Source organism: Rhinatrema bivittatum, chromosome 6 (genome assembly GCF_901001135.1).
Source record: "Rhinatrema bivittatum chromosome 6, aRhiBiv1.1, whole genome shotgun sequence".
Lineage (NCBI taxonomy): Eukaryota > Metazoa > Chordata > Amphibia > Gymnophiona > Rhinatrematidae > Rhinatrema > Rhinatrema bivittatum.
Window position 1 is genome coordinate 316163767 of NC_042620.1, and position 72089 is coordinate 316235855.

At 44.8% G+C, this 72089-nt stretch overlaps 1 long non-coding RNA gene across 2 annotated transcripts; it reads right to left on the reverse strand.

Annotated features, from left to right (window-relative positions):
* Window positions 1-17087: 17087 nt before the first annotated feature.
* Window positions 17088-28864, reverse strand: LOC115093308. 2 transcript variants are annotated; one of them, XR_003857279.1, is made up of 4 exons: window positions 28550-28864; window positions 18972-19733; window positions 17950-18078; window positions 17088-17384 (listed from the first exon to the last, which is right to left on the reverse strand). It is a non-coding gene; the product is annotated as an uncharacterized LOC115093308 (long non-coding RNA). The 2 variants fall into 2 exon arrangements; XR_003857278.1 differs by having other exon boundaries at window positions 17950-18086.
* Window positions 28865-72089: the final 43225 nt, after the last annotated feature.

Below are 72089 nucleotides of genomic sequence, written 5' to 3' on the forward strand. Positions count from 1 at the left end.
AACAGAAAAATAAAATCCAGTAGCACACAAAAGAAACCACAGTCTTAAACAGTAGCAATTTTGGAACACATGGGCCGATGAGCTCTCTCAGTCAGGCACATTCCATCCTGGACACTTCACATGGTACCTGCTTTTCTAGATATACTTCTCCTTCTATTTCTCTTTAATTCTTTTTCTCTCCCAATATTATCTAACAGATGAGTCTCTGATTCCTTTTTTCAGCTAATAATTCTTAGAACCTTCTGCTGTAAGGTAATCTTTCCTCTGAATTCTCACAAAGGCCAGTCCTCTTTCTCCCATCTCTAAAGCAATCCTGACATGGAAATCTTCGGCCAGATTCTCCAGAATAACTCTGGGACCCCAAGACACAATCTCCCTAAATCCTGAAGGTCTGGGTACCCCGACGATGGGCCCCAGCCATCTCCCCAGGATGGGTAGCACTGGCAGTCCTGTCCTCTTGCAGAGACCAGTAGCACCTCTCTGTTGAAAGAGGTACCCTCAAAGAACCCAGTACCATGAGGCCACAGGAGTTTTGTTGAACTCATGACATCTTCTACTGGGGAGTGTCAAACCTCTTCTAAACACTCCTACTCACTCTGACATCACACACCTCATGCAGGGTCAGTTGAGATACTGATGCTATTACAAGTAAAAGGAAGTTCTGTGACCCCCTTACAACTTGCAACTCAGAGGGCTATTCAGAATTGTCCCTGAATGTATTCTATAAAAGGGGATTTTAAAAGCCTGAAGCCTGCCAAAATGAGAGGATGCACGAACATGTTGGGCTTGCGAGCACTGAGCGGATTTTAAAAACTGTCAGATGCACGCGTAACACCTTCAACAGATCCTAGATCACCCTCACCCCCCTCAAGACCCAACCACGGCAGATCTGAAATACACACCTGTTTAAGACTTCTACTCTGATTCATCAGTATTCCTCAACTCATGCATATTTCACATTTTTTGCACATCAGCACGGACTATGTACCCTCATATCACAATTTAGTCCACCCCTTCAATTTTTCTAGATATTTATTCTCGCTTTAAACAAGCCGAACATTTACCCACGTCCTGTTGACGAGTTATTATTATTATTATTATCTATGTAATATTTAATTCTTATTATTTATACATATATGTTATATGCCATATGTTATACGTTATATGTTAAGAAAACGCTGTTCAATGTAATGCCTTTGTTGCGAAAGTTTTGTTATATGTAAACCGACCTGATTTGATAATTGTATTGAGAATGTCGGTATATAAAAATCCGAAATAAATAAATAAATAAATGCCGCTGCACGCACATCTCCGGACTTCTCAAAAAAATGGGCGGGGAAAGTTGCGTGGTCTGGGCAGGGCATGGGTGTTTCAGGACTTTAGAAATTTGCATGTAAATACTTACGTGATCCGGTACGCACCAAGACCCTCTGGCGCGTAACTTTACTTCTGCAATAGATGGCGTGTAAGTCCAAAAAAAAAAAATTTACAGGCCATTTCAGAGGGGTTTAAAGGAGTCTGGAGTAACTGGGGCGGTATAACAGGCTATCAAACCAGAGGGGGTGGGAGGACCTATCTCTTTAAGATGTCCTGCCTGGTGCACAGCAACACCATGGATCTCTGCTATTATCCAACAAGATCTTTGTGCTCCTCACAGAGAGCTCTGCTTGAGGTACCTGCCCTTAAGCAGGTTCATTTATCTGAAATGCGAAAATCTGTATTCTCAGTTGTAGGCCCAGACTCTTGGAATAATTTGCCGGACGAATTGAGGTCCGAGACTAGCTTAAAACCTTTTAAAAATCAACCTTTCGTTATGTTTATCGCAATTAATTACAAATGTAAAACAAAGGGATATACAAATAAAATGGGTAAAACTAACAAAGCGATGAGCAGACGTTTTATTAAAGATATTGTATCCTCTTTTTGAATTTCAGCTGATGCATTCTTATCATTCCCTAACCCTTTTTTGTAGCTTAGTTTCTGCATTTCTGTTGAGATGTTGTATTAAGATGATTTTCTTTTATTATCCTGTAGCCTGTTATACCTATTTTATGATTGTTTTAAAATATGTTTTATTAATTGATGTCTTACTGTGTATGTTCTGTTGTGAGCTGTCCCAGATAGGGGAGACCTACAAATAAAGTTAACCATAACCATAACTATCTGTTAACTGGACGAACTGAGAATGAACTGGTAAAACTGGCTAATGCTTTGGTATGCATCCCTTTTAAAATCTCCCCACTTATGCAATAGAAATGCAATTTGCACGCATAGACACGCACCCATGTAAAATCCAGCGCACATGTGCTCGCGGCCAGGCTATTTTATAATATGTGCACATATGCATGCGAATGTTATAAAATAGCTGCATCCCTGGGCATGGGCGATGAATGTGCGCACATGTGCACCTGCGCACCAGTTTAAAAAGCACAGGTACGGTAGAACATATTACAGATCAAATACAATTAATTGCAACTAATAAAATAAAAATGTAAAAGAGCCCTCTAACATAAATAAAACATTATGGACTGATCCCAAATATACTCTGTTAAATAATTTCTGTTTATAGAAATATCTTAACACTTCTTATCCTGAATTGACAGGCAATTTTTAGGGATGTGCATTCGTTTTGAACGAATGCCCAATCCTCAACTAATAGGTCCCTATTCGTTGCATTCGTGGGTCCGCGAAACACATGGCGAACCTCCACGAATGCAACATATCATTAGTTTCATTCTTTTGGTTCGCGCTGCGGTGTTTTAGTGGATGTTTGAAATAGAAGGCCATGTGAAAGTAGGGGCGGATTGGCCTTTTGGGGGATCGGGTTTCCCCCGGTGGGCTGGACTAGCTGATCATGTGGCCTCCTCTGCTCTGGGCCATTGAGGGTGCCGGGCTGAAGAAATAAAGAGACCAGGCTGGTGGGGCCGAAGAAAAGAAAATGGCTGCTGCCAGCCACCGCCGGCGAAATGAAAATGGCCGCTGCCAGCCGCCGCCAGAAAAATGAAGACTGGCGCAGTCAGTCACCGATGGAGAGCAGGCCAGTGGGGCCGAAGAAAACAAGCTTGGCACAGCCAGCCACCACCCGAGACCAGGCCGAAGAAAAGAAGATGGCCGCTGCTAGCCGCCGCTGGAGAAATGAAGACCCGCGCAGCCAGCCGCTGATGGAGACGAGCTGTTCAGCTGGGGGCCTTTGTGTGCATATGTATTTGAGATCAGAAGGGTGCTTCTGTGTATGTGTATGTGAGAAAGGAATGGTGCTTCTGTGTGTGTGTGTATGTGGTGTGTATGTGAGAGGAATGGTGCTTCTGTGTGTGTATGTATGTGGTGTGTATGTGAGAAAGGAATGGTACTTCTGTGTGTGTGTGTGTATGTGAGAGGAATGGTGCTTCTGTGTGTGTGTGTTATGTGGTGTGTATATGAGAAAGGAATGGTGCTTCTGTGTGTGAGACAGGGAAGGTGCTTCATTTATGTGAGATAGGGAAGATGCTTCTGTATATGTGTGTGGTGTATATGTGAGTCAGGGAGGGTGCTTGTGTGTGTCAATGTGTGTGTGCGAGAGAGAGATGGAGCATGTTTTTGGCTGGCTTTTGGCTGTGAGAGAGGGCATGTGTGTGATTGAGCCTGTTTGTAAGTGAGATAGAACATGAGTGTGATTGAGAGCTTGTGTGTAAGTGAAATAGAGAGAGAGCATGTGTGTGATTGAAAGCCTGTGTGTGTTGCGACCGTTGCTGCCCGACGTCTCCACCCCACCCACCTTACCTCTGTGGCGTCTCCCTCTTTGCTTGTTGGATGTTTGGCTGCCGCGGCGTCATCTTGCCGCCCTCCTCCGGCGTCCCCAGACTGGCAAGATGCTGCACTTCCTCATGTTTCCCAAAAGCCTAAGGGCGCGTGCATGGCGCAGCCCCGACTCAAGTACCAGCAGTGGCGCAAACCTCAGGGGCGTCCCCCTGAGATGACGTCATCCGGAGGAATGAACACCATCTGGGTGACTGTGGATCGATTTAGCAAGATGGCACACTTCGTGGCACTCCCTGGCAAACCCTCAGCCTTGGAGCTTGCAAAGCTCTTCATAATGCACATATTCTGCCTCCACGGCATACCTTCACACATCGTATCTGACCATGAGTCCCAATTAATGGCATGATTTTGGAAGGCCTTGTGCAAGTTATTCGACATTACTCTGGCCAGATGGAACAGATGAATCGTACGATGAAGCAGTTTATTCGAGCCTATGTTACGTCCCGACAGAATAACTGGGCCGAATTGCTTCCATGGGCTGAATTCACCATCAACTCTTATCCAGCAACATCTACTGGACTGTCACCATTTGAAGTGGTTTATGGACATTCCCCAACACTGCCACTTCCGCTGAAGCTCTCAGTGACATCTCCAACAGCTCAATCCACTGCTGATGATATCCATAAACTGTGAGTTCAGACTAAGGGCATGCTAATTAAAGCGAGTGACCGTGCTAAGATGTACTACGATGTGCACCATTCGCAAACTCCAGTCTTCAAGCCAGGAGACAAGGTCTGGTTGTCAACCAAGCACATCAGACTTAAACTACCCTCCTCTCGGTTTGCTCCTCGCTACGTGGGACCATTCCCAGTCCTTCAACGTATTGGCAAAGTCACCTACCGTCTGAAGCACCTGGTCTTCACATCCATAATGCTTTCCACGTTTCACTTCTGAAACCGCTCATTCTCAGCGAATTCTCTTCCAAATCTCAAGACCCACCTGTCATCAATGCAGAAGACGACTTAGAACTCAAAGTCGAAGAGATTCTGGATATTCGTAAAAGAGGCAACACTTTTGAATACCTTCTGAAATGGGAAGGTTTTGACCTCGACGAAAATTCTTGGGAGCCTCAGACCAATATCCTGGACAAAGAGATGCTTCATCAGTTCCATATTGTGCATCCTTCAAAACCCAAGCCTGATATGCGAAGAGGAAATTGCCCTTTGAAGGGGGGTACTGATGCGACCATTGCTGCTCGACATCTCCAGCCCGCCCACCTTACCTCTGTGGCGACTCCCTCTTTGCTTGTTGGATGCTTGGCTGCCGCGGCGTCATCTTGCCACCCTCCTCCGGCGTCCCCAGACCGGCAAGACGCTGCATTCTGCCATGTTTCCCAGAAGCTTAAGGGCGCATACACGGCCCCGACTCAAATACCAGCAGTGGTGCGAACTTCAGGGGTGTCCCCCTGAGATGACATCATCCGCACCGGATATTTAAGGTCTCTGAATTCGCTAACTAATTGAGTTAGCAAGGAAAGGTTTCTTATGCTCCTAGCTACTCTGCCTCCTTGGACTTACCAGGGGTACGCGCTCCTCGGGGGCCTCGTTTCTCTTTTGTCTTTCAAGTCACAGTCTGGAACTGGTACTCGCTCCTCAAGGGCCCACGTTCTCGGACCTGCTTCTGAATACCACTTCTGCCAGGAAGTCATCGCTGCCTACAACCATCCTTCTCTCAGAGCTTTCCCTGGAACCAGATACTTGCTTCTCGAGGGCCTAATCCATTCCAGCTCCTGGGCTGCTTCAACAGACTATTGTGTGAGGTTCTATTCCTGAACTCTGCATACCCTGTCTACTCACTATACTTAGTTTCTCTACAGCTCTGCCATCCTGGGATCACTGTTCCAGTATCTGAGGGACTACAGCCCAGCCGGGTGCTTCCAGCTCACTACTGCCACCTCTGGAGGTTCAATATACTGTTTAATAAAAGAACTAGTGTGTGTCTGTCTCTAAACTCTGAGCCTGACTGGTGGTCCCTCTCAGGATCTTCCCCCGGGGGCGTGGTCATCTGCCACCAGCCCAAGGATCCACCCACAACTATCCCAAACAATAACACTGTGTAAGTAAGAGCATTGTGTGATTGAGAGAGACTGGCCAGAGAGGTGACGTGTGTATGTGTGAGAAAGACTGATCATGGAGATGTGAGTGTGAAAGAGAGAGATGTGAGTGTGAGAGAGAGAAAGAGAGAGACTGGTTGGGGAGATGATTGGTGTGTGAGAGACAGAAACTGGTCCTGAGGGTGTGACTGGTGTGTGTGTGTGTGTGAGAGAGACAGAAGAGACTGGTTGTGGTCCCTGGGGAAGAGGACAGTGAGGACAGCTTCAGCAGCTACTGTTGCTTCTGGTGTGGCCTGCAAAGCAAAGGAGTAGGAGAACTGCTGGAGAGGGTAAGTATAGGTGGCTTTTTAAGTTCATTTTTCTTGATTGACTACCATTTTAATTATTGGTAGTGTGTGATGTGTCTGCTGTTTGAAATATTTTATTGGTGTTTGGTAAAGCTTTCAAAATTTGCATGAGTCTTTAATTATTGGATATTCTATTCATCAGCTGTTTTGAAATTATTTTATTAGTATGATTTTACTATTATGATTAATGATTTATATATCTTGATTTTATTGATTGTTTCATGAGGAATGGTGAAATTTTTGTTTTTACATTGTTGCACTGTATATAGTCTGGCATGATGTGTTTTACAGTTCAGTTGTTGTCTGCACATTTCTATTTATACTATATGTGGCTTTATTCTGTATTTGGTAAAGGTTTGTGTTCTGCATGCAAGGACTGAGATGAAACATTCTTTTAATATGTGGTTTCTCTGTAGGGATCTGTAGTAGCTTTAGCTTGGCCTGTTCTGTTTTCCTGATAGGAGGTGTATTGATATTTTAGATTCTGGTGTAATATTTATGGTATTCTTTTTCATAGAGAGGGTTGTTATTCTTTGAGTGTTGGCAGATAGTACTGTGTTGATATGGGAGGACCATGCCGAAATATATCTGAATAGGTATGATGCCATATGAATTCCAAGATGCAAAGTTTTCTTGTTGGCATCACAACAGTGCATGAAATTATCACAATAACGTATATATTAATTTTAGCACAGAATGTCACTTTTCATGTAAAATATGTGTTAAATACATAATTTTAAAATGTGTATGGGGAGGTGGGGGTAGGGCGCCAGGCTGTAAGGTTTGCCTAGGGTGCCTAATACCCTTGCACCGGCCCTGTGCAGAGCAGCAACGCTCCACCCCACCCACGCATAGTTCATCATGTTTCAGGTCTTAGCACACATGTTAGACTCCTTGGTCAGTGTTTCAAGTCGGGTCGGGTTGACAGTACGCCCTGGTTGACAGTCACGCTGCATGCTGAGCCTCGTCTTGTCTTGCCTCCTTGTCTTTCCCCTATCAACACCAGAGCGACCTGAATACCTCCGCTCTGCCAGTCTGTATTGCCCCTATCAAAACCACAGGGACCAGTCTACCCCTGCTCTGCCATCCTGTCTTGCCCCTATAAAATTTCTGCCACTCTGCCTTGCTGCCATACACCAGACAATTCTACTCCTTGTGGTGTTCTTGCCACTATCATGGTTCCTCAGTGTGTTGGTGCTAGCCTTTCTGCTGCTTTGTCCCTTTATCGGCACCTTGTGGTTTTTTCTTACACCCATTCTGCTTGCTATGTTCCCCCTTCATTGTGCTGTAGGATGTTGATGCCACTTGCTTGCCACTTTGCCTGTTGTGCTACCTTTGAGGGTTCATGCAACTGTTATCGGTGCTCTCTTTTGAAGCTGTGCTGTGTTTTTGACACTCTCGCCTCTGCTTTGCACCTCTGTTAAAGCACTCTATCAACTCCTGGTACCCCTTTATAGTGCCTTTGCCTATTCATGCCACTTTGGTGCCACTTTGCCATAGTCTAAGTACCTTGGAGCTCTTTTCTTATTCTGATGATTGCTCCCCAGAAGTTTCATCAGAATTGATAAGAAAACCCCAATTTTGCAACCAAAAATAGGCTGCAAATACTTCCCCCATTGACTTTAATGGGAAAACGGAAAATAAATAAAACGAATCAAACAAATTGTTTTTTCCTCCTTGAAAGGAATGCAACACATTTGGGTCCTGGCGAAATGAATATGAATCAAAATAAATGTTTTCCTTCTGCACATCCCTAGCAATTTTTGCTCAAATTTAGCAGGTGGCTTTAGAAATGAACAATGATCCTCATGGCCATTCATTTTCTAAACTGTCATGTTATGTCCAGAATATTCCACTACTCCGTTATTGTAGGGTGGGAGGGCCGTTGTAAATGGAGAGACAGTAATATAAGGTAATTCTTATGCATTGGTTGATTATAAGAACGGAAGATTGTCCATGCTAATGAAGCATATTTAGGGGAGTACATTTGTAGTGCAGAGGTCTAGTAGCTGTCAGTCCTGGAACCTATCTAGGTTGTGATGCCTTTTATTGAATGTATAAGAAAACACAGTTTTCAGGAACACAAAGTCCCTTGTTTCCACTGAGATTTGTCATGCAGGTTTATTTTTTAGATTATATTTCCTCAATGTTGACATGAAGTCTATGATTAAATAACAATTTGCTGCTGGAAAAACTCAGCCATCTGTTCAACTGAAGATTATTTGATACCTTCTGTTGATCTTCTTTAATTTATAATAACACCAGTCCTGTTTTTTCTAACAAAATATGGCTAGCTTTTTAGGATTTTGTCATCATTTTTTTTTTCCATAAATAACATTTTCCTCCCTCCCTCCCTAAAATCAGCCTGGCAAAATTATAAATTTGATGATGAGTTGTGGTTTGGAGCATATAGCTGAAGTGATAGTGTCCTGGAGCCAGAGTTATTTTATCACAAGATGGTGGGAGTGGGATGTTTCTTCAAAACGGTGCATAGTCCATGCAGAATGATACAGAAATAGCACAGACAGTATTACTCTATCCTAAACAGTTTGCAGAAGTATTAGTTCCATGCTGGTAACCAAACAAGACAGTAGCACATTAATTATGGGCCAAAATTGCCAAATTGGAGGCTGGAAATGAGCCTATGGTGAATAACTATTTGGATGAGTTGGACAAATATTTTAAATTTTATGCTGAGAATGAAGAAGTTGGTTTGGAATGTTAAACAGTCTGATAATTGGCAGATATATAAGGTATGTGTGTGTGTGTGTGTGGGGGGGGGGGGGGGGTGCTAAACTCTTTCCAAGGTATGGAATGCATTATTGCCCTCATTAAAATACACATAATGCTCATCTTTGTTATATAGGAAATTGCCATTCCGGGTCAGGCCATGGGTCCATCAAGCCCAGCATCCTGTTTACAACAGTCGCCATTTCGTGTTACAAGTACGTACCAGGAATCCAACAATAAATAGATCCCAAGCTGCTAATGTTCGGTAATAAGTAGTGGCTTTCCCCAAATCAACTTTGTTAATAACAGTTTCTGGACTTCTCCAAGAACTTGCCCAAACCTTTTTTAAACCCAGCTATGCTACCTGCCTTAACCACATCCTCTGACAATTCATTCTAGAGCTTAATTATAAATTTAGTGAAAAATAATTTTGGCCTATTGGTTTTAAATGTGCTACTTGTTAATTTCATAGAGCGTCCCCTAGTCTTACCCATCTAAGCTGCAATCTAAACGGAGCTATTCAGCAGTATCCAGGTCTCAATATCCAGCCCCTATAACTGGATAAAATGTGTCCAAATAAATTGGAAGCACTCCTGGGACGGAGCTAGCAGAGCCAGATAACATCTGGCTAATTCCGATATTCAGAGTTTGCCACAAACGTTATTTGGCTAAGACTGGATGTGTCTTAAAGTAGGATTAAAGTTATCTGGAAATGTGTACCTGAATAATTTTACCTCAGCTGGCTATATTCAAAATATTACAAGATAAGTGGCAGAATTTTTTTTTTTTTTAATCCTAAACCCCAACAAACTATAGCTAATGTTGAGCCAAGCACTGAAACCCTCCACTCCACATCCCCCTTCCCCCAAAACAACAATTGTAAAAATGTTGCAGGCCTATTGGCCAGAGGAACCTCCCAGCCCCCTGATGTATTGAGCTGAGTAAAAAATAAATTATATTATTTAAATGGGCAGTCGAGTCAGTTTATTATAACTAGGAAATATACAGATATGTCATGGAAAGTATGCGATAGACTAATGACTATTGTAAATAGCTATGAAAGGTACAAAATACTTAAAGTCAAAACAGCAAATGAATGTTTTCAATCAGTAGGAACTGGATAATGTGCATTGTGAGAAATTCCTGGGACAGCAAAATATAAATGATATGATTTCTCATGCACAGCTGGAAAATATATTTTCATTGTAGAATACATGCGGTTCAGAATGTAAATGGTGAAAAATTTAGTGCAGGTAAAGTAAGCCACTGACAACCAGGATTTCGCACAGATAATGTCCACAGAGGCTATTCAAACTTGCTTATAGCTATGGGTCTGCAGAAGTGCATTAATAAAATGTTATGCTTAGAACAGCTGATTACATACAGATGCATTTGTTTTCAGCTACCAGCACTCCAGGCAATTCACTGCACTGCTGTTGACTTTCTTGATGCCAATTGCCAACTGGATTGTCATGGTGACCTGAGATATATCTGTAGGATGCCACAGTTTGGTATTAGTTCAAAATGATTGACAAAGTAGGCATTATCAATCCATCTGGGGCATTTCATATTGGCCAGAGTTATAAAATAGTTGCATTTATTGCTAAGTGGGTGAAAATCTGTATGTCACAGAATTTAGTGGTAATATAGAAAAGCATTTGGGATGCTGTATGTAATACAATGGCAGTGCAGAGAGGTGCTGATGAGACCATAACTCTCAATTTCCTGACTTTTGTGCATTTATATTACTTTTAGAAAGGTTTTTGCTAATGCATTTTTGACATGTTCCAATGCATGATGATACAAAGAGGTGCTATAAAACAGAGCTATTTGAGCAGGAAAAGAACATAATTCAAGCAATGCATAACACTGAACATTAATTTAAGGAGTATCATTTGAAAAGTCACTCACTGCTTTATTTTAATGATACATTAATTACTGCTGAGTTACCAGGACATTGCTAATTTTTAACCCATTATGTCCCAGTATCCTATTTAGAGGATAGCTACTTTAAAAAATTGGAACATAATGGGTTAATTAATTTATTTTTATATTCTTATATCTCGTGAATTTTGATACAGTCGTTCAATGTGGCTTATAATAAAACATGCAGAATCAACATAAAACAAGCTAAAACCATTATATTTATTACAAAGTTTACATAAATAGGACAAATAAAATCAGGAAAAATCCTGAATGAATAAAAAAGCCTGAATGAATAAAAAAGCCTTCAATCATTTCCTAAACTTTAAGTAGTCTTGTTCTTTTGCAAGTCAGACTACATATCATACCTTCATTAAACACAATTAAATTAATTATGATCAATTCATGATGCCAAATGATGGACCAGCTGATAAAAATATGCAGGTCCATGTTTGGCTGATGTCCAGCTAGCAGTTATCTGGCTAAACTTATCCAGCTAACTTTTCAGGGATCTTCAGCGGCACAGGTGCACTGCTGAGTTAAACATATGTGTGCCCCCTGATATTTAATAATACATTTTAGTGTCCCAACTGGACAATCTTAGATCACATACTAGGAATGCTTTTTTTTTGGGGGGGGGGGGGGAGTAGTTTTATAGAGATCAGGAAAACCCTAATGTTCTGGCTAAAAAATAAAACATTTTTATTATGGAAAAAAGTCTGGGGAGGGTAATTTCTAATTGTGTGCATAACTCAACACATACATGCATAAGTACATATATTCACATACATAAGTGAGTGTATCTAAAGCTATGCCAGTATTTATATAGTGTGCAGCGGGAGATGTACAGTTTATAAAATACTGTATCACCTCCCCGAAAATATATGTGCATGTTTCAGTACACTCACAGTTTTTTAATGCAAGGATCCACATACCTTTCACACCTATTTTATAAAAGTATACCCATATCATTTATGTATTAAATAATTGTAACATGTGTGCGTAATAACCCCCAGTTTATATGTTGAGGCAGGTATTTTATAAAGTTGGCTTATGTAGGCGCATATCTCATTTCCAAGCACCAGTTCATCCACACCCTCCACCACTTGCTGCAGACCCCCTAACCAAAAACTGCAGACAAAAGAGAAGTCAGATTTCATATCTGCAACTTCTCAGGTGTTAAAGCATGCATGCAAGTTTGATGATGAATGCTGAACCATGACGAATTAGACAATATCATTGTCTAATTCGTGAAAAACGAATGCACATCCCTAATGAATGCACATATTCAGTTTATAAAATCCCAAAATGTGCATAGGCTTCCAAAATCCATCAAATGCTCTAGAAATTTCCTCTTAGTATATGCATACACTTTCAAGTAGCAGTGACAATACACAAGTATTCCTCCCCTTCTGAAAACTATTGTGCACAGAGGCTACTTATGTATGTGCATATATGCCAATTTTACATGCACAACCCCCACCTAAATCTTTGAAAGTTACCCCTTATATCTACATAGATATTAGACCCTTTGGGTTGGACTTTCAAAAGGTGTAGCTGGCTAACTTTGGAAGTTAGCTGGATAAATCCAACTAGATAAAAACTCCAGCTACTAATGTGCACCTAAAATTGCAAGGTGCGTAAATATAGCTGCTCAGAAAAGAAGTGGAACAGAGGCATTCCTGGGGTGAATAGTTTATAACTTATGAATTCAAAAAGAGACCTGTTATATGGATGTCAATAATCTGAGTGTACCTTCATACGATGCTGTAAAAAAAATACGGCTATCGTGACTGTGAAGCCTATGTGTAGGCTTTAAAAATCATTAGGTACCCCAGTGTTGGAATGCAAACTTTTGTAGTGCTCACTGTCCACTGTGCAATTGTTGCTGAAATGATCACGTGGATACTGTTGCAATATTCACTTATCTCAAAATTGTAGTCGGTCTTGCCTCAGCCGACATCCTGATGTTTCGGAGGCTGGCTCCTTCTTCAAGGGCTGGATATGCGCAAGAGAGACCGGTATTCCAGTGAAACATTAGATGTTGTGATAGTGAATTTGATTACTGTGCCAGCAATGTTCAACTTGTTAAGTTTGTTTAGCGGTCTGTGAAGCTCCGTGAAAAACAAGCGGCTGCTCCCACGACTCTGTGCTGGCGCCTGTCTTCATCTAGATCTTTCCCTCTCATCTCATTTTTCTTTATTTCTCTCTTCTCTACCTCTAAATCTCTCCCTTGTATTGTCATCTCTTCATCCAATCTATCCACTGATACCTGGATATCTCATCTCCTTTCTTCACCATCTCTTATCCTTCAGTTCTCCTTATCGCAACACTTTCCTCTTCATTATCCTCTCTCATCCCTGCATCACTTCCTCACTAGATTGCACTCTTCACCAATCTTCTATCTGGCTTCCTTCTCTGTTAACAGTCACTCCCTTTCTGTTTTTTTTCCTTCAACCATCCTTTCTTACTTTTACCCCATCTCAACCATTTCATTTTATTCACTCTCTCTCATGTTCTCCCATCCCCTCCAGTCTGACTTCTTTACCCCATCATCCCTGCTCTGACTCCCAAACCCCAATCACCTACTCTAAAACTCACAATCCAAATTATCCCTTCTCATGCTCTCTCACTCCTCACATTCCCACTCTGATTCAAGTCCAAATCATCCCCTCTGGTGCTCCACCTATCACCCTCTCACTGAATTTCTCTCACCCAGTCATTGCCATGCATGTACTCCCCTTTCTCCAATATACTCTTTGGCTCTGTCTCATACACCTTCCCTCCCCCCACTACCCCTTCTGGCTCTCTCTTACACAGACATCACCCTTCTGTGTTGTGTGTGTCTCTCTCAAGCACTCTCTCACCATCACGGCCTCTGGCCACCTCTCAGGTAACCCCTTCTCCATCACCACCACCTCTGCCCCTTCACACCCAATCCTGAAACTATCTCTGGTTCCTTTTCACTTTCCATAACCACCTCTGGCCTCCTTTCACACATTCTCCCTCTGCATTTCCCCCCCTATTGCTCTCTTGCATACCCTTCTCCTGGTTCTCTTGAACTCCTCTAGTTCTCTTGCACCCCCTTCTACCTTCTCTCCAGCTCTCTTGCATCCCTTTACCTCAGAGCTGGATTTAAGTGTAACCCCGCTTTCGGGTATCAGGTAGCTACCAACAGGGCCAAAAAAGAATTAATAAATCTTACAGGGCTGGATCCACTCGTAATAGCTTGCTCACGCATCTCTTTCCCCAGGCCTTCGGTCTTTTACTGGAGGGGAGAAGGGATCTCTCCATTAAGACACAAAGTGGCAGGTGCGACATTGTAACTCTTTTCCCTGGGAGAGGTGTGATGCTTTCACTACTGTAGATACTATAAGTGCCAACAATACGCAGAAGAATCGGATTTGAGCGTCCAAAAAGTAAACTTTACTGAAGGTGAATCAGATAAGTAAATGGCACAGTTAAAAATGTTCTGAGCACCCTAGTTTGATCTTTGCTGTTCACAACCCTCCTTCTATCTGTGCAAGGGTCTCTTACCACCAGGGTAGGGGAAACACTCACTCTCCAGGTCATGGATAAATGAGACCCCCCCAAGTGGACATGGTATCCTTGTGTGGACAGAAAAAAAAACCCTCCAAAGCTGGTAAAAATTGGTAGAACAGTCTAAGCACAGAGAGTCCCAATTTACCTCTTTCCCAGGTGAAGACTCCAACTGGGGGCTCCCTGAAAATTTTAGAATGGTCTTACAGTTCTCCAAATGGATCAGTCTCTCAAATCCTTTGATGAGAAGGATCCACTCAGGAGCACACAGCTCTCAGATGTTGCTCTTGCAGGGTAGGAAGGGGTAGTAAAATTCTTCCTCCCGGTGCTTGCAACCAAAAGGTCTTTTCCCAAACTTTTCCAAAAATCCCCAGAAGGTCTCTGCAGCGGGTCACCACCATTCTTCTGTTACTCAGGAAGTTGCAGAGGGGCAGGTCTTCCCTATCCTGGGCCCCCCAGGGATAGGTTTCCCCATGACCTCTCTCCAGGCAACACCCAGGGGTTGTACAGGCTTCTTACAAAGGAAAAATTCAGCAAAAACCCAAAACAGCCCTGGAGGCAAACGCAACCAGCTAGTGAGTGGACCGGATGGACTGGAAGGGCAGATTCTCGACCTTGCCCAAGGACATCCTCAAGTAGGCCCAAAAATCCAACAAAAGAAAAGCCTCCTGCACTTCCTTCAAACTCTCAACACAAAGTAAACTGCACCCAAAGGCTCTTGGGAGAGAGCTGCTTTTATTTCCTTACCAGGGGGATGGCCATCCCAGTACCCCCAAAGGGAGGGGCTGCATCGAATGGTGCCTCTCCTTAATCATTATCCTATCTATCCATAGCTAATGGGATTACTGGTAACAAATCCCAGTGGGTGATCACATAGGATTTTTTTGCCCATAGGCAGAGTGCCATGGCGGCGCCCCTTTGAAGCTATGCTGGCCCATGGCTTTAAAGCAAACAGAAAGAGGCTTCTCTGTGGGCTGGAAATTTAGCGGCCTAGGCCCTTGCCTGGGCTGCCTGTGCCTAACTGCAGGCCTGCTTTACCCCTTCGCACCCAGTTGCTACCCACCCATCTACCTGCTCTCAAACTCTCTTGCACCCTCTACTTCCCCAGACTCTCTCTCTCACACTCAGCTCCCTCTTTCCTCCAGTTTTCTTGCACCTTTCTAGCCTCCAGATCCTCTCACGCTCACTCATTCTCTTTCTCCCCTTCTATTTCCCCCATCAACACCAGCCTTGATGATCTTTTCCCACTGCTGTGAAACATAAGGCAGTGCAGATCTTGGAGTGGTGGTGGGGGGGGGGGGGTAGTGCTGGCCAATCTTTTTTTTTTTTTGCATTGTTGCCTTTGGGCTAATGGCATTCACCCTCTCTTTGCCCTGCGCCAACCTCCAGCATTCACCTCCTCTTCCTCACCCCCTTCCACCAGCGTTCTCACTCCCTCCTCTGATCAGCACCCCTTTCAGCACTGAAACCCTTGCCCTCTTCCAAATCATTCACAGCTGTCTGCCTGCCCAGTGCTAGGTAGGGGGCTTCCTGTTCTTCTCTCGGTGGCAAGGCAAAGAAAAGAAGCTGCTGTGCCTGTTCTGGACCCTACCCTAGTCCCTGCAGTAGTTTGTGTGTAGAGGGGAAGGGGGGTACAAGATGAGGAGGAGCCGCAGAGAGCACAGCAGCTCCGGTGAGTGGGGAGGTAGAATGGGCAGCCCTGTGTGAAGTGCTTCCTCCCATCTCTGATCCAGGCTGCTGCAGTCCTTCAACACATGGCCGGCCAGCAGTGAAAGAAAGAGGGGGAGGGGAGGCACAGTGCTGGAGAGTCGGAGGGGAGACACACGTTACCCCTCTTGCCCTCTTGTGGCAACACATATGTTTGGAATAGAAAAAAAAAAGAAAGGGGGCAAGTCCAATTCTTCAGGAGCTGGAGTGACGTGATCCTGCTCCTCGGAAACAGATGTGAAAAAAGCAGCCACCTGCTAAACAACTCCCCCGCACCCTTCCCCCTCCGCTTTGCTTTTTTTTTTTTTTTTTTTTTTAACCATCTAATGAATCTGGAGGCTGTTGATATTGGAGCTGACAGCTCCCAGCTAGTAACTGTACCAAGTTTATCTTTCCCCATGCACACATTTCACACATTCACTGCATTCACTTGTGCCGAATGATTCCGGCAGGGACCCTGTCCTGCTTCTCCGCTCAGCCCGGTTACGTAAACCGTAGATTATAAATGGATTCTTAACAGTCCATTTAAAACATGTCTGTGAGCATTGATCTCTCCAATCTATCTATCGAGTGCCCGTGTCACATTAGCAAACACAATTTCTGTACCTCACGTAATGCCTTGTGACGGCAAGGCTCCTGCCAAGCAATACTCAAACATTTTATATTGATCTGCGTACTCTAGGCCTATTGATTTTAGTAATGTCTGGACTGAATTTAAGCTTCCCTTACTCTGGTTTTACTTTGATATTTCCATGGAACGCTGCGTTCCTCAGAATATCAGCCATCTTGGATGGGACAGGCAATGGAGTCTACTAGTTAAGGTGGAACAATGAAACAAGAAACTTGGGAATTACTCTCCTTGCCACTTACTCTCACTGTTTAGCATTAAGAGAGTCAACTAAATTGTCTAACTGAAAAGTAACACATTTACTTTTAAGCCCAGGCTCTCAGCCTTAACATAGTGAAAACCTCAGTCCTTCAGGCTCTAAACGTATTTTTATTTAATGTTTGGAAGGACAGTTTATAAATACATGTAAATAAATAAATACAGGGATAACAACAAAATATGCAGGTTCTTTTCACTTCAGGGTTTTAGCAACTCAGTACCAGCTCCTTAACCATGGATTAAACAAAAACAAGCTCAATTCAGTTCTAGGTATTTTCTGCTCAATCAGCAAAGCAGTATTCACCGCCAGGTCCAGTTTCAAGGACATCAAATCCAAGAAGCCACATAGAGGTTCAAATACTAAAGATATGCATTCATTTGGAAAGAATGGATGGGAGCTCTGTAAAAAATAAAAGTATTCAATTTTGAATCTTTTAAAGTCTATGGTAAAAACAAACAGCAGGTTTTTTTGAGGTGTTTTTTTACTGAAGGCAAGCCAGACAGGAGAGAGCTGGGATGGGGAGGGGTGAGGAAGAACAATCAAAGTCAAGAACTTTCTCAACAGCCTATCCAAGCTGGCAACTAGCTACATAGATTGATAATGACTTAACCATTTTTTAAAATCTGAAACTGAAAGAGGTCAATACACAAAGGCATTTATCTGGATAACTTCTAAGTTATCCAGATAAATGCACAGTTTTGAACATCTTTGCCATTTATCCAGACAAATTCTATCTGAATAAGTCACTAGATTAAATTTGTCCAGATAACTTGGTGTTTCTGAGATGTTTTGAGGGAATAGTTCACTTAGCTAGCTTCAATATTTAGAGTTAGCTGAAGGTTGTTTGGCTAAGTTTAGATATGCCATAGGCATTCACAACTTAGGTTTAATTTTAGATTATGCAAAAAAGATACTCAACCACACAGAACACTTTCTTCTCTTCTACATCTCACAGAATTCTTACCTCATACCTCAACTTCTTCTCCTTGAAGTGGGTACAAGTCCATTCTTCTTTGATGACACCTCTTCTTCTCCAAGTCCATTCAACAGGAAAGAGACCTCTCCTCAAAGCAGCAGCTCAGTCTCTGGGCCCCTGGGGAACTCAGTAACAAAAAAAGACACACAATTAACTCACAAAAACAACCAATCAAGAGGCAAGAAGGGTGTAAAAAATAACTTCCTCCTCTGGCAACTAAAACAGTCACCAAAAAAATGACAAAAGAACAGAATAAGGATCTCTGTCTCCTTACTTGCCCCAGTCTCCATGCAGAGACCCAGAATCCTAACCCAAGAAATAAATAAATTAGGAACATTCAGGGATATGCTGCCCTTCAGAAAATTCAACCGATACTCTACACTCTAAGATGGTGGCAGGGGTTTATAAAGGCTCTGATCACACCATCTTCTTCTCCCATGTGGGTGAACAAAACCCAAACTTCTAGCTAACTAATCTCTCAGTACCTCACCAGAATGTAATTAATTTTTGTAAGGGAACCAAGAGTTCCTTATATGTACTTATAAAAAGAATAAATATTTCAAAACAACTGACTAGAATATCCAAAATTTCTCAAACACTAATAAAATATTTCAAATCAGCAGACACATCAAATACCACACAATCATTAAAACAAATAAGGATAAAAATAATCCCTCTTTTCATACCTGGAAACTTTTGATTTCCAGGTATTCTGATATTATTGTGGATAAGTGAGGGGAGGGGTGAGAATGGCACACAAAATTTTTCCTTTATTTCTCTCTCTCTCACACACACACACACACACTCATTCACACATATACACGCTCTCACAGACACATGCTCTCTCTCATACACATGTGTGCTCTCTGTCACTGTCACATACACTGTCACACACATGAACACTCTCCAGACCTGAATTTAGACATAGGCAACATAGGGTTTGCCAAATTTTTATAGGCATCAGTAGCCGGGAGGTGGTGTAGGATCAGGAGACCCGACAGGAACTTCACCTATACAAGCCCTTGTTCCCCTCAGGTTGAGCCCTTGGGTGCCTGGCTAGCAGCTCTTAGGCAAAGGACTCCTGGCGTAGAGATGTCCACGGAAGGAAGCAGAGGTAGACAGTCCGGGTCGAGGCTGGCAGAGGTCAGGATGAACGAGGTCAGTCCAGGAGTCAGGGCAGGCAGCGAAGAAGCAGCACGAGGAACCAGATCAGAGGTCGGGGCAGGCAGCAGACAAGCTGGAACCGGGAACACGCCAAGAGTCAGGACGGGCAGCAGACAGCAGAATCAGGAAGCCAGGCCGAAGTCAGAACTGAGAAGACAATCAGAGGGCTAGGAACCAGGAGAGAAGGAAGCGGAACCACAGGAACAGGCAGGAACTGGTGATCAGGAACAAGCAGGAACTGGAACTGGAACAGGCAGGAACACTGGAACGCAGCAACTAGTAACTCCAAGGAGCAGACCCGTTGCTAAGGCAAGGAATGGGTGAAAGGAGTGGGCTTAAATAGCCCCAGCTGATGTCCTCGTTGGGGGCTGGGCCAGGTTTCCTGCTGCGGCCCCTTTAAAAGGCAGTCCTGGCCACGTGCATGCACCTAGGGGGGCAGGTACCTGGAAGAAGTTGGTGGCCTCTACCTCATGGGCAGGATGCCATGGCAGGGCCCTGGGGCGACCTGCCTCAGACCGCCATGGAGAGAAGCTGGAGCTGGTGTCTGCCGACACAGGTAGGGGGACCCGGCTGCGGCGACCCGTGGTCGGGGTTCCCAACAGGAGAGGCTGGAGGAGAGAACAGAACAATAAGTGTTAACATAAAACCCACCTAATTTAGCTACAGCAAGTATTGCATATAAAATCAGTGCAAGCACAGTTACACAGTGCATTAGGGTTCTTATACTCTATAGCAAACACAAATGGCATTATAGTAAAAAAAAGAAAGAGGATTTTATTAACATGGAAAAGTAAGGAAAATCAGGATGCAAGATATAAAAAAAAAATCACTAGCCCTACTCTATATCTCAGTTCAGTTCTTTTATAAAATACTTCAAACTCCCACCTAAATTCTAGCCAGAAGAATAAGTTCTCAGTTGCTCACATGAGTTTTGTTTTCCTTTTTTTTAGACATGCTGCTCCACTGTGTGCTTGTTGAAGCCGATGCAGATGCTTCAGATCTTGTGGCTGCAAGGTTCACTTGCTTTAGAAAACTGGAAGTTCCAGTTCTCACAAAAAAAAAAAAGTGTGTATATATATATATATATATATATATATTCCATTTCTATATAAAATCATGACAAATCTTCCAAATTTCCATGCAACTAAATCAGCCTGATACTGAATGTATGTAGATACTATTCTAAATACTATCCTTCTAGCTATAAATGAAACAAAAGGTCAGGAAATACTTGAAACTCACACTCTTTCCCTCACTACAAAATAACAAACTACTGCTTTCTCGGCACTGCTATATAATTACTATTCTACAGACTATGGCTATGAGGAACGCTCCCATCTATCTGCAACTGTTCTTTCCTTTGTGGTAGCAGCCATGTGGCTGGGGTAGGAACCTCACTTCATTGCTATGTCCTTCTGTCTTTTCCTTGTTCTGCTTGTCTGACTGTACACAAAAGAGAACCTTTCTTTTATACCTAATTTAAAAAGTTAATTAGCAACCGATCTCCTGATCCTCATTGGCCCTGGTCCAGGATTATACCCCAAGTTCTGATTCTAAGAACTGCTATAGGTCAACCCAAAATTTTCCTTCTGTGGAAATATCCATTTAATCCTAGCAATTGTAGCCAGGTCCACTTGGTATTACTACAGTTCAAGGGATAATACCACTGGCTTCCAGCCATGGCACCCCCCTTGTAGTGGAGCTAGAGGTTAATTTAACATTTGCATAGGTGAGAAGGACTTCTGAAGGCTTCAAGGGAAAGCATTTGCATTGGCCCTTCTCTGTCTCAACCAACAAAAGTATTGCCAAGTAATTCACCTGTCACCATTTGCCTTTACTTTATACAGAGAGTGAACAGGGGTTCTCCCCTCTGCAATTTAATTCACCTTTGCTAGTTAGAGCAAGAATAATATCTTAAGCTTCTGGCTTACAATTGCTTTTCCAAGCCCTGAAGGGGAAATGGTTTTCTTTGTCCCATTTGTTGAGAAATACTTCCACAGATAAAGAAAGCTGGAAAATTCTGATACCAAGCTATTTTATGCTGAGAGCTGGGGTGTAAAGTGCCATTATTTTGTATTTGAGGCACTGTGGGCAACCACAAGACAGAAGTACCAACCAGATGCTAAAAGTCCAATTTTGCAGGTGGGTCCTCCTCTCTTCCATAGCCTCTTAGGGGGTGAGAAAGGCAGGGTCGGAGTCTATCATCGGAGAGCTGTGCTGTATCCTTGCTCCACCCCCCCCCCCCCCCCCACACACACACACACCTGCTGCTGTGATTGGACAGCATGAAAAAAGGAGGTGGGGCACAGCATAGCCTTCAGCTTCCACTATTTTTATCAGGAAATGCGAAGGGTGGGGAGCCTTTGAGGTCCCGCTCTGGGCAGAAAAAGCAACCTACAAACGTGTGTTCCATATCCCGTGGACACACGAAGAAAACCTACTCAGCTTACCAATAAAACAACATGCCTAGAATTATCAAAGACAATCTACCTTTCAAATAAACTAGAAAGATAAGGGAGAGAGGGTGATCAAGGAATCCAGCAGAGTCAGTCTCTTCATCAATACACTCTGCACAGAGGCAGAAAAGGAAACACTTGATTTTCAGTCAGGGTCCTTCAGCTCAGAAAAATTCCACAAACCCGTGTTCCCACACAAAGAAACATATACAGTCTATAAAAAAAACCCCAAAATGTCCAGTATATTCAAGGACAATCTACCTTTCAAAAAGAAAAGGAAAGGTAAGGGAAAGAAAGAGACCAGGGAATTCAGTCCTCAGTCTGCTCATCAACACACACTGCACACGGCAGAAAGGAATCACTGGTGTTTAGTCCGTGCCCTTTAGCTCATCATAGCAGAACTGTTTAGCCAAAGAAAGGGAGAGAGTTTACAGTAGTGGATAGAAAAACCAACCAAAAGCAAAAACCCCTAATGCCCTACAATGTTCAAGTCCTGTATTTTCCTAAATCAGACTTTTACAGTAAACCAAAATCTGTTCGAAAAACATAAACATTCTTCTATAGGTCCTAACCCTTCAATATACTATCTTTCCCTGTTACTTAAAGAGAGAGAGAGAGAGAAAAAAACATTAAATTAACAGAGCATTTCCTGTATTATTTAGGCCAAGATGTCAGACTGCCTTTGTTTTAATTCTTTTATGCAGAATCCATGTCTAAAGTTGTTTTCTCTTGAGGTTCTCCCTTTTGCCTCTCATTTTCTGTGCTTTATAGGGGGGAGGGAGAGGTTCTAACACCCAGGCAAAGGCTTCTAAATCTGCATTTACCACTGCCCGGCTCGTTATTTCTTGAACTTAAGAACATAAGAACATAAGAACATGCCATACTGGGTCAGACCAAGGGTCCATCAAGCCCAGCATCCTGTTTCCAACAGTGGCCAATCCAGGCCATAAGAACCTGACAAGTACCCAAAACCTAAGTCTATCCCATGTTACCGTTGCTAGTAATAGCAGTGGTTATTACCTAAGTCAACTTAATTAATAGCAGGTAATGGACTCCTCCTCCAAGAACTTATCCAATCCTTTTTTAAACACAGCTACACTAACTGCACTAACCACATCTTCTGGCAACAAATTCCAGAGTTTAATTGTGCGTTGAGTGAAAAAGAACTTTCTCCGATTAGTTTTAAATGTGCCACATGCTAACTTCATGGCGTGCCCCCTAGTCTTTCTATTATCCTCCTTCCTTTTTACCCTGGGCCTAAAATTACCAGGGGAAGTGAGGGGACAACTCTGAGAAAAGGGAATGGGTCCAACTGCCACTTCCTTCAGGGGGAATGGCTGCAGTTTTGACCTTAAAGTCTCTGAGGGAGATGATGTTGCTTCTTCTGGGCAGTTTGTAGCATGTGGAGTAACTTGCCGTGTTGCGCCTCTCATCACTTTTTTAACCTTATGAGGTTTCACTGACTCTTTGGGAAGGAGGATTGGGGGGGGGGGGGTGGTCCTCGGGTGGAGTTGATCTCTCTTCTCTTGACGTTTTTAATGTCTTGCTGGGATTAAAGGTTACTATGTGAGGTTTTTATCCTTTTCCTGATCCTATAACTTTCTTTTTATTGTCCTTTGGAGTACCAACCTCTTTAGAGTTTTCTTTCAGGAGGGAACTAAAGATGTTCCTCGGGGGTGTTCTGATGCTGACCTGTGGTGCTACCCCTGGGGAACTCAGATGTTCATGGATCTTCCCAGACTCAGATGACTTGGCAGCCAGTCCCTTAGGTGTCACAGGTGGTGGGGTTGAAGCTTTCTTCAACCAAGAGGTAAGGGGAGGTGGGGCAGGTAGTTTTATCTTCGGGCACCACCGTTTGGTGTGTTCAATCTGATGGCAGTGATGACACTTGTCCTCACCCATGTTGTAATAAACCTTGCAGGGGCGACCCGCAAAAGAAACTCTAAACCAACCGCTTTCCTCTTGTCTTTCTTTGGGCAGTTTGATAATAACTCAGTGATTAAATGATTTTAAATGCTTCAAACCTACCTCCCTATGCCTCAAAGGAATTATTGAGATTTCTGACTTAATCTCTCCTAGAATCTTTAAATGTGGCCGTACTATTTTGTCTGGGAGATAGGGTGGTACATTAGACAGTATAACTCTTGTCCCTGGCTCTTCCAGGGCTTTAAGTTGTTGAACTGTACACCCAATTTGAATTTCCCCTGCCCTAGATCTTTCCACTGCAGTGTCAGAGGCAAAAAGAACTGCGTCTCCACTTGCTCTCGTAGCTGCCAGAATATCTTTTGGGCTCACCAATTTTGCTACAGCGGAAGCATATTGGTGTATGTTGAAACCTGGCAGCTGTTGCGCAAGAGGTGGATCTTTGGATCGAGGTGGGGTTGATGTTACCCGCAGGGTAAGCCCTACGTGTCTCCACCATCAGCAGGCAGAGCTGGATGACTGAAGGAGGCTGGCTGGAGCTTCGCCAATACCAGCCCTCGTTCCCCGCAGGTTGAGCCCTTGGGTACCGAGGCCGGCTAGACTTAGGTGGGTCTCCGTCCGAGGTCTTCTCTGGGACGACCAGGAGGTCAACCAGGGGCCAGCAGCGGTAGTGGAAATAGTCTGATCTGGATGAGGCGGAGACCCGTGTACCAAGGGATACAGGAGGAAGGGAGAGGGCGCCCGAGTAAGAACAGGCTGAAGCCTGAAAGGCTAAGTCCAGAATGAAGACGAGCGGAGCGTCATAGAGCAGGCTGAAATCAGGGCAGGCGGCAGGCAAGAAGAGTAGCAGGGCAAGCATGGATCGATACCAGAAATCATCAGAAGAATGGTCAGGCAAGGCAAAGGACAAACCAGGAGACAGGCAGCGTGGTCAGACGTAGCAGAGGTCAATCCCAGGAGACAAGCAGTAGCGTGGTCAGATGTAGCAGAGGTCAATACCAGGAGAGAAGCAGTAGCGTGGTCAGATGTAGCAGAGGTTAATCCCAGGAGACAAGCAGTAACATGGTCAGACGTAGCAGTAGTCGAAGCTAGGAGGTCAGTCAATGGAACAAGCAAGGTAAACATGAACACAGGAACAGGAATGAGCACCAGGATCAGGAACACGGACAAATCAGGAATCAGGAAACAGGAACACGGAGGAGACGCAGAAACAAGCAACTCAGGACATGACCAGCGTGGAGACCTGTTGCCAAGGCAAGGAAGCACTGGCTGGTCCCGGCCTTATATACCGGGACACAGAGATGTCATCATCCAGGGCTGCGGGTGAGATTCCCACCACGGCCCCCTTTAAAAGAGCAGCTGATGCGCATGCACATGCGCCTAGGAGGGGGCGCTGTTCGAGACGGTGGTGTCTCCCCGCGGAGCAAGGACATCCATAGCAGAACGGAGCATGAGGAGCGGCCTGGGGTCGGAGGCGGTGGCCACCGGCCATGAGAGCAGCAAAACCAGGCGCTGGAGTAGGCAAACAGGGGTAAGAGGGTCTGGCCAGCACATGCAAAAGTACCCCCCCCCCCCCTTACACCCCTCTCTTTCAGGTCTGGGTTTGCCCGGATGGGCACGATGAAACTGCAGAAGGAGGCTTTTATCCAGGATGTTATGCGCTGGCTCCCAAGAGTTTTCTTTTGGGCCGCAACCCTCCCATGAAAGGAGGTACTCCCACCGACGGCCCCTGCAGCGGACGTCAAGGACTTCTCAGACCTTGTAGGTAGTATCGGACTCAGTGACCAGATGAGATGGTTCAGCTGCATTACAGGAAGGCCAGGAGAGAATCACCGATTTCAGCAAGGACACGTGTAACGTGTTATGGATACCGAGGGTTGGAGGCAAGCGGAGTTGATATGTTACAGGTCCAATACGACGGGTGACCTCTGTGCATCAAGGGACTGTAACAGATTTCTCTGATGGCTGTCCTAAATCATTAGTATGTATGGTTTTCCTGATTTTCTTCTGTTTTTTTTCCACCGTCACCCTTTGTTTGGCCTGTGTTTCGATTCTATTCTTCAAAACGCCAGCGTCCCATCTCGGAGATACCGGTAAAGGGGGGGGGGGGGGCTTGTCTGAAATAAAAGGTGTGTCCGGGTTGGGCTGCAATGCTTCCCTCTTCACTTTTTTGCTGGGTTTTGGCTGGCTGGTCTTCTTCGCTGGCTTTCATCTTCTTTTTTGGCTAGGAGTTCATCTATAGTTTTCTGACACCTTTAACCTAGGCCTAGTGATTCGGCACCCGAGGTGTCATCAGTGGAAGGCGCTGAGATGACTCGATCCTGTGATCCTGCAATTTCTAAAGTTTGTTTTGACCGGTGTTTCTTTGCCGGCACTTCTTGCAATACTTGTTCTTCAGCCTCTGCTTTCTTCTCCCCACCCTCTCACTGCTTTTCCTAGATGGCCTGGGTTTCTTCAGGGGGTAATGCCACCTCCATAGCTGGATTCCTGAGGTCGGTGGGGGAGGAATCTGTGGGGTTAACTACCACAGGCAAGTTCTGTAAGTAGGCTCACTGTTGCTGTCAAGGAGAGGGAAATCCCCTGACTTGGCCTGTACGATGGTCTTAGGAGATATTATTGAAGAGGTTTTAGCAGGTTTGTTCTTGGGGGTCTTCCCTCCCTTAGATGTTACACCATCCGAGTCTTGTAGTTTGGGGCTCTTGGCCCGGGATCTTGGGTGTCTCTCTTCAAGGATTCTGCCTGGACAGGGGAGGGTTCTCCTGAACCTTGGTGTTAGCGATGGAGGTATGCGTTTTCAGATGTCAAAGCCAGGGCTGGCGTCATGCAGATGGTAGATGGGGTGGGATCCTTTCTTCCAGGTAAAATGCCGGTCTCCTGACCATACCCGGAGGGATCTGGGGCCTTCTGCTGAGAGGCTGAGTGGGCCATCGTGGCTGAGACACACGACACTGCGGCTGCAAGGGGAGTAGCCCTGATGGTATTTTGGGCCAGAGAGCACACTTTGCAGGTGTATAGTATATGTGGTTCGCAAATCTGTTATAGGGGGTGATGAAACACCTCTCAGCCTCCTCTTGCCCTTTTTAAAGCTTCACAACAGCTTCCTTCCTATACGATTCAATGTGCTTCAGGACACATGGTTGATGTGTCCCATCAGGGTTTATCAAGACTTGAGTCTTCAGCTCCCTGAAGGTGCTGAAGACTCCCTGAAAGGAGCTGAGGTGCATTGCCAGCATCTCATCCGGCAGAAAAGGACATCAGATAGAATATCTTTGGTCCCGACTCTGTCCAGGGGCTCCAACAGGTGGAAAACCCCTTTTACCACCAGCCCCCTCCACGAGCGTCTTGCATGTCGTGGCAAGGCTTGCCAAAAAGATGACCGCCTTGCCGTACATTTTTCTGCAGGGGATGATGTTTCTAGGACTACCAACTCTGCCATCATGGACGCATAGTCCGGGGGTTCCTCTCCTGTGACCACCATGGACACTTGACCCCATGCTTATGGCCTATGCCAGCTCTAGGCGTTGGGACAGTCCTTGAAGGGGGGACAGTTAGCGGTTAAGTTAAACTTGCCTCCTGCCACTATTGTCTCATAAGATGACTTAGTGGGTGGTGTTTCACTGGGGTTTAACCCCCAGAATTATCACTGGCATATACTTTTGTTTTTTGCTTTCTTCTCACCGATATTTGGGGCTTCTCCTTTGACAGAGGGGACTCTGGTCACTTTGGTGGCTTTACCTCACGATGTAATGAGTGGGATAGCGACAGCAGGGGTAGTAGAGTCCAAGGGTTGCATCGATTCTCCTCGGGAAGAGATAGCATGTGCGGGCAGGGGGGGTTCCCCTCACTGGTCAGGCAGGTTGGGTGGATTCCCCTCCTGGTTACTATCTAGTTGAGGTGGTATTATTGTAATCCCTGATTTTATCCCTTCATGGGTGGTAGTCACTGATAAGGGAGTACTGGTCCCTCCCACAGCGGTCCCTCCCTGTGCTGCACTCAAAAGTGGTGTAAAATAACCCTGTGGGATGATGGTGGTGCTGTCTTTAGTGGGCATTAAGTTAAATGTTGTGCCTCCCAAGGTGGAAATAGCATCGTGACCCGGCCTTGTGTAGGTAGCAATTAGCTTGCTGGCAGGCACCTTGGTCACCAGGTCTGCTATTGTAGTGGTAGGAAACAAAAAAGGCCTGGATGTTTGAGGGTTTGTGGGTTGCACCAAGACCGTGGCTATTGTAGAGGCATCGGTGGTTGTCTTGTATCCTAATCCCACAGCAGGTTGAAAAAAGGCTCCCTGCGATGGAATTCTCAGGAGTAGAGGGATGAATGTGGGATTAGGGGTCCCTGCCATTGCTGGGTTGGTATTGGGCATGGCTGGTGATAGGGTCCTTTCTCTCTCTCCCCACCCCACCCCCATTCTGCTCATGGGAGCACTCCTTGGCAAAATGTCTGCCAAGTGGTTTGAGAAAACAAAGAAATTAGGAGTCCAAATACAAGGAGGGAATGAAAGAGTGGGGGAGGTGTGCAAGAAGGGAACAAGGAGAAAAAAACCCCCTGAAATATGGCTTTTAAAATCAGCCAATAAAAGGGTGGGGGCTGGGAGAGACGAGGATCTTTTGGCCTGTGTTGACCTCACACAGACTCGGTCTCCTGGACAAAGCTTGCTTTGCTTTTGCAAGCTTTAGTTGGGGCTGTAAAGGGGAAAATGTCCGTAACAAAATCAAGAAAGCAGCTTACTTCAGCTTAATTGGGGGTGGGGGAGGGGCAATCACATACACACACTCTGTCACGGAAGGAGTTGGGCTATAATTAAGGAGAAAAACAAGAAGCTGGAGAAACTAAAATAGGTACTAAGGGAACACAAGCGGGGGAGGGGAAGGGAGTAGCAGACAAACAAATTAGAGTAAAAAAACTAAGAAAGGAAAACCCCCAAACTTAACCAGGAAGGGGTTTCCTGCCCTTGGCTTTTGCTATTACCCTCCCCAGGCTCTGAGCACCACCTGCAGCCTCCACAGTTCTAGAAGGCAGGAGAAGAACCAAATGCAAACCCTTACCTTCTGGTGGAGGAGAATGGCAGGACCTTGCAGGTGAGAAAAGGCTTCCTGGGAAGAGCAGCAGCAGCAGAAGCAGGGAGGGGCAGGGAAAGAAGGGAGGCTTGGTGAAGAGAAAGGCTGGGCTGCTCTGCCAGGCAAGGGAGTCCAGCAAACTCTCTCTCTCTCACAAGTCCTGGAGCACAGCCCAGCACAGCCCTCAGATCCCAGTGGTTCCACACATATCTAAGCAATGGCCCCTCTTGGCCCCATCCTCCTCACACTGTTTAGGCAGTTTCCTGGCAGAATCTAAAATGTATGCAAATGGGGGTTACCATCTCTTCCACGCCCCTCCCACTTTTCCGGTCCTCAAGTATCCAGTCCTGGTCTGTGGGAAAAGTTGGCAACCCTATGGCACTCACATCCTTTTTTACTGAACGTGGACAGAGGTCTCCCTAGGATAGAGACATTGAGAGCCACGCTCAACACCTTGGGCCCAGGAAGAGTATTCCTCCCCCATGTCGGAAAGAAACTGACACCCCAGGAGCATGGGACTGTGAGAGAGGGGGGAAAAAAAGTTGGCCCAAGACGCCCTGTGACCCCTGTCTTATAGGCCCCACCATTGTCTCCTCTAGCAGCACTAAGTCTTCAGCAATAGCAGCAGCTGCAAGTGGAAATTAAAAAAAAATGTGTATGGGACCTCCTACAGTTCTCATGTGCTGATGGGCTCTCCTGCATCCCAAATCCTCCTTCTACAAAAGATTCTTCTTTCCTTGGAAACCAGTATGAGGGGCAGAGTGCAACAGGGCATGTGAGAGAGCAGGAGGCTTTGTGCTGAATTTTTTAAATTTCCAGCTGCTGCGATGACAGCACTATCACTTGGAAGGGAGGGAAGGAGAGGGGAGTATGCCTTAGAGGGGAAGATTTGGAATGAAACATAGAAATGATGGCAGAAAAAGACCATTCGGCCCATCCAGTCTGCCCAGCAAGCTTCCACCCTTATTTTCCCATGCTTATCTGTTTCATCAATCACCAAGTTCAGGGCCCTTGTTGGTAACTGTTTGATTCAAATTTCCTGCCAACCCCTGCCATTGATGCAGAGAGTAATGTTGGAGTTGCATCAAAGGCGAGCATAAGGCTTAATGGTTAAGGGTAGTAACCACTAGGGATGTGAATCGTTTTAGGACGATTAAAATTATCGTCCGATAATTTTAATATCGTCTTAAACCGTTATGGAACACAATACAATACAATACAATACAATACAATACAATACAATACAATACAAACGATTCTAACGATTTATCGTTATAAATCGTTAGAATCGTGAGCCGGCACACTAAAACCCCCTAAAACCCACCCCCGACCCTTTAAATTAAATCCCCCACCCTCCCGAACCCCCCCCCAAATAACTTAAATAACCTGCGGGTCCAGCGGCGGTCCGGAACGGCAGCGGTCCGGAACGGGCTCCTGCTCCTGAATCTTGTCGTCTTCAGCCGGCGCCATTTTCCAAAATGGCGCCGACTGCAGGAGGTCGTTCAGCGAGGGTTCCGGCGCCTCGCTGAACGACCTCCTGCAGTCGATCTCCTGCCGGCGCCATTTTCCGTACGGAAAATGGCGCCGGCCATACACGTATGGCCGGCGCCATTTTCCGTACGAAAACGATTCGCGGCGGGAAATCGCTCCCTGACCCCCGCTGGACCTCCAGGAACTTTTGGCCAGCTTGTGGGGGGCCTCCTGACCCCCACGAGACTTGCCAAAAGTCCAGCGGGGGTCCGGAAGGACCTCCTGCCGTCCAATCTTTTTCGTCTATGGCCGCCGCCATTTTTCGGCGCCATTTTGGAAAATGGCGCCGGCTGAAGACGACAAGATTGAGGAGCAGGAGCCCGTTCCGGACCGCCGCTGGACCCGCAGGTTATTTAAGTTATTTGGGGGGGGGTTCGGGAGGGTGGGGGATTTAATTTAAAGGGTCGGGGGTGGGTTTTAGGGGGTTTTAGTGTGCCGGTTTTTCGATTTTTCGATTTTTCGATTTTTAACGATGTTCCGGCGAGGGATGGGGTTCGGGAGGGTGGGGGATTTAATTTAAAGGGTCGGGGGTGGGTTTTAGGTGGTTTTAATGTGCCGGTTTTTCGATTTTTCGATTTTTAACGATTTTTAACGATTTTTCACGATATTTTACCCCCCCAAACGGCAACAATACGATTCCCTCCCCCTCCCAGCCGAAATCGATCGTTAAGACGATCGAGGACACGATTCACATCCCTAGTAACCACAGCATCAAGCAAGTTACTCCGATGCTTGTTTACCCAGACTGCACAGATCAATGCCTTGTTGGGTGTTGTTTGAATGTAAATCCTGTTTTCCATATTTCCCCCCCGACGTTGAAGCAGAAAGCAATGCTGTATATGCATTCAAAGTGATGTATCAGGCTTAATTGGTTTAGCGTAGTAACCGCCGTAACGAGCAAGCTACCCCCACGCTTATTTGTTTACCCAGATTGTGAAGTTCAGTCCTTGTTGGTTGTTGTCTGAATGCAAATCCTCTTTTCCACATTTTCCCCTGCTGTTGAAGCAGAGAGCAATACTGTATATGCATTTAAAGTGATGTTTCAGGCTTAATTGGTTTAGGATAGTAACTGCCGTAACAAGCAAGCTACCCCCACGTTTATTTATTTACCCTGATTGTGAACTTCAGTCCTTTTTGATTGTTATCTGAATGCAAATCTTCTTTTCCACATTTCCCCTTGCTGTTGAAGCAGAGAGCAATGTTGGAGTTGCATTAACTGTGCAAAGGCTTATTGAGTAAGGGTAGTATTCACCCAGTAGCCACCATTCCAGCAAGCCACCCCCATGGCTCTACTCTTCATTCCCATCCTCTAGCCTTTATGGATCCACAGTGTTTATCCCATGCCCCTTTGAAATCCTTCACAGTTTTAGTCTTCACCACTTCCTCCACCACCCTTTCCGTGAAGAAATACTTCCTGACATTGGTTCTGAGTCTTCCTCCCTGGAGCTTCAAATCATGGCCCCTATGTTTCTATATCCATATGTTTCTATGTTTCTATATCCTAAGTGTCAATTTGTCTGTTTCCTCCTTTACTGATCTTTTCCCTCCTTTAATTTTTATTTAAAATGTTTTACTTATTACCTTTTTACATTTTGGGTAATAAAAAATGTGCACCTTTTTCTTTTTTTGCCCAACAATTTCTTCCTGCTTCTCCATCCAAAATGCCTCTTACAGCCTGCCTCCAGCCAAGCAGAGAGAATTTTATAGTCTGTGCAATCAGCGCTTGGTGCATGGTCTAGAGAGCGTGGGTGGTAAATATTTGTCTGTAGCATGTGGTCGTTAATTAGCCTGAGGTTTAGTGAATAGGTTGATAATTTGCAGGAGCTCATTATGCTTTCAGTTGAATCTCCCTTTTCTCATTAGCACGCACCACAATACTTGACTCACTAAGGGGTGAATTTTAAAAGAATTCATGCAACTCTTATTTTAAAACTGGACAAACAAGTGTGTATATTTGAGTGTGCAAATAACAGAACGCGCCAAAAAAAGGGATGGATTTGGAGTGAGTCAGGAGCATTCCGGGACAAGGCCAACATTTACACTCATAAATTCTAAATTGAAGACTGGCGAACACAGCGCACATCGGGCTGTTACCTGCCCATATATACTTTTGCTGTTTATCAGGTGTAAGAATAAAACTCATTATAGCCAAAAATTGACTGTGAAGGGTCTGGGTAAACTGGGGAGAGTGCAGGCTGAAGAACCAGAGGGATCTTGATGACTTAGAGATAGACTGGGCAAATTGGAGGGCTCAGTGGTCAAATTGGTTATTTCCTTCACGCACGCATGTTTTAAAATGTGCTCATCTGCACCTGTAAAAGCCGAAGGTCCTTAGGAAAGACATGTGAATAAAGATTCCTCGAGCAACCGCTTAAAATTAGGAGCACACATTGGTGTGCTAGGTGTATTTTATATTCTATGCGCTCACTTGCGAGAAGGATTTAAAATTCCAGCACATGTGCGCTAGTATGCTCATGCGCGCTTATGTGGGCACACACTTGCTTGTTTTAAAGTTACCATCTAAGAGGTAAATTTTTAAAACCCCGGCGTGGACCAAAATTGGGAGACGTGCACGCATGTAGGACTTGCACTACCCAGCAGATTTTAAAAGCCACCTACAGTCACACGCATCTCCCAGTACGTGAATATCTCACGCCGATTAAAAAGGGGTGTGGTTTGGGCATGGGTATTCCTGGGCAGGGCCAAGGGATGTGCACGCAAACACTTATGTACCCGGGTACATAGCCAGGGCCAGTGCCGCCGGATAACTTTACTTCTGCTATGGGAGAGGTGTAAGTTTAAAAAAAAAAAGCCATCCCTGCGGGGTTTAAAGGGTCTGGGGTAACTGGGGGCGTGCAGACTACTAAACAAGGGAAGTTTAGAGGATTTAGCTCTACACTGAATGAATTGGTGAAACTGGTTATGGCATGGGCGCACGCTGGTTATAAAATTCCCCCTCTTGCAGGGCTCATACCCTGGTGCACGTGGCTGTGCGCACCCAGTTGCAAAATAGGGTGCGCAAACACTCACGCTGTGTCACTGGGCGTGCGCCGACTTACACGCATCAATGTTCCCCCCGAGCCCCTTTGAAATTTCCTATTCCTACGTGCACATGAAGGGAGACATTTTCAAAAACGGGGCACAGTGATGCAAAGTCTGCGAGTACCTTTACCTACAGGGTTTGCACATTTTTAAAAGGAATGCACACACGCATACTTTCCATCTGAAAACTGCTCCAGGAAAAATTCCCCACAGAGAAGCACACCTGCTTTTTCTTCAGGTACTTTTTCACTTAAAAATAAGGCCTATAGATTTGAAAAATGTGCTCCAGGATCACCTACCTTTTTCCCCAGTGAAAGGTGCACACATTGTTGATCCCCTGCATTCGGGCATTGCGTTCGTTTTGCAAGCTCATGTGTAGACCTGATGCTCACCCAGAGCCATGCTGTTTTCTTTAATCCACCACACACACACACATATATGATGCAACCCGACTACACAATAAATTGGAATCTCAGTTCCTTTGCTTTTTCACCCTCTGTTTCTGTCTGTGGGAATTCATGGATCTGCACTTTGAGATCTCTTCAGTGCTATGCAGAGATAAAAATCAAATCCAGTTTTGCCTTCACAGATGCTGCTCTTAAACTGTGCCAGTCTGTGTCCTTCAAGGGCGGATGCAGCAGCTGATTTTGTGTTCAAGGCCAGTGTTTAATAACCACTGAGCCATGAAGGTGGGATGCGGGGTTTGAGAAGAGGTGGCAAGGGAGGAGAGTGATGTCTTTAGCAGTATGTCTCATGTAGGGTTTCAGCTCCAGTAACTTTTAACACCCATCTGTCCAGAAGAAAGGGACATTTCCTCCAGTCTTTTCTCACTGAAGTATATTTAAGGGGCTAGCAGGGATTTGGGCTTTAAATTGATATAAATGGAAATGTGCAATTTTTGAAAAAAGAATCTTCAGATCCTAACATTTTATATTAATGTAGTGATGTCATATATTTATATTAGTTTTGTTTATTCTTTTTAACATGTATTTATAAAGACCGTAGAGATGTGATGTGCCTCACTGCAATGGTTGAGATTTGCCTTCTTTTTAATCACTAGAGCTCATCAAGATAGGCTTATCTTGTTGTTGCAATTTACATATCTTTACTACTATACCACTTAGTAAGAGGAAAGGAAAAATGTTTTCAAAATTAATAAAATCACTGTGATTAAGTAATAGTGCCTGCAGCAGTGAATATTATTGCAGTATTCAAACAGCTGAGAATGAAAAACCTTGCCTGCTATCCCTTTGCTGCTGTCTCTTGTTGCGCTGGAAGTGGACCCTTGGCCTGGCGCAGGATTGGTATTGCCCTCTGAGGGATCCCAGAGGGCGTCTGCCGCCAGGAGGCGGAGCACACGAGGAGACAGAGGCAAGCAGGAGCTTCACCAATAATGTCCCGGGGGCTCCGCAGGTTGAGCCTTTGGATTCCCGGGCTGCCTGGGCTTAGGTGGGCCTCTGGGGGTCTCCCGGAGAGATGATGGAGAGGTGTGCCCACCACGAGTAGAAGTGCACGGCTGACAGTGAACAGGCAAGCTAGACGGGAACAGAGAGTACCGGAGACCATGGGTACAAGACAGGAAATGAAGGTCCTCCAGACAGGATAGGCAGCGCCTAGTGGTCTAGCTCGAGGGAGACCGCAGACAGCGTCAAAGCAGGTGGACCTGGTGGTCTCAGGAGAAGCAAAGACAGTGTCCGACTGGAGTGCAAGGGTGAAAGCCAGGGTATCCATCCGAGGAAGGTCAGCAAAAGCAAGGGAAAGTTCCAGGTATCAGTCCAGGCGTAGTCAGAGGCAAGCAGAGGTCAGTTCCAGGTATCAATCCAAGAGTGGTCAGAGGTAGGCGAAGGTCAGTTCCAAGTATCAGTCCAAGCGTGGTGAGAAGCAGGCTGAGGTCCGTACCGGGTATCAGTCTGAGAAGGTACAACTTGGGTAGTGGTACGTGGAAGAAGATACAGGAATGAAGGAACTCAGGAACAGACGCTGGAACACAGGAAGGACCACAGGAACACAGGAGCAACGCAGGAACACTGGAACAGGCACAGGAACACAGGAACGCAGGAACACTGGAACAAGCACAGGGACAAGGAATGCAGGAACACTGGAACAAGCACAGGAACAAGGAACGCAGGAACAAGCACAGGAATTAGGTCGGCAACTAGCTTCACACTGAGGTGACGACCCGTTTGCCAAGGCGAAAAATGAGCGGCTGAGCCCTGCCTTTTATGTAGGGCTCAGGAGATGTCATTGCTGGGCGCCATGGAGTGGTTTCCCACCACAGCGCCTTTAAAGGTCGGCCTTGCGCACGTGCCTAGGGGCAGGGCCAAGGAGGCTGAGGAGCCCCGACGCGAACCACACTGTGAGGCTTGGGAGCTGGAAGGAGCTGGAGATGTGGGCGCCGGGCATCTGGGGTGCAGGTGACTCGCTGCGGTAGCCAGCGAGGAGGGGCCGGGATCCCCAGAGCGAAGAAAGAGGTGAGCAGGCCTGGCAGTGGCCTTAGCGAGGCCAGGGCGTGCAACAGTAACCCCCCCCCAGGCCTCCCCCTTATCTCTGTGAAGCCGTTCGCCTGAGGATGATAGGCAGAGGTTAAATTTCAAAGTAATGTTGAATTTGCGACATAGTGACCTCCAATATTTCGTAGCGAATTGTGGGCCTCGGTCTGACACAATCTCCTTTGGGAGCCCATGAAGGTGAAAGACATAGTTCAAAAAGAGGCGAGCAGAAGGAAGGTTAGGCAGAGGGATGAAATGAGCCATCTTGGAGAAACGGTCTATGATGACCCAAATCACAGTGTTCCCCTTGAAAGAGGGTAATTCCACAATGAAGTCAGTGGCGAGATTTGTACATGGTTCTATAGGTGCTGTAAGAGGCTGGAGAAGACCCCCACAGATGTCCAGTGGGAGTCTTCTGCTGGGCACAGATGTGGCAGGAATCCACGCAATCCTGAGAGTCCTTTACCATGCTGGGCCACCAGTAATGCCTGCGGAGCATCTCCAGGGTCCGGGCCTGGCCGAGATAACCAGCGAGTCAAGAGTCATGGGTCCAGCTGAGTACTCACTCTCGGAGGTGACGAGCCACCACCATCTTACCAGGTGGTAGTAACTGCGAGAGAGATACAAGCGGGATGTATAATGTAGGTCGAACCTTCAGGGGTATTCTCTGGATCTACCAAGCGTGAGAGTGCATCGGCATGGAGATTCTTTGCAGCCAGATGGTAGCGCAACTCGAAGTTGAAGCGCGCAGAGAAGAGGGCCCAATGGGCCTGTCGTGCATTCAGTCGCTGGGCTTCTTTAAGGTGTTCCAAATTGTTGTGGTCCATATAGATGGTAAACTTGTGTTGAGTCCTCTCAAGCCAGGGGCGCCACTCCTGAAGGGCCAGCTTCATGGCCAGGAGTTCTCAGTCCCCAGTAGTATAATTGCGTTTCACAGGTGAGAACTTGTGGGAATAAAAAGAGCACGGGAGTAGGGCTCCCTTCGTGAAATACTGGCTGAGGACTACTCCTGCACCAATGGTAGATGCATCAACTGCTCCGATAAAGGGGTGATTTGGGTCTGGATGACGGAGACATGGGCCAGTACGGAAAGCTTCCTTGAGGGACTGGAATGTAGACTAGGTTTTGGGTCTCCACTCCAGGAGATTACATCCTTTCTTAGTCATGGTGGTGAGTGGAGTGAGTGGCTAGCATGGAATAGTCTATGATAAAGTGACGATAACAGTTCATGAATCCCAAGAATCTTTGTAGGGCCCACAGACCTACAGGCTGGGGCCAGTCACGAATACCTTGGAGTTTGTCTGGGTCCATGGTGAATCCCTGGCTGGAGATGATGTAGCGCAGGAATGGGAGGCTGGACTGTTAAAAAAAAAAAAGGCATTTTTCAAGTTTGACGTAGAGATGGGGGTCCCTAAGCTTCTGGAGAATGGGATTCCAAGTCTTTAGAGAAGATCAAAATGTCATCCAAATAGTCTACGATGGAGTATATGAGGTCTCGGAAGATCTCATTCTTCATTCTCTGGAAGATGGCAGGGGCGCTGCATAGCCCAAAGGGCATCACTACGTATTCAGAGTGTCCATCTCGCGTGTTGAATGCCATTTTCCAAATGTCTTCGGGCTGAATGCGGACCAAATTACAGGCCCTGCGCAGGTCCAACTTGGTAAAAATCCGAGCCCCCTGGAGCCAATTGAATAGCTCACTGATGAGTGACAGTGGGTACCGGTCTTTGCGGATGATGGCGTTCAGGCCACGGTAGTCAATACACGGCCTTGAGGTAAAGTCCTTCTTCTTTATGAAAAATAACCTGGCGCCTGCAGGGGATGTAGAGGGCCTGATGAATCCTTTGGCCAGATTTTCCTTGATGTAGGCGGTCATGGCCTGGGTCTCTGGAAATGAGAGTGGGTAAGTTCTGCCCTTGGGAGGCATGGTACTGGGTAACAGCTCGATTGGGCAGTTAAACTTCTGGAGTGGTGGTAAGATGTCAGCTTGTTGCTTTGAGAAGACATCTTGGTAGTCAGAGTAGGGCGAACGTAGCCCAGGAAGGGTCATGTATGTAAGCACAGGTACGGATGGGGACACCCACCATAAGCAATGTTTCTGGCACTGAGAACCCCACTCAATGAGCTGAAGCAACTCCCAGTTGAAATGTGGGAAGTGTAGTTGAAGCCAGGGTAAACCGAGGACAGTGGTCCTGACCATTTCAGGACCAGGACAGTGGTACTGACCATTTCAGGACCAGGAGAGGAATCTATTCATCGTGGAGAGTCCCTACGGTCAGTCGAATGGCTAGGGTGTGATGGGTGATGCGATCAGGTAAAGGTTTTCCATGGATGGAGGCTATTAGCAGCGGAACTTCAAGAGGTTGAGTAGGAATCTGAAGTAATGTGACTTCAAGAATAAAATTCCCACCTGCCCCAGTATCCATGAGGGTGGTTGTGGAAAAAGAATGTGCCTCCCTGAAGAGGGAGACAGGCAGTAGTAGTTGAGGGCCGGTAACTGTAGTGCCCAAGCTCGGGACCCCCGCCGGGCTTAGGCTTTGGAGTTTCCCAGATGCACCGGACAGGTCTGGATATGATGGCCAAGACCCCCACAGTAGAGGCAGAGACCGAACTTCCACCTTCGGAGGCGTTCCTCGGGAGTAAGTCGACCGCGGTTGATCTGCATCGGTTCTTCCTTTGATGGGGAAACCGCCGGTGTTGCCCTTGATCTGGGGCTAGTGGACCGAGGTGGTTCCGGGGCCACTCGTATTTGGCCCTTACTTCCCTATGCTGTTCCTGGAGATGGTGGTCAATCCACCCCACCAAGCAGATGAGGTCCTCCAATGACGCAGGAATCTCTCAGGCTGCCAGTTCATGTTTCAGAGCAGGTGACAGTCCCTCGAGATAGAGTGACCGCAGGCAGTCCTCCTGCCATCCCAATTCCGTTGCCAGGGTTCAGAACTCCATGGTGTATTCTGTGAGGGAATGGGACCCCTGGAGGAGGTGGAGGAGATGGTGCCCAGCAACCGCCTGTCGGCCCGGGTCATCGAAGATGCGTCAGAACATAGAGATGAATTGAGGGAGCCGCTGTAGTAAGGAATCAGAAAACTCCCATACCAGGGTCCTCCCCTCCAAACGTGATAAGATAAAAGTGATCTTTGTCACTTCGTCTGGAAACAGAGAAGGTTGTAGCGCAAACTGCATGTAGCACTGGTTAATGAAGCCTCGGCAGAGACAAGGATGCCCATTGAATCAAGGAGGAGCTGGGAGGGCCAGCAGTGCCCATGAGGGCGATGAACCAGAGGAAGCACTGTTAGCAAGAGTCCCAGGGTTGGCCATGGCAGACTCTTCGAGTTGTGATCATAGTCTTTCGACTGAGGTGGCCAATGCCTTAAGGAATTGCTGCTGCTCCTGGACACATGTAGCTGGGCCTGGAATAGCCTGCAAAGCGGAGGACTCCGCTGAGTCCATGGCCTTGGCAACCTGTTGTGCTGGAGGTGGACCCTTGGCCTGGCGCAGGATTGGTACGGCCTTCTCAGGGATCCCAGAGGGCATCTGCCACCAGGAGGCTGAGCACACGAGGAGACAGAGGCAAGCAGGAGCTTCACCAATAACGGCCCGGGGGTTCCGCAGGTTGAACCCTTTGATTCCCGGGCTGCCTGGGCTTAGGTGGGCCTCTAGGGCTCTCCCGGAGAGGTGCACGGCTGACTGTAAACAGGAGATCTAGACCAGAATAGAGAGTACTGGAGACCATGGGTACAAGACAGGAATTGAAGGTCCTCCGGACAGGATAGGCAGCGCCTAGTGGTCTAGGTCGAGGGAGGCTGCAGACAGCGTCAAAGCAGGTGGACCTGGTGGTCTCAGGAGAAGCGAAGAGAGTGTCCGAGTGGAGCACAAGGGTCAAAGCCAGGGTATCCATCCGAGGAAGGTCAGCCAAAGCAAGGGTCAGTTCCAGGTATCAGTCCAAGCGTAATCAGAGGCAAGAAGAGGTCAGTTCAAGGTATCAGTCCAAGCATGGTCATGCAGGTCGAGGTCAGTACCAGGTATCAGTTCGAGAAGGTACAACTTGGATAGTGGAACATGGAACAGGATACAGGAATGAAGGAACTCAGGAACAGATGCTGGAACACAGGAAGGACCACAGGAACACAGGAGCAATGCAGGAACACTGGAACAGGCACAGGAACGCAGGAACACTGGAACAAGCACAGGAATAAGGAATGCAGGAACACTGGAACAAGCACAGGAACAAGGAACGCAGGAACACTGGAACAAGCACAGGAACAAGGAACACAGGAACAAGCACAGGAATGAGGTCGGCAACTAGCTTCACACTGAGGTGACGACCCGTTTGCCAAGGCGAAAAATGAGCGGCTGAGCCCTGCCTTTTATGTAGGGCTCAGGTGACGTCATTGCCGGGCGCCATAGAGCGGTTTCCTGCCACAGCGCCTTTAAAGTTCGGCCTTGCGCATGTGCTTGGGGGCAGGGCAGGGCCGAGGAGGCTGAGGCCATGGAGCCCCAACGCGAACCACATTGTGAGGCTTGGGAGCTGGAAGGAGCTGGAGACGTGGGCGCCGGGCATCTGGGGCGCAGGTGACTCGCTGCGGCAGCCAGCGAGGAGGGGCCGGGATCCCCGGAGGGAAGAAAGAGGTGAGCAAGCCCGGCAGTGGCCTTAGCGAGGCCAGGGCCTGCAACAGTACCCCCCGCCCCCCCCCCAGGCCTCCTCCTTCTCGAATGAGGCTTACCAGGATGGGAGCAATGGAAATTCTGTAAGAGAGCTTTGTCGAGGATGTTATGTGAGGGCTCCCAAGAATTTTCCTCGGGACCGAACCCCTCCCATGATAGGAGGTATTCCCAATGCCTTCTCCACCATCTGACGTCCAGGACTTCTTTTACTCGGAGATTGGTGTTAGGTTCAGCAGAAATTTGGGTTGGAGGAGGTGGACAACAAGATGGCCAAGAGAGGACGAGAGGTTTGAAGAGGGACAAGTGGAACGTGTTATGTATCCCCAGGCTTGGAGGAAATCTGAGTTGGTACGTCACGGCTCCGACTCATTGTAGTACTGTGAAGGGTCCCACATATTTAGGTCCTTATCTCTGTGAAGGCAGATGGAGGCGAATGTGCCTGGTGCTGAGCCATACCTTCTGGCCTGGAAGGAACGTGGGGGCAGTGCGGCAATGGGCATCCGCGATTCTTCTTGCTTGCTCAGCAGCCTGACCCAGTTTCCAAGTAACCTGCAACCAGAGTTGTTGAATCGACTGGGCTGTAGCTTGGGATGCTGGAGATGGTACGTTCAAAGGGACTGGAAGTGGCATACGGGGCTGCCGGCCATAAACAATGTGGAACGGGGAGCTTCCAGTAGCGGCTGCCATGTGAGGTTGTGAGCAAATTCTGCCCATGGAAGGAGATCGGCCCAGTTGTCTTGCTGGTCATTCACGTAGGATCGAAGGAAGGCCTTTAGAGACTGGTTTGTCCGTTCAGACTGGCCGTTCACCTGAGGATGATAGACATTGGTTAAATTCAAAGTAATGTTGAATTTGCAACATAGTGACCTCCAATATTTCGCAGCGAATTGTGGGCCTCGGTCTGACACAATCTTTTTTGGGAGCCCATGAAGGTGAAAGACATAGTTCAAAAAGAGGCGGCCTAGTTCAGGAGCAGAAGGAAGGTTAGGCAGAGGGATGAAATGGACCATCTTGGAGAAACGGTCTATGATGACCCAAATCACAGTGTTCCCCTTGAAAGAGAGTAATTCCACAATGAAGTCAGTGGCGAGATTTGTACATGGTTCTGTAGGTGCCATAAGAGGCTGGAGAAGAAGGAACTCAGGAACAGATGCTGGAACACAGGAAGGAACACAGGAACACAGGAGCAACGCAGGAACACTGGAACAGGCACAGGAACGCAGGAGCACTGGAACAAGCACAGGAACAAGGAATGCAGGAACAAGCACAGGAACGAGGATGGCAACTAGCTTCACACTGAGGTGATGACCCGTTTGCCAAGGCGAAGAATGAGCGGCTGAGCCATGCCTTTTATGCGGGCCATGGGTGCGTTGATAGAAATGGCGCCGGCGCTACCTTTGCCCTGTCATATGACAGGGCAAAGGTATCGCCGGCACCATTTTGGTTCCTGTCCCCCGACATCACGAGCGTAGGAGATCGCTCCCGGACCCCCGCTGGACCCCCAGGGACTTTTGGCCAGCTTGGGGGGCCTCCTGACCCCCACAAGACTTGCCAAAAGTCCAGCGGGGGTCCGGGAACGACCTCCTGCACTCGAATCGTGTTACCGTATTGCAAAATGGCGCCGGCCATATGGCCATATTGCCGGGGTCTCCTGCAGCGGCTCCAGCCGCTGCAGGAGACCCCGGGCCTGCTCCTCAGGCCCAGTCCTGGGTCCCTGGCATCTGACATTGGTGCAGGCTGCTGTCCACGGTCCTGCACAGCTCTTCCTGCTCCCTCTAGGCACGCGGCCGTGCCTCTCTTCTGTATTTAAAGGGCCAGACACAGGAAGTGTGCTGGCCCCATCTCTGGACTTCCTGCTTCAGCCCTATAAAGGGCTGCTCCGTCAGTCAGTCTTCACCTTGAATCGGAGTTATTTCCCTCTGGAGGCTCCTGCCTGCCAGAGCTCCATTAGGTCTTCTGTCTTCTTGTGGAGCTCCTCATCTCATCTCTCGTCTTCTCGTCAAGTCATGTTCGTGCCTGATGTCCTCGTCCAGGTGTCCTGATGTCTCATCATAGATCTCCTGCTTCCTGATGTCCCAGGTTCCTTGGTGTCCTGCTCCTGTGTTCCTGTGCTCTTGAGCCTTCCGTACTGCCGGCCATGGTTCTCCAGGTGATGCTGCTTCGTCTTTGGAGATGCGGGCAGTGGGCTCCAGTCCCTGCGCTCCTGAGCTTCATGCCCTGTCTTCGTCTGTGATGCCGTTGCATCAACCCAAGCTCCTGTGCTCTTGAGCCTTCCGTACTGCCGGCCGTCGATCTCCAGGTGATGTTGCTTTGTCTTTGGAGATGCCGGCAGTGGATTCCGGTCCCTGCGCTCCTGAGCTTCATGTCCTGCCAGCCTTTGGTGGAGCTTCGGACGAAATTGGCTCCGTCGTTGGAGTTCTGCTTCGACTGGATCCTTTCCTGCGCTTCTCCTGTTCTCAGCGTGGTCCGTGACCAGCCTCCTCGGGCTGTGTAGGGTGCGCAGTGGGACAGGGTGGTCCACGACCAGCCCATTGGGTCCACCCGTGAAGGTGGGCTGAGTAGGGTGCCCCGAGAGACAGTGCCAAAGTATCCTCCCAGCTTTTGCCTAGTTCCTCTTCTAGTCTGTGATGCCGTTGCATCAACCCGTCTTCATCTGTGATGCCATCGCATCAACCCAAGTCTTCGTCTGTGATGCCATCGCATCAACCCAAGTCTGTCATGTCTTCGTGTCGAGGTCCATCTGCCCTCGACCTCAGGCCAGGCCTGCTGCTCCATGCCGATCCAATCGGCAGGTCCGAAAGGGCTCGGAATAGTCGGAGGACCATTCACATTCCAACATCATCCTGTTGTTGGCCTTGGGAGCTTGCCGGCCTGGCGGAGGGTAAGACCGTCAGCCATGGTGAAACATGCCGGCAACCCTCAGTTTGGTCCTGGATCCATCTGGGGTCGGGCTGAGGCCCAAGGGCACACTAAAACACCCCGTTACATAACAAAAAGAATAGGGCTAAATGGTCAATTTTCTCAACAGAGAAAGGTGAATAGTGAACTGCCCCAGGGATCTGTACTAGAACTGCTGCTTTTAACATATTCATAAATGACATAGAGCTAAGAACAATGAGTGAGGTCATCAAATTTGCTGATGACATAAATTTGTTAAATCACAAGAAGATTGTGAGAAATTGCAAGAGGACCTTGCAAGACTGCTAGACTGGGAGACTGGCTATCCAGTTGGAAGATAACATTTAATGTGGACAAGTGCAAAGTGATGCATGTAGGAAAGAGCACCCAAACTGATTACTGCACATTGCACAATGCAAGGTTCCACATTGGGAGTCACCACACCGGCAAAGGATCTAGTTGTCATTATGGATAATATGGTGAAATCCTCTGCTCAATGTGCAGCAGTGGCCAAAAAAGCCAATAGAATGCTTGGAATTTTTAGGAAAGGATTGGAGAATAAAACAGAGGGTGTCATAATGCCTCTGTATTGCTCCATGGTGAGACCATACTTTGAGTATTGTGTGCAATTCTGATCACTGCATTTCAAAAAAGATATAGCAGAATTAGAAATTGTACAGAGAAGGGCAACCAAAATGATAAAGGGGATGAAACAATTCACCTATGAGGAAAGGCTAATGAGGTTAGGTCTCTTCACGTTGGAAAAGAGAGGAGATAGGATAGAGGTCTGTAAAATAATGACTAAAGTGGAATGAGTAAATGCAAATCTGTTGTTTACTCTTTCAAAAAGTACAAAGACTAGGGGATACTGAGTGAAGTTACTAGTTAAGGCAAATAAGAGAAAATATTTTTTATGAACCGCATAATTAAACTCTGGAATTCATTGCTGGTGGATGTGGCAAAAGATGTTAGTGTTACTGGGTTTAAAAAAGGTTTAAACAAGTTCCTGGAAGAAAATCAATTAACCATTTTTAAGATAGACTAGGAGAAATCCACTGCTTATCCCTAGGATGAGCAGCATGGAATCTATCTACCTTTTAGGGTCTTGCTAGGGACTTATGACCTGGAATTGCCACTGCTGGAAACAGGATATTGGGCTTGATGCACCTTTAGTCTGACCCAGAATGGCAATTCTTATGTTCTTATAAGATAAGGATTAGTTGTTTTCCATCTTCTCTAGAGATGTGGCAAGAAGAGATTATCTTAAAATGAAATAGGGGGTCATTTAAGTTAGACATTGGGCAAAACATAAGTACAATAAAGAAATTAAATCATACATAGACATATTTTCTTTTATCACTGCCAAAGGCAGATAACACAAATTACAGACAAGTTACCCATTCAAACCACATGGACACATCACTACCACAGCACACACTACTGTAAGGGATTATATTGTACAGCTCTTATAGCACAGTGAAGGCTCAAGTCACATAACAGCTCCCAGATTTGTTGATAATCTCTGTTCAAAGGTTTCTGCATATATTTGGCATCCATTTTTTCTAACTGCATCAAATTTAACATTTGAGAAAACCAGAGTTTGCAGGAGGTGAATCATCCACAATCTTCTACTTCAATATACCAGCTCATGCCACCAATAAAGCAATTTGGATACATTTCTGGACTCCTTTAGATAGACCCTCTGTCCATTCTGAAAAATCTAGTAATATACATTCTTCAGTAAAAGGGAGTTTACATATAGCTACTTTTTCAATAACATTTATCACAGCTTCCCAGTATTCATACAATTTAGGACACAGTATAAAGCTGTGAGTAAAGGTACCTGTCATAAAACGGCATTTAGGGCAATCTGCCGTATCTCTTAATCTCGTTCGAAACAGTCTGGAAACATCAAAATAACGTCTTTTAAATTACATTTCCCTGAATTTAGAATCCACAAAAAATGGTTTTCAGTTTAGTAAATAAATTTTCCAGCCCTTTCAGGGAAATAACAGTAACAAATTCATGTGTCCATTTAGAAGCATAACTAATATGCCGAGATTTATTATTTCATAGAAAGCTAGATAATAAAGATTTCAAACGAATAATATCTTCACAAATCAGCCAAGAGGGAAGCATTAGAAGACAATACAAAAGCTTGTGACTGAATTTTAAAAACATTGCTTGTGCTAAAAAGCCCATATACGCATGTATGAGGACTGCGCGTGAGCAACGCATATTTTAAAAGCCAGAAGCTATGCATGATTATATACGTGCGAGTAACAAGGGGCAGAAAAGGGATAGAGTTGGCAGGACATGGGCATTCCAGGGTGGAGCCAACCGTTATGCGAACAACTTCATATTTTAAAATCAGAGTCTGCAGGGTCAGTGGCTTGTTGGCTGCGTAACTTTACTGCTGCTCCTGATCTCAAGTTTTGGGGCTTACATGACGGTGAGGGTTTTGGGTTAGTTGAGGGGCATGCAGGATGAAGAACCAGAGGGGTCTGGAAGACATCAATATTGACTGGGCAAACTAGTGGACTCATTGGGGAAATACTGGGAGTGTCCCTTGTGAAGTATGTTTGTTCGAGTAAACTTTTAAAATTAGGAGCATATTTACGTGCGGTGGACGTATTTTAAAACATATGCACGTAAATGCATGCATGATTTACAGTTCCAGCATATCACTGCCTGCGTGCCCATACTTGTGTGTATGGGTGCCCAAACGCTCGTTTTAAAATTGGCCTGCTGGGGAGAAAGACCATTTTAAACAGTTCATTTCTACCAAATAGGGATAGCAGAAGCTCCATCTAGGTTTGCAATTCTGTTGAAAAGAATCTAAAAGATGTCTTATATTTAAAACATAAAGCTTGTTTACATGAGAAGAAAATAGAAATCCTATATATATGAGGTGAGAAGAGGTCCACTGAAAAGGAAATTCTCCCTGCCACTCCCTTTACCAGGGTCACAGCATCCATAGAGCAAAGTGGCACACAGGCAACACCAACTAACAAGAGCGCTGTGCTGTGCATCACCAACCTGAGACTCCATTGCCAGGGTCCAGGCAGTTTGCCTTTCTATCGCAGCAATTCTCTGCCAGCTGCTTTCCTATTTCTTGCCCTTCCCCATAGAGTGATTATTCCCCTACCATATTTCACCAGTCAGCTTCCTGCTTTTTTACCTTTTAGTGGCTATCATAGAAACGTAGAAACATAGAAATGATTGCAGTAAAGGACCAAATGGTCCATCTAGTCTGCCCAGCAAGCTTATGGTAGCACCAGCCGTGCCATATAGGTCTCCCCCATAAAGGTATCATCAGGGGATGGCATCTGCCTTGCAAGCCCATACTTATTTTCCCAAACAGTTAAAGTCAAGGCCCTTGTTGGTCTCGGCCTTAGTCCAATGCCCCTTTATCTCTTGCCATTGAAGCAGAGAGCAAGGTGGAGTTACATCACACGTATAAGGCTTATTGGTTAAGAGTAGTAACAGCTGCATCAGCACGTTACCTCTATTCATCTTATTTGTTTTCCCAGACCATAAAATTCTTGTCCTTGTTGGTTGCTGTCTGAAATTAATTCTCCTTTTCCTCTTTTTCCCCAGAGAGCAATAATGAGTTGTATCAACAGTATGAAGGCTTGTTGGTTAAGGGTGGTAACCACCACAGCAGCAAGTTACCACCATGTGCTCTTTTCCTCATTTCCATCCTCTAGCCTTTAGGGATCCACAGTGTTTATCCCATGCCTCTTTGAAATCTTTCACCGCTTTTGTTATCACCAACTCTTCAGGAAGGGCATTCCAGTCATCTACCACCCTCTCCGTGAAGAAATATTTCCTGAAGTTGGTTCTGAGTCTTCCTCCCTGCAGTTTCATTTCATGACCCCTAGTTTTACTGATTTCTTTCCAATGGAGAAGATTTGTCGAATGTGCATCATTAAAACCTTTCATCCTCTCCTCCAAGGTGTACATATTTAGATCCTTCAGCCTCTCCTCATAAGTCATTTGATGGAGACCCCCCACTATTTTTGTCACCCTTTTCTGGACTGCCTCCATCCTGCCTCTGTCCCTTTTGAGATATGGCCCTCCAGAACTGAACACGATACTCCAGTTGAGGCCTCATCAAGGACCTGAAAAGGGGATTATCACCTCCTTTTTCTTACTTGTTATTCCTCTCTCTCTCTACAGCCCAGCATTCTTTTGGCTTTAGCTATCACTTTGTCACATTGCTTCGCCATCTTCAGATCGCTAGACACTATCACCCCAAAGTTCCTCTCTTGCTCTGTGCACAACAGCCCTTCGCTATCCATTACATACAGCTCTTTCGGATTACCACACCCCAGATGCATGACTCTGCACTTCTTGCCTTTGAATCCCAGGTGCCATATCTTTTACCACTGTTCAAACTTTTTAAAATCATTTCTCATTCTCTCCACTCCTTCCGGCAGGTCTACTCTGTTGAAGATCTTAGTATCATCTGCAAAAAGTCAAACTTTACCTTCTATCCCTTCCACAATGTTACACAGGACCAGTCCCAACATCAGTCCTTCCAGCACTCCGTTTAACACTGTTCTCTCTTCAGAGTAGGTTCCATTTACCATCACACGCTGTCTTCTATTCGTCAACCAGTTTGTAATCCATGTCACCTCCTTGACACTCACTCCCAAGCCTCCTATGTGGAACCATATCAAAAGCTTTGCTGAAATCCAAATAGATCACATCGAACGCTCTTCCTCAATCCAATTCTTTAGTCACCCAATTGAAAAAATCAATCAGATTTATCAGACAGGACCTTCCCCTAGTGAATCCTCAGCAATCCTGACTGTAGATAGTCCACTATCCTTTCCATCAGCAGAGTTTCCATTACTTTTTCCACCACCGAGGTGAGACTAACCGGCCTGTAGTTTCCAGCCTTCTCTCTGCTCCCACTCTTATGAAGCGGAACCATCACTGCTCTTCTCCAATTTATCAGCACCACTCCCATTTCCAGGGCTCTATTGAACAGGTAGCAGACCCACTAGCACGTCTCTGAGTTCCCTCAGTATCTAGAATGAATCTCATCAGGCCCCATGACGTTGTCCACTTTCAGTTTTCCTAGCTCTTTCCATTCATTCACTTCCATAAACAGAGTTTTGTCTACTCCACCCCCTTCCAATGTCTTCTTAACTAGTGAACATGGAACTGAAGTATTTGTTTAATATTTCTGCCTTTCCTTTGCCTGTCTCTACACATTCATCCTTGTCACTTTTCAGTTTCACTACATCGCTTTGAGGCTTTCTCCTTTCTTTGATGTATCTGAAAAAAGTTTTGTCCCCTCTCTTTACCTGTTGGCAATCTTTTCTTCTGCCTGACTTTTTGCTTTTAAACCACAGAAGAAGTGAAAGCATGCTCAAGCTTCAACAAATGGCATTCCTGGTGTGCTGCTCATCTTCCCACCACTGCTTGCCTCCATCCTTCTCAACTCGCTGGGGCCCCTCTCCTCTCTCTGCACATTATAAAATAGCCTGGCTGCGCACACGTGTGCCTGATTTTAAGTTGACGCACACCTGTGCGCTCATAAGCCACGTCTATCACGTAAGTGGGGAATTTTAAAAGGGATGTGTACCTATTCAATTGTCTATTTTACCAGTTCCTCCCCAGTTCGCCCATTTAACAGCTAGGTCCTCCAACCCCTCCTGGTTTGATAGCCTGTATACCCCCCAGTTACTTCAGGCCCTTTACACCACTCAGATATAGCTTGTTAGTATTTTTTATAAATGCACACACCATCCATAGCAGAAGTAAAGTTATGCGGTAAGGAACCTTGGCATGTGTCGGATTTCTTAAGTATTTATGTGCAAATGTTTGGTTAAAGTCCCAAATTGCCCATGTAACACCTATTTTCCACCCAGACCACATCCATGCCCCGCCCTTTTTAAAGAAGTTCTGAGATGTGTTTGCAGTGGCATTTACGTGCATATCCAGGTGGTTTTAAAATCTACTTTGTGTGCGCTAGCCCGACATATTCATGCATACCCTAATTTCAACATGCGTCGGGCTTTTAAAAATCACTTTTAAGTGATCGGTTGGCATGTACATAAAAGGAACAATTTTCAAAACTGAGCATACTGATGCTATGTTGACAGGCAATTTTACTCTCGGGATTTGCACCAGTATTCAAAGGGGAAGAGTTCCCACAGAGATTTGCACCTGCTTTTTATGCAGGTACTTTTCCCCTTAAAAACATTTGAAAATCTAATCTATGCATGTTATTTCCCTCCCCTGGCTGAACCATGCCGCCAGAACAGCCTACTTTTTAACGGCTAAAAAGACATGCACTATTGACTCCCTTGCATATATAACCAAGGATTAAAAATACAATAAGAGGGTAAAGACATTTTTTGTTTTTACTGGCCGGAGTCCTGAGGCTGTTAGAAAGCATTGCTGGGATGTGGCTTGCTTTCCTTCCTCTCTCTGGGTGTGTGTCTGCCTTTGGGAAATGGAGATGTGGTGACTCAGGTTTGAGAAACATTCTATGTTTCTATGAGGAGTCCTGGAGCTAAGTGACAAGATTCTCTGAGTGACAGGCTGCAGGGAATGAAAAAACAGACAGCATCTTGTTGTCAGTTCTCGCAGGAAAATAACAGTTCTGGTGGACTTAGAGGTCTTGGGAGAGGTGAGGCAGTTCAGCTATGAGGTTTTTGTTTTATGTCTTCCTGTCCAGTTAAAAGGGATGGGCGAGACTGAAGTAGAATGACCTCCTCAGGAAGAGCAAGACTGAAGATCCTGATTGACAGCTTGCTATTCCAAAGCTAAGGCTTATGGGAACTCCATGCCAAGAGATATACAAATGACCAGCCCCCATGATCTGGAGAGGTTTTGCATGTTGAGCGATGGGACACAGAAAGAGTAGACTGCCTCTGCTTTTGCTCTATTTATGGGGCCCCTTGCTGTGTTTGAAAGGCTGAAATCCAGAGGGAATTATTGTTAATACACACAAAGCAGAGTGTGTGTGACTGAAAGGAAGGAATGAGATTGTGATTTAAAAATGTTGTTCATATTAGAGCAACCCAGGTAAGAATAATGACAGCATAAGAATAGTAACAGTCAGTTAGTTATAATTACAGCCAAGATGTGGAGATTTTTATTGGCTTATTTCAGTTAGACTTGTAGTGAGAAAATGTACTGAGTATAAGAAATTGAGGTGCATAAATGCTATGTTAATATTTTTTTGACCTGTTGACTGAAAAGTATAAATAAACTTTTCAGACTTACCACACTGTGAACCTTTGCTGCATAAATTGATAAAGTCTGAGAGTTAATGGACTTTTGAAGTTCTACAGCACAAGTAATTAGTTCAGATTATGGTCTGAGAATCACTGTGAAATTTAAGTAACCATTCAGTATTTCATATGAAACAGGACTAGATATTTCTGGGTCAGCTTTAATTTAAAACCTCTGAGAGCAGTAATATATCAGAGGAGCTGAACTATAAGTATGTTTAAGCTGTTTTTCACTTAAGAGCTCTAGGTGTGCCAGCACGTGAGTGTAACAATTTTTTTAACCGACCTGGAACCAAATCATTTTCAATCTTTTACTGAGTTTAGGGTGGGATCTGATTATCCTTTATTTTACACACCAAGTTAGACCAGTTCAATAAGATGTCAAAGATACCACATTTAGAAGCATTATTTAAACACATCTTCAGAAGAGGGGGTCACGGATAGTATATTCAGAGAATACATGCTTTGATTTATTTAAAGATAGGTAGGAATTCAAACACCTGCACCAGGATACGGAGAGGAGAGGAGAAGAGACAGACAAGGAAATAGGAGCAGGCCCGAAAGGATTACAGGACAGCTAAATGAAAGTATTGTTCACCACAAAAATTATTGGCCAACCCAATATACTAATAATTTGAGAAAGCTACTCTGCACAGGAGTGAAAATATGAAAATTGTGCTACTACTGATATTTTTTTCTTAGTAAAGCAAAGATAACATTAAAGAGAATAATATAAACCAACATTTGCCAACAAACATATTTACCTTCTTTGTTGCATCACACCTGAGAATCAGCCTGGACACCTGAAGAAAGAACGTTTTGAAAAGGATCATTTTCTTTTATAATTAACCTTGGAAAGAGTTACTTATATATATATATATATAAAACATGAACGTGGACAAGGCCATGAGCCAGATGAGGTACATTCCAGGATATTGAGGGAGCTCAGAGATGTGCTGGTGGGTCTTGCTGATAGACCTGTTCAATAGATCCCCAGAAACGGGAGTTGTGCTGTGTGACTGGAGAAAAGCTGTGATGGTCCTGCTTCATAAGAATGGTAGCAGAGAGGAGGCTAGAAAATATAGGCCGGTTAGTCTACGTCGGTGGTAAGAAAATTAATGGAAATGCTGCTGAAGTAAATAGTGAACTATCTACAATCTGGTGGGTTGCTGGACTCGAGGCAGCATGGATTCACTAGGGCAAGGTACTGTCAGACAAATCTGATTGATTTTTTTGATTGGGTGACAAGAGGATTGGATCAAGGAAGAGTGCTTGATGTGATTTACTTGGATTTAAGAAAAACATTTGATTCAGTCCTGCATAGGACGCTCGTGAATAAAATGAGAAGCTTGTGACTCGACACCAAGATAGTGGAGTGGACTACAAACTGGTTGATTGACAGGAGACAATGTGTAATGGTAAATGGGACATACTCTGAAAAAAGAACCGTGTTGAGTGACACAGGGATCAGTTTTGGGACTGGTTCTGTTCAATATCTTTGTGAGTGATGTGGAAGGGATAAAAGGTAAAGTTTGCCTATTTGTGGAAGACAGCAATGAAAACACGTGGATGGATCGGTGTAAAACAAAGTTTTATTGAAGCTTGCCCGACTCTGGCCGAGTTTCGCTCAAAAAGCTGCCTCAGGGGCAAATGAACGCTCAGCATGGATTAATGCTGACAGCCACCTTGGATCGGCTACCGGTTTGCTTTCTTGGACCATCCCTATTTATGGATGATACTAAGATCTGCAACAAGGATGGAGGTGGTCCAGAGAAGGGCGACCAAAAATGTGTGGCGTCTATATTGGAAAAACATATGAGGAGAGGCTAAAGGATCTGAATATGTATACCCTGGAAGAGAGGAGGTGCAGGGGAGATATGATACAGACCTTCAGATACCTGAAAGGTTTTATTGATGCATAATACAACTAGGAGTCACAAAATGAAACTCCAGGGGGGACGACTCAGAACCAATATCAGGAAATATTTCTTCATGGAGAGGGTGATGGATGCCTGGAATGCCCTTCCAGCAGAAGTGGTGAAGAAGAAAACAGTAAACAAATTAAAAAAAGGCATGGTATTAACATTGTGGATCCCTAAAGGCTAGAGCTGGAAATTAAGAAAAGGATCCATGGGGTTAACCAGCCTGGAGTAGCAGGTAGTACCTCTAATAGAAGACATGGGCATTACTATCCTTAACCAATTAGCTTCCATGATTTTGACACAACTACAACATTTCTCTCTGCTTCAAAGGTGGGGGGGGGGGGGGGGTGAGGGGGAAAGGTTATTGGATTCAGATGACAGCCAACACTGGGCCCTGACTTTTACGGTCTAGGGTACTAATACACAGACATTAGGGAAAAAGCCCAGGACTGCTTCTACAACCAAGTCCAGAAGCAAAGCACGTTCAAGCAGCAGCATTTTATGAATTATCAGGAAGACTGCTCACCCTGTAAAAATGCTGCTAGCAGTAATTTTATTATTGGTTTGACTGTTGCTGGGTTTTGATTGTTAATATTACTACCCTTAACATAGGGCTAGGGGGGTAACCTGCACGGAACGGCAGTTACTACCCTTAAAAGAAACTTAGAGCTATCCTGCAAGGAACAGCAGTTACTACCATAAGAAGCTTGTTGGGAGGTGGAGAGGTGAGAGCTTTTGCCTTACTAAGATCCCGGGGGTCAGTGGATACCGGCCCCGATGGCGTTTCAGCTGCATATTACCTTCCTTAATGAACTGACATTTATTTATTTATTTTATTTATTTAAGGTTTTTATATACCGGCAATCATGAGAACATATCTTGCTGGTTTACATGAAACGGGAGTGCATTAAATACATCAACTAGGAACTGTTGTGACCGAAGGAATAGTTACAAATAATGAGGGTAGAAGAACTTGGAGAAGGAGGAAGAGATAGGAAAGAATAAACAGTTGCTTGGAGACAGGAAGGCTTTAAAAACTGCCTTCCTTGCGACACGTGGCTTTGTCTCACTTGGCTTTGTCTCATCTGGTTTTAGCTTATATGGATTAAGTTATGTTATTTGATTCATTATAATTGAAAGTTTTGAAGTTGAATCTCCCCTTTTTGCCTCCATTAGTGTTTCAAATAAAATTAGCATTTTAGGATAGGGAAGAACCTAAATATCCTCTGATATTATAATGCCACATACTAAGTGCAAGGGGAAGATACGAGCAGATGCCTCGGCTGCTCCAAATCTCACTCCCTTGCAGCCTATGATATCAGGGTTTTTTTCCCCCCAGCGAACATAAATACTCCGAGCGGGCATTCCGGCTTATTATTAGACGAAGAGCACACGTCAATAATTTCGAAGCTACAAACATCTTTAAGCCCCGGAGCTCCGGAAATTCCTTCTCGTCCAATCAGTGAACAGCTTCAGCCATCAGGTGTGCTCAGCCATCCAAAGTTGATGTTTGAGATAACTTTTATCGAGGCAATTACTGAAGTTAAGAACACTGAAATTAAGTCTTATGGTGGCTCCAGAGAATCACCGCAGTTGCCTCGACAGATGTTAGAGACAGCTAGTGGGGAACACCCGGAGCTGAACCTAACGACTTCTACACCTTTAAAGCGAGAAGTTTTGACCATGAAAGATCCTGGTCAAGAACCTATGTTGAAGATACAAACACTAAGATTGGACTTGATTAATAAACAAGAAAAAACATTAGAAAATGTTTGGAAAGCCCTAATCTCTTTAAAAATTACGGTCGCTGCATTAGTGAATATAATGTCAGAAACTAAAACCCATATTCAACAAATAGATCCAGTAGTAAATGTTCATACAAATAAAATTAGTGATATGGAAAAATATATCTCATTTACAGGAAGTTCAGAATACTGTAATTCAAGGGGAAACAAATAAGGAAAATTGAAAATCTTGAAAATGAATTACGGTATAAAAATTTATGAATTGTGAATTTCCCCTGTGTAAAATTACATCTACCATTAGACATATTTAAGAAATATATCTTGGAGGTTTTATTATTGCCTCAAGAAATTATTCCCCCCATAGGAAAGAAAGATATATTTCTTAAATGAGGGAAGGAAAGAAAAAGAGAAAGAAATAGGGAAACCACAAAATAATATTAGAGTACAGCAAGGAGAATTTGGTAATATTTCTGAATTATTTGAGCAATCTCTAGAAGATCAGGTTGAATTTAGAGGAACCCTGTTAGTTTCATTTATATTCCCTTTAGATCGGGATTTAATTTTGAAACATTTTTTTAGAAATAGAATAAAAACCTTTTTGGGAGACAAATTATGGATTTACCCTGATATAGCTAGAGAAACACAGCTTCGTAGAAAGAAATTTCTTTCAATGTCCCAAGAAGTTAGAGATATGGGGGCTAAAATAGTTGTAAGATATCCAAGTAAGTGCATTGTTTATTGGAATAATAACAGACATATGTTTTTTGACCCAGTCCAGTTAAGATCTTTTTTAAATGCTAAGGGACCTAGAGATTCTATAATCTCAACATAGCAAAAGGAGATTAATAGATAAGGATAGTTCGCTGATATTTTCAAATTATAATACTTTTCCTTTTTAGTGCTCTAGAAATTATTTGAAACACTTACATTTCTTTTTATGGTCATGATAAAATGTTTTCATATTTCCTATATTGTTTAAAAATATAAAAGTTTCTGTTTAAATATATATGATTTGAATATAAGTGAATGTGAATGTGAAGTAATCTGACCTTTTCATTGTCTAAATATTTTGTCTAATATTGTCTAAATGTTTTGTCTAAATATTGTAAAACATTATAAATAAAAAAAAAAACTTGTTGGGCAGACTGGATGGACTATTAGGTCTTTTTCTGCCGTCATTATTATATACTATATGTAGCATAGCTGCAAATATCCAAAAAAATGCCCATAGAACATGAACTGCTTGCAAAGTACACTTGCTCCCACTTGGCAAGTTATGTCAGACTTCAGAATCCAAATGTAAAGCAACCCTTGATCCACCTCTCATTTCAACTGGTCCCTTCTCTCTGGTAATCAAGCCTTGAACCTGAGTACTACCAGATGATCTCACTGTGCTTAGGTATCCAATTTTCTCCTTTAAAACACAAAATTGTAAATCCTTATCCTGCCACTCTAGGACCTTACCTGCTTTACCCTCAATTTCTTTTCTAAGATGAAACAATAGATACTTGGGTCCAAGATTCAATCATTTTTATGTGTTGGTGCCTCAGAATTTTTGAAAAAGTAACTACTTTGACACATCAGCATGTAGTACTATGAATCAGTGACAGGAAAGTAAGTCTGAAAGGTACATTTATTTTAAAAAGCCATTTTCACAATGTCAGCGGAAAGGAGAAAACAGTAACGAAGAAGGAAATATTGTCCTAATCTGTGTAGGATAAGGCTAACTGATGGATCAAGCTCAGGACCATTATCTTTTACTAAAGACAAATAGGCACTCAGCCCTGACACTTGCACAAAATTTATTCATCTGCAGCCACCCTCTGCCCCAGTTATGGGAGCATAGAGAGTAAGTCCTACTTAAGGGGTCATGAAGGTATTCAATTGGACCCAAGATGGCAGTAACAAAGTCACTTTCAAACAGGCGTGCCTCACACTGGGGTAGTGTTCTCAATAGTTTGCATTTATTGGAGGTAAAACGTTTTTAGATATTTAAAGCAGACTGAAAAAACACAATTTATTTACAGCCAGTTTTCATGTTAGCACTGAAGAAGTATATTCTCTTCTGCCCCTGCTTCTCCATATTTGAGGAATCTGAGGTGCAGACCTCCCAATGTAGTTAAAGCTTTGGACAGTGGGGTCACGGGAGTTATCTTTTTGCTTAAGGCTGAAAACACTCCAGTGGTGTTCGTTCCATGTGGTTAGATCAAGTAGTGTGCTACTGTCCGGCCACAAAGCAAAAAACCAAAGGGTTTGTCACTCTCTTTCCCATAGAAGCACGATGAAAAGAAGGTCAGGGATACCAGTGCCCAGGTGATGTCTACTCACAGATCCCATGGATGTAAGAGCTAAGCTACTGGTTAGACTTGTTCACTGTGGTTTACAGGCAACCTTTTCTGGTGTCAGTCCTGTTGCTTAGGGCTGTAACTGATTAAGGGGTCCTGCGCGGAAGATAATGTTATGGCGTTCTTCAAAGTCCCCATGCTCCCTCCTGATTCTTCTACCATCCTTACCTTTAGAAGGCACACCAGAACTCTCAGCAGAAGTCCCGGAGAAGTCTTTGGGATTCTCTTAAGGATCCTAGTGCACCCTCTACTGGAATAAAACACTTATTGTCCAAGCATAGGTATGATGAGATCAAGCTATTCCCCTGAACTAGGGATATGGATTAGCCTAGCTAATAAGGCACAGGGAGCTTTACACAAAGGAAAATGCATCTAATGACCTAGTACATATGAAGGGGCTAGAGGGCCTGCGCTTGCGTCAGGATCAAAGGACATAAGCAGAATGAAAAAATCCTGGACTTCCATGTTAGAGTGTTAGTACAATGTGCAGCTGCTGTCCTGGCTCAGGGAAACATGGGAAGTGCTGGAGCACTTTCTGACTCATGCCCCTGAGTTCTTTTCCTGATGGGGTAAGAGTCACATCTTTCAAGCCCCATTGTTTTCCTGTAGAGATTTTCTACTTCGTAGAATAAAAGAAACACACGGTACAAGTCAGTTTTTATTAAAAAAAATAAATCCTTTTATTGCATACTTGATTGCAGATTTAAAAAAAAAATCACTAATGGAACACATTTGAAGAGTGCACGTCAATATAGAAATAGAATTTCAGAAGAAAAATACAGAAGCAGGCACTAATACAGCTACATTCTTTGGCAGTAAGTACTCTGCACACTTCCCCTATGGTAACTGAAAACTGGGTGCAGAGTCCTTTCCAATAGGAAACTGGAAACTTCAGAAGCTCCTATGCTGATTCTTTCCTGCTCTGTGGGACATTTTCCCTTCAAGACAGCTTTCCCTCGGATTCCCCACAAACAAGATCCTCGTTTTCTAAATCCCTCTCAGATTCATGAGGTGCATTGGCATTAACTCTCCTCTTCTTGAGACCTCTTCTCTGGTTCCTTGGAATATCTCAGAAGTCCACTCTTGGCCCTCAAGTCAAACGTCCATGATCCTAAGGGCCTGGGAACCCCATCACTGGGTCCAGCAGCCACTCTCTCAGGACAAGAGACAGAAAGGGATTTTCTCTTGGAAAAAATCCCAAGCTCACAGGTTTTACTAAACCACTCACTTCAGATAGATACCTCCCGTTTGGGAAGTGTCAGACATACCACTACTCTCCTACTTCCTATGACCTCATCTACCAGTAGAAACACTGAAGGGACATTCTGGTGATCCCCTTACAGATGTGATACCTTTTATAGGACCAACAACAAAAGATATTATAGTGGTTGGGCTATAGAGACCAGTTACCTTCTTTAGTTGTGGCTATAAAGCTGCAAGAAAGAAGCTTTTTATGTTGTAGAAGGGGAATATATTCATTCAAGAGATGTCATAATAGCTGTTATGCGGTAATAATAAATGCTGTACGCAACCACAACAACCATAATACAATATTTAATTTTCCTTCTGATGAGTTTGAAATTGATTGCATTTCAGTGCTAGAAGAAATTGACTTTGGTAGTAATACATTATCATAACCAGACTGGTATGTCCTCACTATAGTAAGGAAAAACCACCCCCAGTTACAAGGGGGTGCGGATAATGCTATGGCATAAGATACACCTTGTGTGAGGGGAATAGGTTTAACTCACAGATGATATGTAGGGGCAGAACGGTTATTGCTGCCAGCTTCGTTAAAACCGGGGTGAGGGGGGGGGGGGGTCACTGCCTGCTGGCTCAGCATAGGGCACTAAATTCTGTAGCTTTGACATTATACTTTTGGGTCTGTCTTGCCACACTGACTGAGGCAGAAATGGAACGGGAGCTACTAATCTTTTCTTTGCAAAGTACTTTCATCAGCAGTCCTGTCTCACAGGTGCAAGCATCCTGCTGGCCTTGTAAATGTCACAGTGATGGGTTTCACTTTGGACTAACTGAGCGTGATCCAAGCATACATGAATAGATGGCCAGCAGCATATACACATCCAAAAAAGAAACAACACGTCAAAACTGTAAATTTATCTCTTGCCGTCTGCCATACTGTAAACAGTGATAAAATGCCTTTAACTAATAAGCAGGTAATAAAAAGGCAAAGGGATAAACAAGCTTATTAAATTTGATCCTCACTAGGGAGGTTTAGTTTAGTTCTGTAAAACCAAACCCCTGCCATTGTGACCCAACGGGTGTTAAAGTGCCCAGCATGTTCTGTGAATTTCCCTGCAGTTTCTGTGATTTAGGGTCACACTTTGAACCACCTCAAACATGTCATCCAATTTTGTGAATCTTTCCAAGATTTCACTAACTGATGGCATTTCCAGTCGGTGCACATTAGCCTTCATCCCTTCCCCCCCATCATGTACAGCTCCTTTGGATTGCCATACCTGCAAAGTTTTCAATGTTTGTGGGTGCTTTTATTTATGCAGGTATCTGGGGGGAGGGGAAGGGGTGGAGAGGAGGACAAAATAGCATGCCTACTTTTGAGAATCACATTTATGCATACTATTTTACTTCCCCAACCTAAACACACCTGAAAGAATGCCTTTTTTTTAACACAGATAAAAGCACACATTCTTGGAAACCCATGCATACTTTTAGCCAGACAAAAGAAAGAGGACAGTTTTCAAATGAACAAATTTACCTAGGATAAAGTATTATTTATTTACCTATTTGAAAATTGCTCTCTAATCAATTAGAGCAGCAATTCCAATTCTGAACTTTGGAACATGCCAGCTCAGCCTAGTTCCAGGGCTGGTGCAAGGGTCTGTAGCACCCTAGGCATGCCAACATAGCACCTCCCCCCCCCAAAAAAAAAAAAAACCCAACTCTGCCTGAGTTGAATATGACAGTGATAAATATATAGAGTTATTATCACCCTCTTACAGTGCACTCTCTCTCTCTCGTGAGTGCTCTGTGACTGCTGTTGCTTCTTTCAAATTTTTTAAAATGGTGCCCTCTCATACCCTAGTGGTGCCCCACCTACTAATGCCACCCTAGGCAGCTGCCGAGACTGTTGAGTAGGTGGACCCTTGGACCAAGGGGGAGTTGATGTACCTGTGGCGAGGAGCCCCACAGGTCCCCATCGTAGGTAGGCGAGGCTGGAGACAGGCAGAGACCCCTCAGGACCTCGACCAATACCAGCCCACGTTCCCCCTTGGGTTGAGCCCTTGGATGCTGGAGCCAGCTGGACTTATGTGGGGGTCTCTGTGAAGATGGAGGTAGGTGACGTAACTCGTGGTCGGATTCCAGGCCAGGGGTCGAGGCAGGTGGCATATCTTGTGTTCAGTATCTGGTCCGGGGTCAAGCCAAGGAAGTCCAATGAAGCAAGGGAGAAGGTGAGGAACTCAGGAAGGCAGGAGCACAGTCACACAGGAACTTCAGGAACACAACTCGCAGCTTACCTGCGAGCCATGAAAACATGGCTATTCCTCAATGTTTACCATGACACAACCTAACCCTCCCCCCTCCTCCTTCTCTCCCCATTGCAACCCAATCTCTGCCTCACAGACCCGCCATTACAATCATTGTACTTCTGGCATCCAATATTGAGACCCCCCGTATCACCCTCCGTTATTCTTGTCAAATGCTTCTCGCGCCACATGTTCTCCCCACAACGCCTATTCCACCCTTTTTAAAACTCACTACCTAAACTTAAGTTACATAATATGTATTAGTACCAGTCACAGTTGTTGTTAAACGATTGTTGTTAAATGACTTTTGTTTGTTATTTCAATCTCAGTTAATGTTATAATGTAAAATAGTATGACCCTTGTCATACTATTCCAGTTGTTGTAATGTGAACCGATGTGATGTACTCCAACAAATGTCGGTATATAAAAGCAAATAAATAAATAAAATAAATAAATAAATAAGGTGACCTGTTGCCAAGGCGAAGGCTGGAAGCAAGGTCCAGTTTTAAATAGCTCAGATGGGCTGACAACGTCATTGGAGGGGGCCGACGAGGTTTCCCTGCTGCGGGACCTTTAAATCTCGGGAGAAGTCGCGAGCGCGTGCGCCTAGGAGAGTCTGTGCAGGAAACGGCTGGCGGCATCCTTGCTGCGGCGAAGGGAGCAGAAGGTGATGTCAGCTGGCGGCTCACACATGCGAGAAGGGCCGGGACGAAGGTTGGCATCGGCAGTAGCTCCCTGCTGCTTCCAAGGAGCCCAGGCCTGCTGCTGCTGCGGCGGGGGTAAGTGGGGTCGGTCATGGGGCTCCGCGGCCTGCAAACTTAACACAGACTTTCCTAATGGTTGCGCCGGCCCTGCCTAGTTCTCAGGATATCCAGAAATATGCATGAGATATAGTTGCATTAAATGGAGGAAACACATGCAAATATATTTTTTGCATATTCATTGTGGGGATCTTAAAATCTAGATGGAGGGTTGGCTCAGTGGCAGTGCTACACACTACCATAAGGAGGACCTGAGTTAAATCTGTCAGCTGGGTTTTTCATTCTATAGGTCATCTGGGGCAGGGGATGCTGTGGTAGCATCACTCACAACCCTGGAAGGAGGGAGTTATAGCAATGATGGCACCCAGTGACCAGACTTAGGGATCATGATTGCAGGATCATGGAAGGAAGGCTGGTACCTGACCTCAGATGAGGCCTGCTAGTGCAATGACTGTACTAAATAATTTGGGAGGGGATATAATCCTGGGGGGAAAAATAAATGAAGGCTGATGGAACCAGATCTCAGCCTTGTTTTGGACTGAAGTGGAAGCCCAAAGGAAGTTTCTAGGTCAAAAAACAAAAATAGATTAGGGCCCAAGTACCAGGCTGAGAGCCACTGAATTGGAGTAATCCCTGTAGACCTATCTCATTAACTGTATCCCAGCAATGGCCCTATGGCTTAACACACACAAATTTAAGTTAAAGCCCTCCAAATCCAAACTCTTCTGGTTAAACCAGCAAGGGTGTTTTCTCTTAACTTTACCTTCCTTGTCAGAAACCCCCTTACAACCTAAAGACTCTGTACGTAATCTAAGGGTACAGCTCAACCAGCATCTCTCAATGGAAACCCACATCTTAATGGTGGTAAAGACCGCTTCTATGCACCTGCACCAGATTTGTTAACTGTGTAACTAGTTCGAGAAACTTACACTCATTGATCACCAACCGCATTGACTACCATAACTCTCTATTCCGTGGCATCACACTGTACAACCTCAAATACCTCCAAATTTTACAAAGCATGGCAGCTAGACTTTTAGTAGAGAACAAATCTACTGATTACGTTTCACCAATTTTACATCAGTTACACTGGTTCCCAGTCGAGAGCAGGATAAAATGTAAACACTTTGGCTTCAAATGTATGAATCAACTGGCCCATAAATATCTTTCCCAGCTTCTTCTTTCCTGCAGTCCCACAAGGGAACTTCGATCCTGTCCTGCCCTTCACTGGCTTAAGCTAGGTTAACATGCACAAGACTTCACACATTCAATAGCTCTGTTCCTAAATTATGGAACAGATTACCTTTAACACTGCACCTGGAAACTTCTTACCTCCCCTTCCAGAAAAGAAGGCAAAGTTTAACCGTTTATCCAGGCCTTCCCCTAGACTTCACAGCAGAGATTTATCCTCTAGCAATGAGGTAGGCAACTCTGATCCTTGAGTGCTGCAAACAGGCCTGGTTTTCAGGATATACACAATGAATATTCATGAGATAGATTTGCATGTACTGCCTTCACTTAATGGAAATACAATGCATGCATATTTATTGTGGATATCCTGAAAACCAGACCTGTTTGTGGCACTCAAGGACTGGAGTTGCTTACTCCTACTTTAGCTCCTGCCCATCATAATTCCACAAGGTTCGGCCACTTTTGGGCTACCTCTAACTAGTTAATACTGTATCTCTCACACAGGCCAATACATTACAGTGCGCTCTGACGGAGTGCACTGTTAACCCGCGTTTGGACACGCATTTTCGACACGCTAGCTTTACCCTTTCTTCAGTAAGGGATAAAAGCGCGTCGAAAACGCGCGTCCAACCCCCCCGAGACTAATAGCGCCCGCAACATGCAAATGCATGTTGATGGCCCTATTAGTCATTCCCACGTGATACAGAAAGCAAAATGTGCAGCCAAGCCGCACATTTTACTTTCAGAAATTAGCGCCTACCCAAAGGTAGGCGTTAATTTCTGCCAGCGCCGGGGAAGTGCACAGAAAAGCAGTAAAAACTGCTTTTCTGTGCACCCTCCGACTTAATATCATGACGATATTAAGTCGGAGGTCCCAAAAGTTAAAAAAAGTTAAAAATAAAAAAAAATAAAAAATTTAAAATCAGCTCGCGGGTTGAAAACCGGACGCTCAATTTTGCCAGCGTCCGGTTTCCGAACCCGTGGCTGTCAGCGGGCTCGAGAACCGACGCCGGCAAAATTGAGCGTCGGCTGTCAAACCCGCTGACAGCCGCCGCGTCCCTAGCACCTCTTTTTACCGCGGGCCCTAATTTAAATATTTTGTCTTACTGTATCGCGCGCACAGGACACTGGCCTGTGCACGCGCCGGGAGAGCGTACGCTCGCTTGCTCTCCCACGAACTTTACTATATCGGCCTGGCACTGCTGGTGTTTGACTTATTTCTTAACTATATAAATGCAATTAATACCTAATGCACCCACTTCCTTATTCCTACATAGTGCACGCTACTCATCTATATTTACTTGCAATTTACATCATATCTCTATGTATCCCTTACTTATGTACTCAGTGTCTTGTTACTTTGTGTAATCTACCATGGGCCTTTTCTTAGGAAAAGGTGGATTATCAAATGCTTATAAATAAATAAAATGAAATTCATAAACCATACTAATATGCAGCAAATTCCAGGAGCACTTTATGTTCCATGGGAATTTATCAGTGTTATTATAATGACTAAAAAGAGGAGAAAAGTCAGTGGACTGATTCCTTTTTCCACAAAATGTTTCTCCTGTTTATCTCATTATATTCCGCTGCCTCCAGCCAGTTTTTCGGAGCAGACAAAGAACACATTCATAATCCATATTAGACGTTAACAACACACATAAAACTGTAAAACACTGCAATAAAATTCTAAAACTATAAAAACATAAAATTATAGATAGCTAACAATTGCACATCCTTGTGAAATGTCTTATTATGATAAATTCCCAGGGAAAATAAAATAAAAATTGAAAATGAAGGTCCCTAAAGATTAGGGATAGCAAACTCCACTCCTGCAGTGCAGCAAGGAGACCTGGATTTCTGCATATCCATCGAGAACATTTATAAGATCTTTTTGATTATATAATGATGCTAGAAAAAATGTACATATTTTGGTTACCTTGCAAACTAGACCTGTTCGTACCACCACACTATAAGGGTTTGCTACCCCAAAACTTGGTCATACTTCCTCCCGATGCTTAGAAGGGTCACCTGTCATCCTTTTTCTTTCCCCTCCACGGATAATGGCTGAAAGGATAAATAATGAAAACAGCTATACAACTCCTTGAGATGACACTGAGAAATATGCATGTTATACAGTGGAGGATCACAACTTATTATATCTTGCTCCTGCTACCATCCTAATGGTCTCGCTCATCAGATAACTGAAAGCTTAACCTGAAAAATGGCTCACAAAAGGGGGGAAGAACTGACAGCTCACCATGAAGAGCGAACAAGATAATCTGTACAAATAAACAATTCGAATGATAAATTAGAGGATGCTCTCTTCCTTGCAGAGCTCAGAGCGATTTACCTAACATATATTCTGCTGCACATGTCATACAAAGGAAGATTGGTCTTTGTACTCCTGTTAGGTATTCATAAAAGAGGTCCCTTGTTCTCCTGTTTGAATTCTTTCATGCTTTAGAGTCGTCGGAGCTGCAAACGGTTGTTTGAAACCGGATTAATGTGACCCATGGCCGGAGGAGAATGTTTCAGAAGCATTTCAGTCCTGCGAGATAGGAGGGGGCTGCTTGGGAGGGGGAGGAAGAGTGGGGGTTGTGCTACCGAAATCATGATCTCCACGTGAGAATATCTCGCTCTGGCCTTCTCTCGCACCCCTGCATCCATTCTTCTCTCTTCCACATTCCAACGCTGGGGTAGGGTGGGGGGGGGATCCAAAAGACAACTGTGCACGTCTAAAACACTACATTTCACTAGTATGCATATTTAAATTAGCTCCTTCTACAGAGGCCCTACCTAACAGAAATTTAACAATATGAAGCCAAAAATATTAAAGTGATTCCACTGAAATCTTATGAAGTTAAATGACGTGGGAAAGCAATTGTCTTCCTATGTGGCTGTCACATTTACAGTGAAGAGTTGAGATCTATGTCAGCCTTATTGATTTAGGAATTCATTTCATTATGCTTAACCAGGTTTTATTGTTATTTAATGCAAATTGTGACCCGGCTTCTTCATGAACTACAATGGACAGAAAATTTGCTAGAAGGGAGATTTTTTTTTTTTCCCTTGATTAACAATAGTTGGGAAGTAACTAATTCAGAAGTAGGAGGAGCTTTCTGGATTAGATCAAGATTTTATTTTATGTCCGTATCCTTTACAGCCGTAAAACAATATGATAGAAGTCACAAAGCCAGCCAGCCAGCAGCATTGTACAACCAGACCCAGCAGGGGCAGGAGCAACTAGGGTTCACTTCCAGCCCTCTCAATCTAGGAAAGTCTAACAAAAGGGCTAAGCATGGGGCAGGGCGGCTGGGGGAGGCTTTGGAGAGACTGCAGGGGAGATGTGGGGGGTCAAGCATGCGAGTAAACTGTGTGTACTATTTGATAGTGCGCACTGTTCACCAAACAAAAAAATCCAAATGTAACCTGACCATCCTGTCAGGCTATCAGTAAGTCCTGGGTAATTCATGTACAGAACCTCAGTGTAAGTTAGTAATTAAGGGGAGGCACCATTCATACACAGCCCCTCCCTTCGAGGGGTGGGGAATGGCTGTCCCCTTTGAGTGTCTATATAACGCAGCTCCCTACAGAGAGCTCGGGAGGCAGTCCCTTATGGTTTGCTGAGAGTTAGGAGGTAGTGAAGAGTTTTGCTTAAGTTGTTTTTTTCATGCCCCGATGTGCTGTGAATGGAGCCTGTCCCACTCATGGCGAAGATGGTACAGCTCCTGGCAGCTGCAAGCAGAGCCCATCTTGCTCACAGCAAATATGGTGCAGGTCCTAGCAGCCATGAGCAGAAACCGTCCCACTTGCGGCAAAGATAGTGTAGGCGCCCATGAAAGTGAGTCTGTGTGTGTAAGACTGCAAGCCTATGTGTAGGGAGAACAGGGGCGGATTGCAGGAAATTATCGGCCTGGGGGATTTTTTCAAAACCGGCTCATGGAGTACTTTATACCCTTATGCACTTTCCGTGCAGCACATGTGTCAACAAATCCCCAAAACTCACCAAACCAAACCTGGAACGTGGCAGAATTGAGCCAAAATATCTCCAAAATAAATGTCATCTTTCCTAAATAAATAAGAAGCAGAGCAATTTCTAGACCAGGGGTGAGCAGAGATGCAGCCTCCATTCCATCCATGCAAATTAGTTGGGTCCCCTATGCTCTTGAACCAGTTGCAAGTAATGATACTGCCAGCCAGTGTCAGACATACATATGCTCTGTCATAAATAGATTTTTAGATTGCAGAAACCTTATTGGCACATACACAACTACCTGGGATCCTGCCAGGTACTTGTGATCTGGATTGACCACTGTTGGAAACAGGATACTGGGTTTGATGGATCTTTGTTCTGACCCAGCAAGGCAAGTTCTTATGTTAAGAGGAATATAAAACAAAGAAGCTGAAGTCCTCAGGAGTATTTTATTAAAGAGGCAATATTCCAATAAATGTCTGACTCAAGGCCTGAGTTTCGCCCGACCACGGGCTGCTTCAGGGGCTAAAATAAAACATTGTATCATTTAATCAAAATGCAATACAAAAACAACACACAGAAAGATTTCTTAACATATAAAAGACTGAACAGTGAAAGGACAGAAAGCCAACGGCAGTGCTTCCTGCTCCCTATGCTCCTCAGGTGCCCCTCTCCCTGCTTCACCTAGATGGTTTCTCCATGCTTCTCTGCCATTGTCTCTTCCTCTGCCAGCAGGAGGCAGCCAGCAGATCTCCCGTTCTGTTGCCTTACCACCAGCTGAAGATCTCCCAGTGCTGTCTGCTCCTAGGCCACCGTTATGCTTAGCCACAGCAAAAAAATAACCCTTTTCCCTACCCTCTTTTCCTATCCTTATCCTTCCCACCACTGGGGCATTTCAGCCCTCATGAAGGGCCTCTTCCAGGATCCCAACAGGCAACCCAGCCTGGATCCCCCCAATCAGTGTATGTAAAAGCATTTTCTTTTTAATTCAGAGACCCAGAGGGTGAAAAGTGAGTGAGAGTGTGTGTGAGTGAGCATGCATGTGTGTGAGCATGTGAGAGTAGGTATGAGCATGAGAGAGTTCGTGTGAGTGAACATGCATGTGTGGGAGCATGAGAGAGTGACTGTGAGCCAGCATACATATATGAGAATATGAGAGTGAGCCACCATGCAGAGTGCATGGGAGCCAGTATGTATGTGTGAGAGCATGTGTCGGCATCTCAGAGGTGCTTGAGAAAGTGTTATATGTTAGAGAGCATGCATGTGTGGGAGCGTGAAAGCATATGTGTGTGTGAGAGAGTATGTGAACAAATGTGTATGAATGTGAGCGTGAAAGAGTCAGCATGCATGTGTCTCTATGTGTGTGTTTGTGTGTATCTGTGAGTGAGCACATGAATGGGAGGAGAAAGTTTGTGTGTCTCATCCCCCTCCCTACCACTAACTAATCCACAGCAATCTCATGGTGACTGGAATCAAAAACTTCCAGGTATTGAGACCTGAGGAATTTTTTAAATTCTTTATTAGATTTAATTATTAGGTGTTATTTGATATTGTAAAATATATTGCTGTTGCTGATGTAAAATATTTTATTGGGGTTTTTGAGAAATTTATATCATTTTTAAATTATTGGATGTTGTAGTCATCAGATATTTTGAAATATGTTTTTACTTTATTAGTATGTTTTTACTAGTATTATTCATGATTTATATTTCTTGATTTTATTGTTTGATGTTTTATGAAGAATGGTATTGTTGCAATACATATATCATCTGGCTTATTGTGGTTTCCAGTTCAGTTTTTGTATGTTTTATGATTTATGGTCTCTTTATTCTATATTCATCTCTAACTGATACCTATGGATATATTTTGTGTAATTTATGAGGTGTTAAATATCATCCAAGTGAGTAAGATCTTGTATCCATTTTCTAAAATTGTTGATGCAATGTTATCAATTTAAAAATAGTTTTGCTGGGTGGCTAGGGCTTTCTTTATTGCATATAAGGCCCTTGGGGCATTTTCTTGTAATGTCGTAAAGCCAGGCTGTCAGATAAAGTTAAAAGCAGGCCAAGGGATCTGCTCTACCACTTGGTTATTTAGATAGAAATTTGAAATCTGAGTAGGAGATATTTTGGTTCAATTCTGCTGATGATGTGTGATCCAGGGATACATTATTTGAAATATCTAGAGAATGTGTATTTCTATATTTCTAAGTCTAGGGCAGGGGTGGTGGTGGAGGATGGAAGGGAATGGGGGAGAGTGCAGAGGTCAGGAGGAGAGACGTGTGCCCACCACCCCTAATCCATATCAATCTGAGGGAGGAGGGTGTTCGCCCCTCTTTCCTGCCCCCCCTTCCCATCTGACTTCATTACCTTTTCCCCCATGTGACATTTTGTGGGTGTATGCATTTTGGGTGTTTGGGGGGGCATCTCATTCTTCATCTCAGGCAGCAGGTTGCCTTGAGCCGCCCCCCTGCATGTAGCTTGTCATCGAGCTAAAGGAAGTATCTTTATTCAGGTCATTGTTAGATCTCCATGTTCCATGCCAAATGTTCTGGAAGCTGTTGGGCTTAATTTCATTTTTTTCTGTAGGAAAGTAACTGTGTTCATAATGTCATCCATACTGCATACTGGAATAAAAGAAGAAAGAGATTGATAACTCTTAACCTGGTTGACTACTAATGCTAGGCTAATGCTTATGTCCACCTCAGCACTGTACTAACCCTAACACTTCCCCTTATGGTATCTAGGAACTAACAGTAAGTGACATGAACAAAGATATCTAACCAGTAAAACGATGTCACAAAACATTGATTATGGATCCCCCCTCTCTGGTTTATGGGCTAGGAGGGTCCCGGGGCCAATCCTTTAATTTTCTCCCACTCTGACACAGTCCAAGGGCTCTATTACAGGGCTCTTTTTCCCAATGGGGGGGGGGGGGGGAGAGGACTAATCCTCTAGCACCCATGATGCCTGGGGGGACTCTCAGGTTGTTGCCCTGGGGTTAACAGCTCTCTATTTATTTCAAGGGTTATGAGTGCCACAATAGACTCTGGAGGCACAGAGTATCCAAATTTAAGTCTTTACTGTCAGAGTTCTTAAATGTTAGAAATGGCACTTTCACAACAGTTCTTGTCTTAAGATGAAATCCATAGTTCTCCAATTTATCTGTGCAAACATCTCTCAATATCAAGCAGGGAAACTCTCACTCTCTGTGGTTTAGACAAACAAGGTTCCCAGTCGGGCAGGGCATCCTTAGATGGGGCAGAGAACTTCTTCCAAAAATATTGATTGGCACAGTCTCCCCTAAGTGTCTCTCTCCCAGGGTAAAGACTGCGTTGGGAGTCTTCAGAATAGAAATTTAGGTTGTCTCAATAGGATTTTTTTCATAGGAAAAATCCAGTAGCAGGGAACAGATACTCCCTCTTCAAGCAGGAAGGGTGACCAAAAGCTTCTTCCTGGGAACTCAGAAAAAATCTTCACACAAATGTAGAAAACTCTAGAATCTTCTGGCAACATTAAGAATCTACCCTACCTTTTGATCTAATCTAGCTGGCGGATGCCCCAAATTCCTCCAGCAAGAGGTACCAGGGCTTTTATAGCAAAAACTCAAAAAGGCATAAGAACATAAGAATTTGTCAGACCAAGGATCCAGCAAGCCCAGCATCCTGTTTCCAACAGTGGCCAATCCAGGCTAGTACCCAAACACTAAGTAGAACCTATGCTACTGATGCCAGTAATAGCAGTGGCTATTCCCTAAGTCAACTTGATTAATAGCCGTTAATAGACTTCTCCTCCAAGAACTTATCCAAACCTTTTTAAACCTAGCTACACTAACTGCACTAACCACATCCTCTGGCAACAAATTCCAGAGCTTTATTGTGCGTTGAGTAAAAAAGAATTTTCTCTGATTAGTTTTAAGTATGCTACTTGCTAACTTCATAGAGTGTCCCCTAGTCCTTCTATTGTCTGAAAGAGTAAATAACCTATAACATGCGCGTGGCTACGTGTGTATGTTATAAAATTGGGCGTAGATTTGTGCGCACCGGGTTGCGTGCACAAATCTACACCCGCACGTAGGTTTAAAAATCTGGTCCATTGTTTCTGCACAATTTGTACAAAATGTTTGTAGAGAAGGTTATTTGTAAAATCTATAATTGAGAAGTGCATAGCCAATGATACATATCATACCAGAACTTTTTTGTAAATGATGTTATACATGTTGTTGTTACACCTGTAAACTGTTGTTATACCTGTAAACCGGAGTGAAGGCCTTTCGCTAAACTTCGGTATATAAAAGCATACAAATAAATAAAATAAAATAAAATCTCTATAGTTAAGGTATTGTTAGGCTCGCTAAGGCCCTTCCTGTCTTTCACTTTCTTATTTATTGGTTGTTAGTATCTTGGTTTTTTTAAAAAAAATGTTAAATATTGCTCAGTGATTTTGTTTTGTGAATTGATTAGCTCACTGAGCAAAAATTCTTTGTGATTTATTTAAATGAAAACCAACTTTTCTACCAACTCTGGTGCCAGCTGTGATTGATGTGGACTCACAATGTTCCTAACCATTGAGAATAGCCGTTCACTAGACATTTTGGTTAGTGGACCAGAAAGGAAATTCTAAATTGCAGCCAGACTGCAGCCTTGTTTGCCCAGTAGGCTAGTGTATCTATGGCCATGTCCTCAATGGGCTCGGTGAGATAGCATGTGGCTGAAATTTTTGCTGTCGCTGGTGAAATGGATGATACTCCTCTCTGTCTTGACCAGCTGTATTTGCAGAACATGAATAACTTGCCTAATGAATGTTGTCTGGGAGGGTACTTTGTAATTGAAGGCTAACAGCTGCAACAGCCACTTAAATCCCACATTCTCCATGATTTGCAAGGGGCTAGTCATCCCGGCCAATCATTTCCCCAATGTACTCTATCACAATCTTTGATGCTACCTGCCTTTTAGTACAGGACAGCAATGTATTAATATACCCATCTGCTCCATGGTGGTTTGCTGCTGACATATAGGTCATTCATCAAAATGCATTATGGTGTTAATGTATGCATTATCACCATAATGCATGCTATAAACATGTTATTGCACAGTGCAAATTTTTTGAAGGGGGGTTAATTAAAATGAGGGTGTGGACCCTGGGTCCCAATGCCTGGGCCTTGGCATATAAGTCCAGAGCCCAGGCCTGACATTGGGGCCCGGTGCTCACTTACCTGCTCCATCAGGGATCCAGTGTCATGGCCCAGGCACATGCCCAATGCCAGGGACTAGTCCAAAGGCTAGGTCCCAATGCCTGAGCTTCTGGACCCAGGTCCAATGCCGGGACCCAGCCCGGAGGTTGGGTCTAGATGGCTAGATCTAGGCCTATCCCATGGCCTGGTCTCAGCACAGACCCAGGCCTGATACCAGGGCTTTGGCCAGGACCCAGGCCTGGAGCCCAGACCTCAGAGGTCTTCTTCACCTCTCTTCTTTTTTCTTAGTTGAAATGACAGCGTCCGCTGGGGACATGATTGAGTTAACTTCGACACCTCCCTCTTCAGCGGAGGTCACGTGAGCTTTGGCCAAGAGCCCAGTGTAGTGCTCAGGCTTACGCTGCAGCTCCTGTGTCAGGCTGTGGCCTGCACCTAGGTGAATCCTCGGCCTTGGGCCCAAGGGCAAGCTTGCGCTCAGGTGTAGGCCAAGGCCTCTGCTTTGGGCCTTGGCCTGTTTCCTCGGTGAGACCCAGGCCTTGGGCCTGGGCTTAGTTCCAAACAGATTACTATTTTTTTTGTTTTTGTTTTCAAAACAAAACATGAAAACCAACCAAATTTCATCAGATTTTCAATCATTTCGTTCTGATAATGAAATTAAATAAAATAGGGAATTTCATCTCATTTCCTGTTTTGTTTTTCTCGAATGCCCATCCCTGGTGTGCACCATTAAAAAATAGAACACACTATTTGTAAATAGTGCATGCTATTTTCTGAAACCTAAATAAAGAGATAAAAGGCAAAAACCCTAGTCTTAGACTAAAAGTCTCTGAAGAGCCCCTGTCCCACCCCCACGACTTTGCCATTTCTGGATATGGTCTTTTCCCCAGTAAAGATAATATTTATTGGAAAACAAAAACATGGTCCCTTTGTTAAACATAGCCCCCCCCCCCCCAAGGAGACAGCCCCCCCCCATATCGCCCACCCTAGCCCAACCATTCAATCCCCCCAA